This window comes from Oxyura jamaicensis, chromosome 4 (genome assembly GCF_011077185.1).
Source record: "Oxyura jamaicensis isolate SHBP4307 breed ruddy duck chromosome 4, BPBGC_Ojam_1.0, whole genome shotgun sequence".
Classification (NCBI taxonomy): domain Eukaryota; kingdom Metazoa; phylum Chordata; class Aves; order Anseriformes; family Anatidae; genus Oxyura; species Oxyura jamaicensis.
The window spans coordinates 55929309-56001397 of record NC_048896.1 but is presented as its reverse complement, the minus strand read 5'-3'; the positions used below and the strand labels follow the sequence as shown (position 1 = coordinate 56001397).

At 40.7% G+C, this 72089-nt stretch overlaps 1 protein-coding gene and 3 long non-coding RNA genes across 4 annotated transcripts; 1 reads left to right on the top strand and 3 right to left on the bottom strand.

The window, feature by feature from the left end:
• The first annotated feature begins 7296 nt into the window (after positions 1-7296).
• ZNF330 (zinc finger protein 330) lies at positions 7297-21147 on the top strand. Its single transcript, XM_035323459.1, has 10 exons — positions 7297-7368; positions 10709-10838; positions 11102-11121; positions 11226-11296; positions 13443-13522; positions 14770-14896; positions 15617-15721; positions 18191-18237; positions 19320-19437; positions 20077-21147. Exons 2-10 carry the CDS (start codon positions 10719-10721, stop codon positions 20349-20351), a joined length of 963 nt encoding a protein of 320 aa, XP_035179350.1. The 5' UTR covers positions 7297-7368; positions 10709-10718; the 3' UTR covers positions 20352-21147.
• LOC118165458 lies at positions 11095-12824 on the bottom strand. Its single transcript, XR_004750052.1, has 2 exons — positions 12769-12824; positions 11095-12223 (listed from the first exon to the last, which is right to left on the bottom strand). It is a non-coding gene; the product is annotated as an uncharacterized LOC118165458 (long non-coding RNA).
• A 3432-nt stretch (positions 21148-24579) lies between the features above and the next one.
• On the bottom strand, positions 24580-32241 carry LOC118165457. Its single transcript, XR_004750051.1, has 2 exons — positions 30676-32241; positions 24580-27721 (listed from the first exon to the last, which is right to left on the bottom strand). It is a non-coding gene; the product is annotated as an uncharacterized LOC118165457 (long non-coding RNA).
• A 3869-nt stretch (positions 32242-36110) lies between these two features.
• LOC118165456 lies at positions 36111-51946 on the bottom strand. Its single transcript, XR_004750050.1, has 3 exons — positions 51421-51946; positions 39387-39483; positions 36111-36273 (listed from the first exon to the last, which is right to left on the bottom strand). It is a non-coding gene; the product is annotated as an uncharacterized LOC118165456 (long non-coding RNA).
• Positions 51947-72089: the final 20143 nt, after the last annotated feature.

Genomic DNA, 72089 nt, shown 5'->3' with positions numbered 1-72089 from the left:
AAGTGGTCTAGAAACATACTGACTGCCAGGGGCAACTCATCCATCTTCCAGCCCAAATCTGTTACACAACTAGCTTTTGTGGCATGCCTGGAAGATCTACAAGCTGGAGAGGGTCAGACCAAGAGAAGCTGGCAGTGACCGAAAGTTATTGCTGTCTTACTTCACTCACTCGTCATCAGGCAAATAGCAAACTCAGCCTGAAGGCCCCATTCCTCGTAGACAAATATTTAACTTCACATAAAACAGAACCACATCTCAGCTGAAGATGGAGTCATCATTTGTTACTTGCTCAGATTTCCTGGCTGGCCAGCATCATGAGAGTAGCAAGAGGGATAATAAAACAACAACCCCTCAGGCACCCTGACGATACTTCCACTGCCCCGTCAGACATGCACTCAGCGCAAGGAATGCACAGGTACAATCACTTAGAGGGTATTTCCTTTTGTCAAAAGGAACAATAACCTAGGAGAAATTGGTAAAGAAACTAGATGCCAATCCAGGATGTTATTTTCAGAAACCACTTGTTTTTCTTTATAGTCCTTCTTCTGCAGTTTTACATCAGGTACATCATTGTTGCCATTTTCCACCAGTGTTTTCAATAATACATAAACACAGTAAAATACTTGAGACAAACTCTTCAATTCCTCCTTATGCTCCATCAGACAGGCTTTGTGATGAATTGTTATGAATTGCTGTATGTTGCTGTTAAAAACACTGGGTGCAATTCTGTTCTTTATCCATAATGCTTTTCAGAAACACAGTGAGGAAAAATAAGAAAGGACCTTGTTAAGTTTATGAAAGAAATTATGTGAGCTCCCTATAATATCAGGGAATTGCACTGGTGATGCAAAGGGTCTCTTTCAGTCCCATAAATCAACAGTTAAACCACCCATGTTGTATACCATAAAGTGAACAATCAGTCCTTCAGTTTTCATTAGCTGAATATATTCAGTATTTAATTCAGCCAGTGCTCAGTACCACTAATATTAGACTCATCTAAATGAAGCTATAATTAGACAGCAAAACTATTCAGTTCATATTTGCATAAGTTTTCTACAACTGAATGCTGCTGAACGAGGAAAAGGCACAATTAAAGGAGAAAGATTGCTATCTGGCAGGAAGTGACATGATAGCGGGACATGTCATACAGCTTGATAACTAAGGAAAAACGTGGAACAGCTGAAATGCTGTTTTGTTTTTTTAATTTATTTTTTATTTTTATTTTTTAACCACCAGTATTTCAGAAACGTGGCAACAAATGGCAAGAAAGTATTTGGCCTCATCTAGGTCAAATTGCCTTTGAAGTCAGCAGGATCCTCCTATTCAGTGGACACTGGGTCCTTGCAAGCAGAATTGTTAAGCCTGGGAAAAGGCTGCCCAAAGCAGTTGTAAAATCTCCACCCTTAACAACATTTAAGACTCAGCAAGACAAGGGCTGGCCAACCTTATTTGATGTGGAAACTTTCAGCAGGAGAGCTGAGTGGGTGACCTCCAGAGGTCTTTTCCAATCTCATTTCTTCTATTATTCTAATAAAATCCATTCTAAATGAGAAGTGAGTTTCTTGTCATCAAGATGTGAGGCTACAGCACAGGTTTTCCAACGCTTAACCACCATCACTCTGAGCAATTTTTTTTTCCTTACACCAGTTATAATTCCCCATTGTGACTGTTGCCTCTCATACTCTCACAGCTTACCCTTGAGAAGAGTCTGTCTTATCTACAAATTTCCTTTAGGTCCTTGAAGACATTGAATTAGGTATTTTCAGCCTTCCCTTCCTCAGATTAAACAACCTCCAATGTCTTCATACATCACACACTACAGCCCTTGAATCTTGACACTCTCCCATTGTTGTTCTGTCTCCTGTACTGTATAGTCCCAGGCTGTAAAGTTTCATACTCATTTGTTCTCGTGACAGAACAGGCTTTTTGCTCCCTCCCCCTTACTTGGGGCACTGATTGATTGATTACAAGCCACCCTACCCCATTTTGCAAGGTACAGGACATTTTTTTAGCCTCCTCCTATGTGACATGCTACTTAACTGCCTGATCACCTTGGCAGTTTTCTTCCACTTATCCATATGAATTCTTTTTCTTGAACAAGTATAAGTGGATATTAGCTGCTATACACGCATAGTGGGACTTACGGGAGGCCTACAGAAACTTGAGCCCCTCTTACCTCTCTGCTTCAGCATCTAACAGTGCAACACATCTTTTAACTTATCCGGTATGACTGCAGCTGCCCAGCCTCCATTGTAGATTGGAGATGAACAATGGTACATAACAGTACTAGATATTATAGGTAATGTCTTGTGAGATCTTTTTAATATCATTAATTCTTTCCTTAGTTCTGTTGGAAACACCACCTTCAGCACAGCCTAGGATCTTACTTTCTTTGGCACCAGCAGCCAGTAGGCACCCTGGACAGGCTTCATAGGCCTAGCTTTAGCTGTCTGAACAGAGCCATCATCCCATCCTGAGCAAAATAACTGACCTCCTTCAGGTGCACATCTTTCTCTGTCGATTAGTGGGAGAGCCTGGGCAAGCTCAGACTGACAAGCTCATCATTAGACAGCTGAAGCTAGGTGAATTAATCTCATATCCTGTGACCAATTAAAACATTCACATCCTTCGTTTTCCTCTGTCACTTCCATCTTACAAGCCTCCAGCACTGCGACAGAAATTTTTGTCATTAGTCATCCAGTCTGACCTTGAATTTTTATTCACTTCTCCCATTTCTATCACACAGGTACTCCTGTTTATTTCTAACAGGTATCTCCCTCCTCTTCTTCACTCCCAAAGCCTCCTGGAATCACATATGCAGAAAATTCATCATCATGTGCCAGCCTTTAGATAGGGTCAGATGGAAGAGAAGCAAGATTATTTATGCCATTACAATCTCATTGCAGAGAAACAATACTAATAACCAGCCAAGTTTATATTCCATCACAAATAATTATTGCTTACCCCTTTTGTTAGAAAATGGATAACTGATTAGTATTGCACTATTCCCTGACCCCAACGTTAATTAACCTATGATAATTAACATATGATACCACATTAAATGCTTTACAGAAATCCCAGCAAGTTAAGCTTTACTTCATTACTTTCATATTAAAAAAGAAAAAAAAAAAAAAAGGAAAAAAGAAACCAACAAACTAGCATGATAAAGTGCCATTCAGTTCTTTGTTGAAGTGATCTGAGAAATGTGAAAGTGTGCAACTTGACTATCATAGGAAAGATTAATAGATTTTAATAAAGAAGTGACAGCTGAGTGGGCTCCCTGAAGAAGGACTCTAATCATTTAACAGCAAAGTCTCTTTGTCTTTTCTCCTTTTCTTTCCTCTTTTCTTCCTTTTTTCTCCCCACTAAATTTCTCATTTGACCAGACAAAGTAACCATTTAGAAAACATCTGGGGAAATAATTTTGCAGGGGTAAGATTACTGATTATAAGTATCAGGTACAATGGAAGGGGCAGGAAAGTGGAACACATACAAAAAAATTTTTCCAGCACCTGAATCAAGAAGACCTGTTTTAAAATATTGTACTTGAATATGCCAATTCACTCCACATCAGTAAAAATTTTTGCCTCAAGCTCTTTTGTTTCCTTTTTCTTTATATAGTTAAATCAGCATGGATACATTTCTACAGACAAAACTATCTTAGACCAAACAAATATTGACATGACTTCTAAGGTCAGTTGCTGCAAGCCCAGGATTCCAAAACAAATTAAATTTGATGTATGCTGTTTCAAAGGTCAGCTAGAAAGGTATAGGCTGCACCCATTTTACAACACAGCCCCCAGGGAGGTGAACATATTGAATGCTGCAAGGAGACATTGCGATAATTAAGATAATTAAGGTAATAGGTAGGTAGGTAATAAGGGCTTAATTAGATCACAACAAGCATGTTATTTAGAGGAAAAAGAAATCACAGTGCATTAAAGTAAAAGTAAATTACAACAATTCAGGTCAGTATTTATTTCAAGTCGATAGTTAACATGCATTATTGCATCTTTAAAGGGACTGAAATATTACAGCAAAATGCAGTAAAAATCTTTCATTCTCACCAAGTCACAGTCCAGTGTCACTGCATACAAAGGTCCTACCTCTCCCAGAACATTGCTACTCTGATACAGGCTGTACAAGCACTTCATTTCCTGATTCTCCTCTCTGATCTCAATAATTTTCAGTAGTAGAAGCGAGTAAATTTGTGAATTTACTGCCTAAAAGCCATAAATCTGACCAACAGTCAGTATGTAAACCACATTTTGCTCTGCCCTGCCAGACCCTAAAAAGGTGAACGAAAAAGGGAGCGAGATAGGAAGAGATCGTCTAAAATTTGACAGAAATTTTTCTTGCAGGGATTCTGATTTGCTAGCATCCTGTGGCCTTTTGCATAGGTTAAACTATCTATTTGAGATGCATGGCACTGTAGTAGGGTAAAACAGGAGTGAAAAACAATGGATGCTGTCGGGACACCTTTAACATGTGAATACCAACCAGGATCAGCTGTGCTGTCCTTGCATCATTTAGTTTACCACAGTGACTTCCTCTGCACATTTTCACTAGCTTTTGCTCTGCAGGTAGCACAGCTTAAGGTTAAGGCAGTCACCACCGCTTGTGTTGTCCTGCAATCTCTTGACTGCAGAAATACCTGTGTCAGGCAATGCAGGGAGGCCCTCACAGAGTCTTGTCCTATTTTCTCAGCTAGACAGGCAGTGGCTGCTAATTGATGTATGACAAGGTAATCTACATATTTTGATTCTCTGTAGGATAACAGGGAATGAAGATGTTCAGAGAGATGCATGCTTTCCTTCCGTGGCTGCTCTCACATAAGTCACTTGAAATACCTTTTAATATGGGGGTGACTCTCACTACTTTCTGCACGTATCTTTGGAAAAAAAAAAGTCTACAATATTCTCACATATTATTTCATTACATGCAAGTTCCCCAGAGAGTAGTCCAGTATTGCTAATGGAAATTGTGTGAGCTCTAAATTGGCTATCCTCCTCTAATTTTCTCTTATTCACTTGTATTACAGCCCTGAGCCACTTTTACCTGTTCTGAAAATGTTTCACCATTCACGATTGAACTGACCGACTCCTGCCATCTAGAGGGTGGCTAGCGAAACACTTTTTTTTCCCTAGCTTTTTCCTCCTTTTTATTCATATGTTTGCTTATGTAAAAAATGCACGTTCAAATAAATGGAAGGACAATTGTAATTTCCATGGATGTATCTGCAAGTCCTTTCTTCAACAGCTCCACTCATTAATGAAAGTGGATTAGCAGCCTAGAATAGTTATTCTAAAAGAGATTAAAACTTTTTTTTTCTTTTTTTTTTTTTTTCCCCAATGAGTGGCAGTTATTCTCACTGTGTTCTTGCATCCCTGACTGTTTAAAACAAACTTAAATGGTCACAATCAGAATAAAAGTATACTAATGATTCATGGCATTCATTGAGAAAAGTGAGGGCATTCATTAGAAAAGTGAGAATGACACAAAAAGCTCTAAGGTCTTGCAAAAGATTACATTTTCTACTTAAGGTGTTAGTTAAACAGTGTGTAGCCATGGTTACTGACAATAATTAAAAATTATTTCTCCACACGCTTTCTTATAATGAAAAATGTCCAGTTAAGTGATCGTCACAAATTTTTATCTTAATAACACAGTTTTCTGTGCATCCCAAAAACCTGGTGTGAAGGTTACATCTTGAACGAAAAGCATGACAAGCACGTAAATTGTTATGAGATACAATCCTGGACTCCCATAAATTACAAGATTCTCCATGGAAAGGCAGTGGTGCCCACTGAATTCCTGTCTCTCTCTTTAAGCCAATATCACATACCTACCTAGCAGCCAATTCCAGTAAGAAATGCATGACCAAGCCCAGTGTGAAGCAATACAACTAACCCACCTGAATGGATGATCAAAGAACACTAGAAATACACCAGTGCCCTAAGACTAATGTGTATGAAATATGTATCATACCCTTCTCATCCTAGGCAAAAGACTATAAATGAATTGTATTGCAATGTAACTGCTCTCTGATCCTTCTACTCATCTTCATTTAAATAACTATCAGATACATCATCTAATGATTTCCACAAGGGATTTCTAGGCAAAATGCACAAGAACAATAAATATGCATGTAGGGAGAACTTACAATATTAAAAGGAATCAAAGCCATCCTTGGTCCTTTCTGTTTCTACTTGTGTCGTATACTTTTTATGATGAGGAGTTCAGCAAAGCCTCGTTGTACATAAAACGAAAAGGGGAGCAGCAAGCCACAGAGCCATCCTCACCCTAAACTTCATACCCTTCTCACCTTGGGCAGATGTCTTCCAGGCGCTCCAGCGAAAGCAGGCTCCAGAGCAGGCTGTGGTGGCAGAAGTCAAGAAGGCACCAGAAGAAGGTCACAGGCCTCTAGGCGGCTCAGTGAGTGAGGACAGGATTGGAAAATGCTGAGAAACAGTCCTGGATCCAGACCCCAAAGACAGGCTGGACTGCAGCAAGGGCTTTGGTGGTAACGGGATCGATCGCTTCCCTGCTTGCTGTGTTGTATGCCTACTGTTAAGATTAGACAAGGCTTTATTTTGGAAAAATACAGAGCTACTGATATAAGTTTTCAGAGAGAACTTTTGAGGTGACAACCTTAATGGGTTACAGTCACAACTAATTGATGCAATTAGTGTGTCCTAGCAATTGGTCTTTCTTCAGTAAAAGCGTGAGGGCAATCGCCATGAAAGCACACAGGAATTACGGTTGGAATGACCACTGAACAATGTCATCCGCACAAACACTTTGTAAGAACTTTTTCAGTGAGGACAAAGCCACAGTTACACCAAGAGCACATCCTCAGTGAGGAGAAAGCTGCAGTAATGCCAAGGGACTGTTCTCTGGGAGGAGAAAGATTACTTTAAATAGGATCGGCAAAAAAAATGTAACCCTCTTTTAAGAGTTTTTTTTTTAAGAGTTTTTTTTTTTTTTTTTTTTTTTTTTTTCCTCATTTCCCTTCAGGACACACACACTCATGTGGAGGCAGCAGCTTTTTGTGTGCATGTGTGTGTGTCCAAGAAGACGCAAGCGGACAAAAGCGGCGTTACACGGCCCACCGCGGCCCCTTCTCCCCGGCCCTGAGGCAGGCTGGGCCCCAACGGCCCCGGCCAACGGCCCTAACGGCCCCAGCGGCCCTAACGGCCCCAGCGGCGGCTGGAGCGGAACCTTAGTGCCTCGGCGCGGGGCCGGGCCGGGCCGAGGAACGCTGCCGGCTTCCTCTCGCCGTCGGAGCCCGGCGGGCGCTGAGGGGCGGCGGGGGCTGCCGCCGGGGGAGCTCCGGGGGAGTGGATGCCGCGCAGCGCCGAGGTCCAGGTGGGGAGCGGGCGGTGCGGCGCGGCCTGGGGGCTGGAGGCCTCCGCTGGGCGCGTGGCAGGCAGCCGGCTTGTATGGCTGCGGGCCCGCGGCCGGGCCCGGCTGCGTGCCCCGGGACGAGGCGTGCTACCGGGGGGCGGCTGTCGCCCTCAGGGCCGTGCTGGGGCCATCGCGGTGCCCTGCCCGGCCGGGGGCCTGCAGCCGGTGCCAGGCGTTTCCCTAAAAGGCGGAGTAACGCCTTCAACTCAGGCTTCCGTGAAAATTATTTCGTTGTTAAATAGGATGGAATATCAGCGTGGAATATTATTAGCATAGATCTTATTTTAGTCAGCGTTCTAATCTTGTACAATGCTTGCAAAGTGGTGAAGGAGGTTTCAATGAATCCAGCATGGAAGCAGACATGAGCCAGCGAACCCCATTCCTCTTTTGGTTAATAAGCTAGAAGCTGTCTGATGGTCACAGACAAGAAGTGCTGGAAGGCAGATGGCTGCTTCTCTCCATATTTGTGTGGTGGGACAAGGGTAACCCAACTGTCCCCCAGCTGAACCTCTTGTTACAGCCAGTCATTACGTTTGTGACAGGCGACACGCTGACCTCCCTGCTAAGTCAGAATAATATGACACAAGGGAACATCCTGGTCAGCACACGAGATCCAGAAACGTGCTGGTGCAGTCTGCTTCCCTGTCTGCTGCAGACTGACCGTGCATCTTCAAAAACTCACAAAAAACAATTGCAAAGAGGGGGAAAAAATGGCATAGGCATGGTACAACCTCAATGGAATATAAATGCCAAACATCATTTACGTATTTTAAATAGCACAGTTTGTGTCAGGTAAAATACACTAACAGTCTTTGGAGCTGTAGTGGGAACTCTGATGTCTGTACCTGTGTTTACCATAGCAAGCAGTGCAGCCCATGAGGAACAGTAGTGGGACTTTTACAGAATGACATATGCTGCTGAGGACACAGTATGCAGCCACTCACCTCTTAGGTGCCCTGCTGATGACAGGACTCAGCTTTCTCTACCACACCTCAGCTGTTAAGCTAGAGTCATGCTTGCCCCTACTGCTGTTCCAACCCAGTCAGTCTGGAACATTTTGTTCCAGAGTAGAAACTTTCAAATGGTGGAAAAACCCTCATGCAGAGCTGCTTGTGGTTCAGGAGCTCAGGTGCTCTGTAGGTCAGCAGGTTCATACCTTCTTGGGCTGAGGAGGGATCCAGGCATGGACCTACAAGTCCTGGGTGGTTTCTCTAGCAGCACTGTAGCTGGAAGGAAGCAGGGTACACATACACAGTGTGACAGATAGTATTGTGCGTTTCTCATTTCCTGTCTGAACACTTGGTAACAGTGCTGTGGTGCCTAAATACATTTTTGGGTCATCCACCAGCCTCAGATTACAGAAGGATTATCAAAACTGTAGGCAGAACATACTGCACAGGAACTTTAAATATTGATCAACACTTTTGAAAGGTACAATACCCTGGTTTGAAAAAAATTGCAAGTAAACAAAATTTTTTACTATCAAAATTTTTGACATCATAACACTATTGTGCTATGGTCAGAAAATTAAAAGATGGCCAGTTCCCTAAAAATCTATAATTTAGGGCAAAGTCAAATATCTTGCATGGAAGCTCAGAGGGAAAGAGTGATAGAATATTGATCATTAGGGTGGTGTTTACTGTTTGGTGTTTGAGAGCCTAGATTAATTTAATAGTTTTGTTAAAAGAACCTGACATTGCATTTTTGTTGTTGATAGCACAGCTTTCTAAAGAACTCCTGTCTTCGACATTTCTCATAATCTGTGTCCTCAGTAGTCATTGAGAGACTTTCTTATGAAGGTGGTTTGTCTTCTCAGTGCTTTCGATTATGAGGTAATGTGAAGAAGTCAAGGTATAAATACTAACAATTTGATTCTATTGTTAAATCATCATTCAAGCAGCTTGAAAATTAGTGTGCAACCTCATATTGGACTCCCAGTGTCAGAAATGTCATGCTCTAGAATAATGGCAGTTGCCAGCAGACAGCTTAGCAATACCATTTTGACTACATAATGTGACACTAATAGAACATAAATGGGGTGCGGAATGCTACAGCTGAGCAAACTGATTTATGTGTGCTATCAAAAACAAATTTTAATATTTGGTCACGACTATATATTTCTTTGTTCCTTAAAGTTAGGATTGTTGGGTTTATTTCATAAGACCTTTTGAAAAGATTCCAATTTTTCTTCTAAGTTTAAGCTGCTACAGTTAACTGCCTGTTGATGCTGCAGCTGTCCTTGCAGATGCCAGTACATGTGCCTACATGTCAGCTGAGAGGTAGGGATGAGGCTGGGGAGAGCAGGTACCTCCTGTTCCCTCTCACACCGGTGGCCCCTGTAGCCACCGGGAGACCTACTGGAATCAGCAGAACTTTGCTTTGGCAGAGCTGTCCCATCATGCGGGCCAACTTCTGCCAAGCCCAAAATCCATAGCGATTTTCTTAAAATTCCCTAATTGGAAATGGAGGTTTTGAGATGACAATTTGGAGTTGCATCTCCTTGTATCACTCTGAGTTCACAGAGTTCACTGTGGAGATGGCAAGAGCACAGTGGTCTAATCGATTTACTGACAGTCTCACCACTGCACTGCCTTGATTCCCTCCTGGAAAGTTAAAACAGACACATCCAATCAGATGCAATTAAATTAGCATAAACCCTTCTTGGGAAACAGTGGCATCTTTAGAGCACTGCGTACTTATCTCCTCATTATTACTAATGTGCTAGAATGATAAATTTGCAGTTCAAACATCCTTTTGTCACAGCTCTTGAGTCTAGAATAGTGACATTTTGCTTTCTAAGCTTTCACAAAGCATGAAATTAGCATGTTTACAGTACACCATGACTCACTTACCTGAAGAATGCTTTTTAACTGATTTAAGTAGTTAGTGAGTATGAGAAGAGAGATGCAAGAATGAGATGAATATTGTCCTTATTAAACAGGCAACAAGGTGATCTTAAAACAGAGGCCCATCGCAAACAATTATACAAAGCATAACATTATTCCAAAGGCAAAACACTTCAAAGACAATTAAGCACAAAGTTGAGGACAGTGAAAGTTGTTTTCAGATCACAAGATTCTTCATGGTTCAACACATGATTCTTCTAAGGGACCGGACCCTTATCCTGCATTTGAAAAGAAATCTGTAAAGGAAGCAAATGGAGAAGAAAGATAGTTAACAGATGGCAACTCCAAGATCCAGTTTTCGTGCTGGATATGTCATCTCTATCTGTGCATTTACATGTATTGTAAATTGTACGTGTTTTATGTGTGTTCACTACATACCTTTTTCTATCCCATAGCTGGTGAAAAATGCCTAAAAAGAAGACTGGTGCGCGTAAGAAAGCTGAGAACCGCCGTGAACGTGAAAAGCAGATAAGGGCTTCAAAAGCCAACATAGATTTAGCCAAACATCCTTGTAATGCTTCAATGGTAAAATAACTTAAAATTTTATATTACAATACTTGATTTTATATTATGTAAAACCAGTGATAGAATGTTAACTTTATTTAATACCCTTAGAATACCATTCTTCCTCTACATTTAAGGTTACATTTGCATCAGAGGTATAATACTTGAATTCAAAGTTTGTTTCCTAATCAGAATTTAATTCAGAGTCCCTGGGGGGGGGGTGTCTGTACATTTTATGCTCACATAGAATAAAAATAATTATTAGTACTTTGTTTCTTTTTTAGGAATGTGATAAGTGCCAAAGGTAAGTATTTTTCCCCTTCTAAAACCATCAGTTTAACATTAATTGGTTTCAAACATTTTGCAAATCTAGTGTAATGCTCTGTTTTTTTTTTTCCACGTGCCTAGACGACAGAAGAATAGAGCTTTTTGCTACTTCTGTAACTCTGTTCAAAAATTACCCATTTGTGCACAGTGTGGTAAGTGGAAGTAGTGAAGGTAAACATACTATTTCACAGTCCCTTTTGTGTTTTTAAATTCTTAGCAGTTATATTACCTTTGTCTTAAAGTACCTTTGCAATTTTTGGAGCAGGTTCTTTTAAATCTGTTCTGATTATCCTCCTTGAGAAGAGGTTCTTGCTTCATCATGCAAACTAATGCATATACCTCTGACCCTCCAGGGTTTGCAAGTCTGGGCCATGGGCTTGTCTTCGGTATTTGATATTTAGATGAACTTGTCTCACTGCCTTTTGGGACTGAGAACATCTGACTTTTTCCCTAGATTTGCTATATACGGTATTGTTTCCTAATGACAGCAAAGATTAAAAAGAGCTGACTGCCAAAAAGGCACTAATACATACTGCATTTTGGGGATGCTATCATTAATATCAATTAAAGCAACTGTACTTTATTCTCCTTACATGGTTTTATAACAAAGCTGTTGGTGTTAGCTCTATGTGCTAGAGGGCTGGTGCTTTTGAAGAGAAAATCTCCTAGTGATAGAACTGGGGTCTGAATCAGGCCAAACTGCCTGTTCATGTAAACAACTGCTTGCTTGCTTGCAGGGGAGGTTAATAATCATTTTAGACTTCAAAGTGATTTTTGTTGTTTTACTGTTTCAACACATCCTCACATTTTCAATTTGTCATTAAGCAATTTGGCTGTTTTATAGTCTGATGGTCAGAGCTGCTAACATTTGCAGCTTCCAGCCTTTGTTGGGACCTGCAGATACTGAGCATTTCTGGAAGCCAGGCTGACTGTGTGCAATGGCAGCGCACCATCCTTCATAAGTCTTCCTTCTGTCATCATGTAGTGAAGTACTAAACACACGTTGTGTATTTTACAATGTATTATACATCTGAAGTTGACTCCCATATGTTGAATTTATCTTAATCTGCAGGATGTTTCTGAAACAAAAGCATTCTTAATAACCACAAAACAATGCTGAGTTCCCTAGGGTTTGCCAGGACAAAGACCATTAGAACTGTCTGGTGCTTAATCAAGTGTTGTTGACAGGCCCCATAAACAAACATAATCTTTCCTAGAGAAGTCCCTGAGGGATGGGAGCACGGCAGCTATATTGCACTGGTCCAGACCCAGCAATATCCCCACCACCTCATGTTACCCAGATCAGATCACCCGTGGTCTTTCCTCAGTGCCATTTGGCATCTGAGGCATGATTAAATCAAAACTCTGCTGCTGATGCTGCATACTGGGATTTAATTGCATTTGCAGAGTAGAATTTTGATTTTGTTAGCTCTTCAGTAGGTTTGCAGGGAACATCCTTTTGTTGATTCCTCTAAGGAGGAAATAACAGAGACACCAAAGGGGTCTGCAGCAGCTCAGCTTAAACCTGTGATAAAAATCCCAGTGCAATAACCTGGGCTAATTCCAATTCTTTTGCTTGCATAACTACATACAGAGCATGGATCTTTGTGGTAGAGCTACTTACATCACAAGCAAGGATTAAAGGAAGGTTGTCACCCTAGTCACTTATATGTATCCGAATGACTTTGAAGTGCAGACTCAAAAAAAAAAGCACTTTTGAAGTACTTTTAGTTCTATCTAATTCCTGCATGTAAAGAGAATTATTTTGCCTAGGAAGTCATCTCATATGGTTCAAAAAAAAAAAAAAATCACAAAAATCACACAAAAAAACGAGTATCTAAGTAGTCAAGTAATTAAACCATCAGGTACATGTGTTTTTTTTCAGAGGGCCTCAGCCTTGGCCACATCACTTTTATGGAGGGATAGAACTAGCAGCAATTTTAAATGCAACTTTTTGAGATGTTGTTGCTTGACTTGCACCTTAATTATTTTCTTTTTTGTTTTGACATTTGAAATTCTTGCCAGTATATTCAGCATGGCTCAAAATATACAGCAAGACAACTGATTGCCTCATCTCAGCACTGGTGCAAGAGATTTTGGCTGCAAACAAAACAATTAATTTGATCTAAGGGTGATATAAGGTTAGGTTACAGTTTGCAAACGTTTGTATTATTTTTACCTAGATATAGAATTAAGTACTCTTGTTTGATTGAATTGCTGCTCTTATATGAACATTCTTTCTAACTCTTTGAATTTTTACATACTTTTCTTCTGGTTATCACTTTTTTTTTTTAACAGGAAAAACCAAATGCATGATGAAGTCTTCAGACTGTGTCATAAAACATGCTGGTGTGTACAGTACTGGACTAGCAATGGTGGTACGTATATAAAATGACAGCCTTTTTTTGCAATATGGGGTTATTTATGCAAATCTTTCTAAAATAAGAGAGAACAAATTTATGCAATGATAACATGTACCATGTGAAGATTTTTCTCTTATCTTACCATTACAAGCTGATTTTTCAATTATACTGGAAACTCAAATTCTGCCCTTTTTTTATTCATCTCTTGCAAACCCTGACAGATGTCCTGGATGTCAACAGATCTGTGTTAGTGACAAGTCTTAAGCACATGCATTCACAGTGCAGTGGCTTATATACCCCATAGCCAATTTCTAGTCTTCATTAAAGTCTAGAATCATTTTGTAGAAACTAGGGGACTTGATTTACTTACTGTCTTCTTAGTATTTTGCAGAGAGCAACCTATCCCATGGCATTAGTGGGGATTTTATTGAAAATCAAACAAATAAAACCCCACATCTGGGCTCTTTGCAGAGATGGTCATAACTTCTAGCTGTTGTGTTTCTGATTCTTAGAATAAAGTTAATTAGCCCTGAGAAGCAAAGTATGGCATGTCATAGCCTGTGGATTAAATGCTGTACAGACTGAGCCTCTGTCCTGTTTCTGTATCCATCTGGCAGTCAGCTTTTCTCAGTAACACAGCTGGCCTTTCCGTCTGAAGTTCCTAAGCTCATTCCATGCCTTAATGGACACAACCTCATCAATTAATTTGGATTCACTATTGTTTTGTTAGTTTTGTGTGTGCATATACATGGTAGCTCATTACATTCTGGGTGATGAGGCTTCTTCAACTATACAAATTGTAGCATTTATCTGTAGATCTTACAGTTTAATTAAAATGAAAAAGTATGATTATATTTCTGATGAGTAATTTGAACTTTGTCTGTGGAGCTTGTGTTCTAATATTGCATGGTTTAAAATCTGAATGACTGATTTCAGCTGTCAGAATATAGGGCTTTTTTTTTTTTTTGAAATTGCATTTTTGCCAGAATATCTCTATCATTTATGAATCACAGGGTTCAGCTAGAAAATTTTAATGTGTAAGTGTTATTTCTTGTTATATTTAATTGTGCAAAAATGAGCATCAAACAAAAAAAGATGAACTCTGGAGTGGCTTGATTGGAATATTGATTGTTTCATAGTCTCTTGCTCACCTGAAATGAACTCACTGAGAGAACAGATACATGGATGCATTCAGGGTTATAGAATAAGAGTTTCTCTAGATATTGTAAAAGTCCCAAGATAATATCTTTCTGTAATTGCAGGGTGCAATCTGTGATTTCTGTGAGGCTTGGGTGTGTCACGGGAGGAAGTGTCTCAGCACGCATGCGTGCATCTGCCCTCTTGCAGATGCAGAATGTATTGAGTGTGAAAGAACTGTCTGGGATCATGGTAGGTTGCTTACACTTAATGAACTAAAATATACTTTTCCCTCACATTGCTTAAGTTATTGTACGGATATCCCTAACAGCATTTTTAATCTTCACTGCTGAGTATGTTTGATCAAAACAAGGCATTCTTCCCATCTGAAAAACAGACCTCATGCAGTAGGGAATAATGTGCCTGAGAACACACAGTGCTTAAATCAGGGACACTTATGTAATTAACTGTCCTATCAGCTGAATGCTTCATGTAATTAAGCACTGCATCTGGTTGTCAACATGCAATTTGCTGCCATTCTCAATCCTTTCATCTGCACTAGTTCAGGTATTTGGACTCCCAGTTGCTTGGCAAACAATACTAACCTCCATTTGTGGAATCCTTTAAAATGTGTGTTTTAGTGTGCATTGGAGGTGAGGGGGTGGGATGGAAGGAGACTGTGGTTGAGAGAAGGTCTGACGCCATTAAAAAAAATACTCGAATGTCATAGTTGAATTAAAAAGACTAGGAATAATACTTGTTTTGTATTTATGCTATCCTGTCTTGGAAACGTAATATTTTTCAGTGTAGTAATGGATGCTAGCGTCTAATTTAGAAGTTTTTGTTGACGCCCATGATGGAGGGGAGAACTAGGCTTCGGTCAAAACTACTTAGAACTGCCTAAATTGTTTATGGAACAGAACTTGAAGCCTATGCCTGTTGCTGATTAATTTGCCTTGATAAATCTTTTAGGAGGCAGAATGTTTGCCTGTTCTTTTTGCCACAATTTCCTCTGTGAAGATGATCAGTTTGAACATCAAGCCAGCTGCCAAGTTTTGGAAGCAGAGACATTTAAATGTAAGTTAGTTGTTTGTTGTCCCTTTCTCCCAAGCTAAACAGACTCTCAAATCGCTTCCTCTGTGCTCCAGAATGCTCTCCAGAGCCTTTTCTAAATAGCCTGCTTTTTGCTCTGGAGGCTTTTTTTTGCTTCTGGAAGAAACAACTTTCAGTTCTTAAGTGCTTGCTCATGATATCTAGACTAGACTATTTTTCTGTGACCCTTCTCACTGCCAGAGCATAGGTGGCAATCTAAAGTGACCCTCTCAGCAGTGGCTAGGACTACATCTGAGCATCTGGACCAGTTAATGCTGTTTTTTTAGTCCTCAAAGCTCCACAGGCAAGAAGGAACTCTTTTCCACAGTTTTCACTGTATGATGAGCTACTTCTAGATACCTGTTCCTCAAAAAAAGCAGCTGTCCTAATGTCCTACTACCTGTATCTAGTCTGGCTAAATTGTCCCAGATTGCTCTGGATGTACAAAGGATGGTCTGTATGTTGGTAAAGGGTTGGCACCTGTTGATTTTGCAAAAGCAGCAAGTCCTGAGGAAGGTCATGACTCAGGAGACAATGATCACCAGGTTTACTGAGTGAGAGTAAGCACGGAAGAAGGGACCAAATTGTGTTTATCCAAAGCCTGAACTCACTGCTAGTTTCTTCTCTGACCAGTGGACTGTGGACATGTATGTCAGCAGATGCATCAAATGTTGACAAACGAGCACTTCTACTGAGTAAAAACCAAGTAGTTTAAGGCTTCTTGTCCACCCAGAGTGGAAAAAGGACAATGAAAAACTTCAACCGGTATCTGTATGGCCCTCTTGTTTTCTTACTGGACATTGCTAGTCCACTACCCATCTTTGGCTGAAATAAGAAACTTCAAAAGGAAGTGAAAAAAAGTACACATCTGAAATAATCTGTTGTAGAAGTGTTACTTTTCTATCCCCATTAATTACTATTTGTTTTTCCTTATGAGACAAGTGTTTGTCCCTTCCAAAGTTTTTTTAATGTATTTTGACTATTAAAACATTTTCAATCTTTTTAAAAGATATTATGGGTGCTTTTTTATCCCATATAAAGTGGTCTTCAAAAGCAGCTTAATCTCTTGTCCTAATTGATTTTCCCAGTTCAGAATATTTGTTAATTTCAGTTTTACAGTCTGTCTTCAGAGATTTATCTCCTTTTTCTCTCATCCTCTTCTTGTCTGCCAACTGTTTTCTTGATTGACTTCCTTGATGTATTCTGCTAGAACATCTTCCTGCATAGCAATATTGAAGCAACAACAGCTGTTCCACAAGAATATTTTTCACTGATTGTTAGAAGCTTTTAATTCACAGATGTGATGTCACACCCTGAATGGAGAAAGTCCTTTTTGAGGGTTTCACTGTGTTCTGCATCTTGTGGCACTGTGCAGTCTAGAATTATAAAACATGACCTTCCATAAAATGTGAACATTAAATGTGGTCATATAACTGTAGTCTAAAACCCATTCTGGCAATGAAAAAAATCTGTTACTTTACAATGCAGAAGTTTTTTAATGCAGAGATGCTCTAGAAATTTTTAAATATATATGCATTAGCATTTGCAATTCTATCTTTAAATGCATGACAGAGTCCTAACTCCCACAGCTATCCTGCTCACGTGGAGAACTCAATGTTTTTACTTCAGATTCAAAAGCTTTGTGATCATAGGTGTAAGGTGAGGTGGAGAGATTGAGTACAGGCAGAGACTAATGACAAGGTATGATTAGTGCGTCTAACGGAGTAACTTTTCTCCAGCTTCATGCTGCTACCAATTCCTGTGTAGTTGCCTTTAGTATACTCCCTCTAGTGGAATGAAGAAATCAGTTTGAAGCTTCAAGACAAGTTAGATTTTGCAAATGCTGATTCCACTCTTTACAATTCATGTACCAGCTGTCATTCTTTACACAGATTTTTTTTTTTTAAATATAAAGTTGTATGCAACAAAGTACATTTCCTGAGGGCATGACTGAAAAATACAGAACAAAATAACTCTTCTAGGTTTCCTATTTGCAAGCTTTTAAGTGCCCTCAAATCCCATTTGAATGAGATAAAGGCTGCAGGAGCATTTTTTTTTAAATGAATGTAACATGCTAACGCTCTTCCTTTTGACACTGTGGTACAAGAAAAAAGAAGAAAATCTCTTAACATCAAACTGAATCTGGAACTTTTGTTTTTAAGAATGTGAAAACTCAAGAACGATTACACTTGCTCCCCCTTCAGCTTGTACTTTGGGTCAAATTGCTTTATTGCACGGAGGCTTAGATTTGAAAGACCTAGTAAAATAGAGTCAAGAAGGTATTGGATGGTAAAATGACTGATTCACATTTCCAAAGTATATTTCTTCGGGGAATTAAAAACAAATGCCTCAAATTGTTGCATTGTTATATACTTTTTTCTACAGGGTGCTAACAAGAATTACAGATTTGTAGTTTCCAAGTAATGAGTTTTACATATTGATTTTCTTCTGCAGGTGTTTCCTGTAACAGGCTTGGGCAGCATTCCTGCCTGCGTTGTAAGGTAAAGAATAAAGACAGTTGCAAGTAGCTATGATTGCAGACTTGTTCTCCTTAGCTTCCAATGCTGGTACCAAATCTTGTCGTGCTTTCCTCTGGATTATTCAAAAACATTCATAGTTTTGGTATTATTTTCTGAAGCTTGGGCATAGACTTCTGCAAGTCTTCTAATTCTTTGCCTGTTATCACAAGCTGCTCTTGTGCGTCCTCATACCAGGTGAGGTGGTCTTGTCTTAGGCTCTGTGTTTAAACTGGGGCTGTACCATGTTTGGACCTTTTCAAAAAGACAAATCTATGGTCTTGAGCAGAATCCAAGTCTTGGAGTATGTTTTGATCTATCATAAAGCTAAGAGAATTTTAAAAGTTTTTGCATACAGTCAAGTGATGATCTGACCAGAAAACACTGCAGCATGGATCCAAAAAAAATTATCGCCAGTTTTACACATGCACAGGCTAATTTGTTAAAACCAGGCTTTTGTTTTTACACAGTCAGGAGTAATGTTGTATAAAAAGTACCACCTGCTTCACCATCAGCATTGCCCAGATTTCTCCAGGTACTGGTTCATTGCCTGCTCTTATTTTTCTTGCCCTCTTTTTTCTTTTTCCTCCAGTGTCTCCATTGGATCAATTTTGTATTCAAATTATTTCTTTCTCCATATATCTTCACTGGCACCCTGGTGCTCAACACATGAAGTTCCAATTTAATTCTTGCCTTCGGGTCGCTGCATATTTATGTTCTGGCATGCGTATCTGATTGTATTTTATTTAAACTTGCCAAGGTAAACCAAGAAGTGCCAGGCTCCTTGTGGGCAGCAATGTAATCCAGTCCTTGAATATGTTACTTTTTCTACCTGTTTATCAGCACCTTTTTGCAGTCTCTACCCCAGGTAACCATGAAACGACATTTAACACGACAGTTCAGCTCTTAAGTAGTGTGCAGATTCCAGTTCCACTGCAGATAGGAGCTCATTAAAGTTTAATCCTGACCAGAAAATCTTGCTGCTGTTAGACACATTTTTGCTTGCTTCTTGCTGAAGATTCTATGATTAAAACATTGAGCATTTTCATTCCCTTTTCAACCCACAGGCTTGTTTTTGTGATGATCATGTGCGAAGTAAGGTTTTTAAGCAGGAAAAGGGAAAAGAGCCTCCTTGCCCTAAATGCGGCCACGAAACTCAGCAGACAAAGGACCTGAGCATGTCAAGTAAGCCTGTTTCTCTAGCTAACAAGCTGTACAGGTATCACTGGTGACTACTTTTCTGCATGGAAACACTAAGAAAAGTCTGGTTACTTTCAACTGTTTTAGAAAGATCTGTTGTATTTGTTATGAGAAAAAAATGTTTATAGAACTGAGCAGTCATTCTTAATTGTTAGTTGATTCTAACACAGTAAAATTTCTGTTTAGCTTGAGATTTTAGATCCCCACTTAAGCCTTTATTTCATTTATAAAAACAGGCTAATTAATTTAGAAGTGTCATTTGATGACATGCATAGAATCTATTTCTTAACTACTCTTTAATAAATCAGAATATGTACAAAGTCCATGGAGCACATCCAATTACAGGTTTTCTTGGCTAGAGTACTGAAGGTATATCCTAAAATCTAAATTGTACTCTGGAAGCAGTTATTGATTATACAAACATGGCTGTATGGGGAGAGACTGCATGTAGTGGAAAGGTTCTGTCAGAGGACGGATTTAATCTGAAAATACCAGATTTAGAAAAAGGTTGACAGGCATTGTGTTCTCTTAGCTGAGTAGTAAACAATGATGGAAAAGTGTCAAGATACTCTGCTCAAATTGGTATTGAGGAGTGAGAGCATGATGGTTTTTCCCTGCCTGCAGCACGCTCTTTGAAGTTTGGCCGCCAGACTGGAGGTGAAGATGCAGATGGAGCTTCTGGTTATGATGCCTACTGGAAGAACATCTCCAGCAAGGCTGGAGATGCAGGTGATCGTGAGGATGAATATGATGAATATGAAGCAGAAGAGGATGATGAAGATGACAATGATGAGGGAGGGAAGGATTCTGATACAGAAACCATGGATGTATTCAGCAACTTGAGCTTAGGAAGGACTTATGCTAGTGGGTATGCACATTATGAGGAACCTGAAGATTAATCTTAGTATGCTGGTGGGCTAAAAAGATTGGGAAGGAGCCAAGCAGGTGTTTCACTTATGAGTTGTATACATGCCAGTAGGATAGTTTTATCAGGTACTTACATATCACAGTCTGAGAATGAAGAGTGTGGGACATCTGTAGTAACTCCAAGTGAGATTTGTTGGTATAAACCATTATTGGGTTTGTGACTTGGGGGAGAAAGTGGGAATATTTTTATTCCCCTAAACAGCTGAAGTGGTATTGTCCTTCAGTTACTGAGTGTAACAGTTTAATGCCTTTTTCCTCTATCGATATAGGAATGTGGGAGGGCTGTACAACTTGTTTCCATTTGCTCATCAGAAATTAAGTTATTTTTACAATAATTGTTAACTGATTTCATAAGATTGATGTACTGCTGAATTGTAGACTATTTTTTTTCTGCACAATAAAAGTCAACTGCATTCTCAAATGAATTGTCGTAACTACTGATGACTTTCAAATAGTTGGAAAGCAGCTTGCACATGGTGTAAATTGGCATTAAAATAATTTCCTATCCTATGGAGGTAAGGCAGATCAATGTAGTTCTCTCTATACTTGAACATTATCTTTCTGGCAATTTTTAGTACAAGATATTAATAATTGGGGCTATATGTAATCATTACAAGTGCACCCCAGGTAGTCAGAATTATTATTTCAACACAAATGTTGGTGTATCTTCTCTCCCACTAAAATCTATCAATTTCTCATTAGACCAAAGAAGACTGGTTTATTCCATGCCAAGCATTCAACTCTTCTCTTTTCATATAATATAAAAATTTAAAAAAATGTTAGGAAATAAACCCTATTTATGAATTGATAAGTTAAGGAAAATACAGGTATGCTGGGTGCAGATACTGTTCTGTGCAAATGCACTCGTACAAGGCAAGTCATCAGCACACCTGAGCAGAGGAGGTGATGCTTGCAGAAGTGTATGAAGTGATTCTTGATTTGAAACAACATACTCATTACCAATGTACAAGTGTAGGTAATAGCATTTAGTTTCCTTCTGTAGTGGAACATGGAAAATATAGTGACTAACAGCAGACAGATAAAGATGTAAGAGCAGTCATGTAAAGTCTTACTCCAGTTTTCTAAATGCTATGTTTAAATGCAAGAGAGCTATTTCTTGTAATCCATCACGTACCTGAACTGATTATAGAATTATGTATTTTTGTAGTGCTTTCTCTATTGTTGCTCAAGCAGATTAGGGTCATATGTTGGCAGAACATATCCCATTTGAGGATAATTTTTAATGATGCTAGGACTGCCAAACAAGTATTCACTAACAAAACAGGAGCAAGGAACCTGGCCTTGATAGTTCTCTCCTAAATACCTCTCATACCAAATGCATAACAGAGATGAGCTGGAATGCATTCAAGACAAAAACAAATTGTCAAACTGGGTAACTTGGTTATGACAACTGCAGGAAGCAAACTGCACTGGAGAATAAGATGACCTGATGAGTGTCTTTCAAGTGCTCACCTTCCAAATTTGAAAGGAAATCAGTTAAAAATGTCTGAAGGTCAAATCCCTTTCAAAAAACAAAACTCTAAGGATAACTAGCTTTAAATGCTAGCAAAGACCTATCCATCTTAAATTCTATACCTGACAGATGTCTTGATTAGTCTTTTGCGTAACCAAACTTGAAGTGAGGGAAGTAGGATGCCTGCCAGTCCAACAGTGATTACTGATTTGTGAAATTGGCACCTGTGATAGAATTTGTGCTAAGCTTCATGTGGTCCAAAAACTTCCACAGTTGAGTCCATCTGTCAGTGGTCAATTCCAGAAACAATCAGTTTTTATCTTGGTTAATATATCGAGCACGAAACAATTATATGTCATTACAAAGTCTTATATAGGATTGAGGAAAGAATGTGCTATTCTGGACATACTTAAATTACAGCTGCTTGTGTGTCATTTGTTAATATTATTACTTAACTGCACAAAATTCCCCTTTAAGGTTCTTGCCTCTTTAATTAGATTTTTTCCCCCTATGAAATCTGCTGCTGTCACTGACTGTGCCAAAGGCTGCTGACGTAACAGAATTAATCATCATAATCAGAGTAAAGAATTATTCATTTTCTCATTGAAATGTCCTTGCAGTGATGGTTTGGTTGCAGGATCAATCCTGAAGAGCTAATGCATGTTCCTAGCATATTGTAGTAGCAGGCCACAGCACTGCCTACACAGATGCTCAGGATATCTGCTGTAATTTAGAGGGTCACTGCTCAGTGGACAGAGGCATTTGTTTGCTTTTTCTCTTTGTTCTGGTCTTCATACCACTGAATTATGAACCTGGCCAGAAACAGGACCAAGGTATTAGACTCGTGATGGCTGGCCTTTGAAGGGTCAGAACAAGCAAGTCTAAGCTGCTTTGAAGTAATCTGGCAGACTCAAACTGGAAAAGACAAGACGATGCTTTCTACTAATGGGGTTGGTAAATTTGTGAAGACAGGCAGGATATGCTGCTATAGGTTGCATTTTCTCATCCTCCTTCACTTATTCAGTGGTTAAAAGCATGGAGATAGTATCTCAGAGCTTGCTCTCACAGGAACTGCATCATTTTAGTTGTCTATTGGTAAAATACAGGGAAAAGATGAAACAAAGATGAACATGTCTTTCTTCATTGCGATTACTTTCAAGCGTCTTGGAGGAATGCTAGTAGGGCACTGATGGGGCTGTAAGCCATCTCCACACCTAACGTATAAATGAGTGCTCCATCTATTTGTTCTTTCAAAGTCAGTGGCCAAGTTAGCTGTTGCTAAATCCGAAGGTGAGGATGCTGTGGTACTGGTGGCATACATTTTACAGCTCACAGGATCTCAAGCTAGTTCAGGCACTGTCACAATTCACCAAGTGTTTTCAGGCTATTGCTGAGCTGCTTCTGTCAAAGAGATGATTTCTTCAAGTGATTTCAGTCCAGAATTAGTGCCCGGGCACACACAACCAACTACTCGTGACTGCACGTTTTTTGGACTGCAGTAGTGTAGAATGTGCTTCCTGGTGGAGCAAGATGCAGGAAAATACAGTCCTGAGATTGTACAAGACATTGACTTCTCCTCCAAAAACACTGTCAGTGATCAAATCCTGAGCTGGGAGGAGAGTAGTATTTAAACATATAATCAGGAATACTTGAGAATTACGTATGCTACTCCAGAAGACCAAGAGCTTCATAACATCTTACACTTTAGTGTTCTCCTCAATGACCACTTAAACAAAGCATAACTAGTCTTTCAGCCAAAGACATATTAATATTTATTGTGCCTATGGACCTAAACAACAAGGACTCTGGCCACATCTGTAAGCTCTTTTTCTGGCGTTACAGTCTGCTGTAATGGTGACAGCACTAGCTCATTATGAATTCATGGGGTACTTATGTGGATTTAATGCATTTCCATTTGTACTCAGGTGTGATTTAGTACCTGTGTCTAGGAATCATTTGGTCAATCCCGTTGCAGGGATGCTGGTTTTGTTTCCAGCAAATTGATGTGAAGATCATTTTATGTACTGAGTAATTTCAATTGCCAGTTGATAGGGTGGTAGCATACATGCTGCAGAGAACCAGATGACAAGCTTCAGAAGTGCTTAGAGTCTTATTTGTTGAAGCAGAAAGCATATTAGCATGTCTTACAAAACATTACATGCATCTATCAAGGTCCTGATCCTGTCTCTAGAGGAACCAACAGCAAAGCTCTCATTTATCCAAGTGGGAGCAATTTAGTACTCTTTAATATCTGCAGTTCATCTTAAATTTTCAAGAGGTGATATGGAACAAAACATGAGGATAAGCTTAAATGAGGAAGACAGAACAACATTTAACATGAGGGTAATGTGGTATTATTAGCACAAAAATGTTAGCCCTAAACTTCAACAATTCTTACATAAGGTGTTTTCAAGATTGAAAGAGAAAGTTGTTTGAAGCAGGAAGAGGTAACGATTCTGCAAAGCATTTAACAAGATGTAGAAATTTAATTATTCATCTGGAAGTCTACATGTATTCCATAAATATTTGCTAAAAGCTCAAGGCAATTAGGGGACAAATTTTATCATCTCTGCTTTGTAGGTATGCAAAGAAAAAACACACTACAGCAATTAACAAAATCACAGCCTGAGTGATCCAGTTGGCAATAGTCCTCTGCAGCTTGGCCTCTCCATCTCCTACCCATGTAAAGACCTCTCCATCTCCATCTCCTACCTATGTAAAGATACTTTACAACTAATGACACCTCTTTATTAAGTCTGTGTGTACTGCAATTAGCTACCACGCATCTGAATTTTGAAGCAGGGCCTGGTTTTCTTTTAGCTTTCATAGCCAGAATAGACAAAAAAGAGTCAGCAAGATAATGTCATAGACATGCGAATCATTCCATGAAAATGCCATTAGTTTCCCTTTGTTGAACAAAGGATAGGCTCACAAGCCTGTACTTTATCTTCTGCAGCGTTTTACTTGATTAGATACCGGTGCAATATGGAAGGAAAAAATAAAATCACATTTCAGCCTCTCAACAAATGAAGCTACCAATAAGCATGCAGTTTTGCTGTTTACAATCATTTCATTTTTGAGTACCACACTGAATGTTTTCTGAAGAGAAACAACTATGAAACAAGAGAAAGCCTTTTGTATCTATGTACACCCATCCTTCTTTAACATAAATGCACTCTAAAATGTTTGCTGCATTCTTCTTAACTCCTGTTTTGAAGCCATAGTGATTCTTCCACACTATTCACAAACTTAACCAGGAGTTGGAAATCCATTTCTGTTTCTTTCTGAAATACGAAGTACTGAGTGCCTACAGGGCCTAAGTAATGTCTCAACTTCATCATGATGTTATATGACATCTACCATAAGTTTTTGGATTGATTTTCACCTTACAAAACTACTGAGTAAATTTTAATTTTTATTGGAGGGTTAGAATGTCAGAGACCGACAAAATTTCTTCAGCAGGTACTGCTAACATTTTCCTGCTATAGTAGCCCAATGCTCTTCCTGCTGTTTTATTTTTGGCATCAAGAGGTTAATTCTTTTGAAAGCGAATGACTGTTAGTCAGGCACATAACCCTTGGACTGCCTCCAGCCTGATTTAAATTCAGCACCTTATTCTGACAGCAGAGACAAGGATGAGCCCCTTTGAGATTTTCCCACCAGCAGGAGAGATGCGCAAAGGACCTCACCCTTGATGGCAGCATCAATTCAAAACAGCGTGCTCTCCTGCTGGTTCGAGGCAGTAACAACTGGAATGTGACCTTTCACTAGACTGCTCTGGAAGCCAGCAGAAACCCAAGTGCTGCAGCCTCTACCTGCCTTTTAATGTGTCTTGGCTGTAAAAACAGTTCCTACAGAGCTGAATCCCACAAAAATGGTATTTTTCACTCTACTTCTACCTTAGGGACAACAGACTGCATCCGCAGGTTTATAAAGAAGTCATTATCAATGCTTTTTCCTTATTGAAAAAAAATCTGTTGAGTGTGGATTTATGTGAGAAAGAGAAACAGCAACAAGAAGGTAAATAAAGATGTTACAATATCAACAGCTGAAAACCAAAGCCGTGCTGAGCACTTTGGAACAGAGGGATGCAGAGACAATACCATATGCTTGCAATTGGCTTCTCCTGCACTGTCCTCTTAAGTCTGGAAGTGGAGGCCAAGGGAGCATTACACAGAGCTTAACCTCGGGGCTTTTGTTTGCCAAAGCACTAACAGTTCCATGGGAAATTCACAAGGAGCATTATACAGTTTCTTATGAGACACTTAATGCAGACAAGCACTGCAACTGGATTTGGAGCATAAATAATAATGTTGAAGCTAGATGATAAATTGCATTCCTTGCATATTTTCCCCACTTGCTTGACATTACGAATATTTCAAAGTAAGATCCCATCATGACATTTACCGCTAATGCTGCACAAAAACGCTCCTCTGATCTGCCATCAGAACAGGTTTCTAACCAGATAGTGCCAACATAAATCAGAGCAGGTACCAATCTAGGCTTATCACATCTTCAGAGGGACGCAGCTCTTCTTTTATCAACGAATTCAGAAAGCCATCAGTAAATTAACAGTTGAAGAAACCTTTCCAGCAAGCAGCACTTCTGACCATAGTTTAAGCAACTGAGGGTGGCCTCATGCCCACAGCAGCACTGATACCAGAGAGCAGATGTATGCTTGCCATTCCTGGGCTCCTCCGGGGCTGCTGCACCACCGGATGCTCAAACCTCACCCCAAGCTCAGCTGTAGGATGCCAGACAAAGAAACAGTAACCTCACACAGCCCTACACAACTGTCCTCGGAGCACAGAGCTCACTCCCAGGGCAGAGCACTCTCCACCGCTGGCTTTCCCCCTCCTCTCCGTGCCTGTGAGATATCTCCGCTCATTGGCGCTGGCTTCACCTGACCATCACACTGCCCCTGTACAGGAAGCTAAAATAACACTCACCATGGGGAAAATAGCTCTGGAGCAGGATCCCAGCTGATGCCCCTCTGCACCAGAGGGCTGGTAGCTCCCCCACTGCCCCCTCCCCTGTTTATAACCTCCCCCTCCACCTGTGGCCCTTTAGCAGGTCCCCACCAGCCCTGCTCTAATGGGCCAGGTGAGCATGGCTGCTCTGCAGCTTGCCTTCCGCATCAGGAAGCACCATAACTACCACAGCCTTTGCCTGTTGCTGTCAGATGAGCTGCTGTGGCCCCCCTGCACATTTGCAGATGCTGTGTGATCAAATAAGAGTCCTGCTGCTTCTTACCTCAGAAGAAAAAGTGTTGCAGCATGAAGTATAAATAATGTTTGTCCTATTTAAAATGTGACAGACCCCTTACGCTATGCTATTTCATTGTATCTAAAATGAATTTGCAGATTACTTATATTTTCTACTGACCCTAGGTGTTTTATCATTAAAATGCTAGCACTCTTGATACAATAAATTCACAGTATATTAATATGACTATCTCAGCTTTTAGAAAACTAAAATGTAACCCTGGTCTTTTTAGATACTGTAATTTGTCTTTGGGTATTATTAAAATAAATGTTACAGCTGTATCAAATTGTTAACAGCAAAAAATGAGCCACAGCCCCTATAGTGCCATTTAAACATATCTGAAAATCTTTGCCCTGTTGGAGATTTTTGGTTCTCACATAATCAGCTTGCTTCCAGCTTCATACAGAAAGTTAAGAGGTCTTCCCACTTGCTCTGTTGCTGGTCTCGTAAGCTGCAGCCCAGTAGGAGAGCACACCCTGGGGCAACAGGCGCTGCAGGAGCTGACAGAGAAGTGCTGTTTGTACCAATCAGGGATCTGACCTGTGAAGCCACAGGGTATGGTATTCTTTTTCCAACCAGGCTCAGGTCCTCTGGTGAAATATCCTAAAGAGAAAACAAAAGCCAGATGATCTGTCATGTTCTTTACTGGACTAATTGTAGCATCTGCATTTTGAGTTACAAGAAATACTGTTAAGACATTTAATAAATTTGCAGGATGTGTATTGTGTAGGTTTTTTTCATGAACCTGTCTGTTGCAGCCTGCCAGCTCCCTGCCCTGTGGACTCCATGGACTCCAGTCCTCATCCCATCCCTGCACTTTCACCTGCTGCCAAAGACCCCACCACTGCCTACTCCCCGCTAGGTTCAGTTGGACAGCTACCTGCTGCTCCCCAGTAAGCCTTGGCTGTGTTCAGATGAGCTGTGTGTCACTGAAATGCAGCCTGTGGACTGAGTGAATATGGTCTTTGGGCAACCTCCTCTTCGGCTGGGCCTTCAGGACCTGCTGCGGTGTCTGCTGGCTCCCAGCTGGGGCTTGGACACCTCTCAGCTGCAGCAGGGGCCGCACTATTGCGTTCCCCTTTCTGGCACGTCAGTGCTCCTTCTGGCACCGACAGCAATCACTTAGCACATGAGATCCAATATGTGAAGCTCTGTAAGTTGATTTTGTGCTGTGGTTAAGTGACGCAGAGTCCAAGTAGAGCTTACTTTTATTTACACATTGCTGGCAGCTGGGAACGGCAGAAGGCGATTCCTGTCTCGGCAATCTCAGCCCAGCACCAGTGGCTGGTTTCCAGGAGCCATTTCTGCCTGAAGGACGGGGCTAATCAGGGACTGAGGCAGAGAGCACACGCTCCTGCTGCTCACAGAGCTTGCACTCTCTCAAGCAGCACCTCTGCACAGAGCCTCACGCACCAAAGCAAACGGCACACCACGTTTCTGTCTGAAGCTGATCAGAAAGACCAGCACAAAAAGCTGTTTGCATGCTTTGGGTTTCTTTTAACAAAAAACAGGACTTCTCACTCCTGAGATTCAAAATCACTGAATATGCACAAAGACAGAATTAGCGGGCTAAGGTTTAAAAAGACCTCGCTTAGGTTTCTGGTCAGATCACCTCTGTGTTTAGTGTGGGGAATAAGTAAATGACAACCACCTGTCCTTTGAATGAAGGAAATTGTGCAATTAATGTGGGAAAGTTTGAAATGTGATCAAGATATCAAGTATCATCTTCCAACTGTTACTTCATGAACAAAAAAACAGATCAGTTCTAAGTGCCCAGTCTGGAAGCAGTTCTTCCACACTCACCTGCCCTCTATTGTCACCTTAATTGGACATTCCTGGCACCGCGGCTGAGCTGTTTGCTGTTGCAGCCATCTTCTGCAGGGAGGAGGGAACTGATACAAGACTTGGTGGGAAGAATGCCCTTTAGTGATGTGAGAGATTAAGGAGGGGTCCCGGGGAAGGATTTCCCAGGTGTACTGTATAGTGCCATACATGTTGAGGTGTGGGAAGTGTGTGTTTTCCACAGTCATTTGGATTAATCCTGAAATATGACTGCACCAGAGGTCCCTGGTCTTCATTCTTATTCCTGCCATGGACAGAGAGTCTTTCATTTCACTCTTGCATTCTGTTAGCCACAGTGAAATGTTTCATCATGGCCGAAAGGGTGAAAGCTGTTTTTCCATCTGTGCTTGTAAGCCATGAAAGCACTAGGTTTTGATATAAATAAGCCTGATTTCAAGATCCAGCAGATTTGCAGAATTTTCTGCTTTTACCAATGCCACTAATCCAGACAAGAGGTTTCCAGGCTTATCCCACTGCACCTTGATCAGCAGAATTACGATTTATGCTCCTAAATATTATAGAACTTACACTGTGAGGAAAAGAGCCGCTTCTGTCACTTGTCCAGTTTTCAGGGCAAACAGTTACTTGGTACATAAACTGTGTCTCTGGCCAGTTGAAAGAGCTAGCACAGCGTTAATCTAGTTTCAGATGCACCCAAGCGATTACATGATAACTCAGGTATTAAGCTACCTTTGTGATTTCAATTACCTACTTTTTATATGCCTGGGAAGTAACTATAAAGTTATCAGCATAAACCTAATAAAGCAGAGTTCTATAAAAGTGGCAAGTGAGTTATTGCAGTTGCTCTAGGCAATGTAACCTACTTCTGCATACAGTCACAGATGGGAAAGGTTTACTCATTGTCTCCATTTTACGTGCCCAGAAAGGAAGGCAAAACACAAAAGCGATCCTGCTTCCTCTCCGAACAGTTTCTCCTCTCCCTCACCCCCAGCAGCCAAAAAATTAAATCGTTTTTTTTTAAAGGAGAGGGATCTCAATGGGACTGCACTGTAAGGTGAAAGCGAGGTTTATTAACTAAAATTATATTTTGCAGCTTAGGGCAGAATAACAGTCTGAAGACACAGTGAATTTCAGAAAAACAAAATATAGACATTTTAAGATGTATTTTTATATTTGATAGAACAGGCAAATGCGTTTCTTCAGAGGTAAGGCGAAAGTTTTCATAACAAGAGATGTTTTCTAGCCACCCTCTGATCTGGTTTAAAAGATGCAGCACCCAAGGGCTCTGCCTGTTTATTAAAAGCATCTGTTTTATTTCCAGAAGAGAAATGAAAACAAAATCACCTCAAAACACGCACGACACAAACGGGAAGACAGGGTTACTTTAAGCCTGTGGAACAGCAGGGGGCCCATCTCTCCCCTCACTGAAGTGGGCTGCTGCTCATGCCCTGCTGCCCCCAACAGCTCCCTTACTGCACGAGAGGCACGACTGGAGACCGTCAACCGTGCAGCTTATGTGTGTGGTTTTCACTTGTGCAAATGAACCTGCTCAAGCTGTCAAGTGAGAACAAGACCCCCTATGGCCAGCAGATGAGCCCCTGGCTTCCCAAGCCCCTTGTACCCAAGCAGCAGGCAGCATCGGCCAGGCGGTTGGATGCCCCTTTGGGTATGTCTTGTAGGGGCCTGGGGTACCCAAAGCTGACAGGCTCCTGACTCGTGTCTCTGCCGTGTTTGGTGCAGTAAGGGTGTCTTACCCTTGCACGTGGCAAGCTGAGATCCAGCCTTGACATGGCAAGGGGCCTGCTAGTCTCCTCACTGTGCTGCTGCTTCTCCAGCCTCTGAAGGAGAGGTGCTGGGCAGGGCCGAGCCTCTGTGTAAAACACTTGGAGACCTGTGCAGGAGAAATTGCTGTAAAAGAGCTGTCTATGGCTGTTCAGTGGTCAGATGTGGTGCTTTTCAGTGGCACTCCTCAATAGACAGCATCCTTCCTGGATTTCACAGGGGTGGAGGTATAGAAATAGAGTCCATTTTATCCCCAGGTATGTTCTTTCTTTCTGCCCCAAACCTTATCCAGCTGGATTCTGGGGATTTGCTTCATTTGCCTGGGATTTCTGAATACCCGGTGAGTCTGTTGCTGATAGGGGGCCCAGTACTTCTGCACATAGACTGCGTTGTGCACAGTAAGGCCAACATCATCTCTCAATATCTGAACTGATGTTGTAAGCCTGGCACCTATTGACGGCCGGATCCAATGCCTCCCCCCCAAAAAGTCCAGTCTGTGCGGGGCCTGCTGTGCCTCAGTCCCAGTGGAAGAAGAGGCAGGTTGCTGCATCCTGGGAACATCCGTCTCTGAGCAGGACCCATACAATTGCCTTCCAGGAGCTCCTTGCATGCAGCAGTTTTTGGAAGCATCAGACTTGCTGCAGCTCTAACGTGGTGGTCACCTGGGTCCCTGCCAGGCTGAAGCACACTAATCTAGAAGCTCCTTGCTGGGCTTGGGTAAGACACCTCTGTAGGGTAAAACTCCTGCTCCATCGCATCTTTTCTTGAACTGACGAGGAGAGAGCCTATACCATGGGCTTAATAATTCATCTGCTTTTTAGATCTCACTATGCCCAGTGAGGAGGGAAAGGCGGAGAGGTACCTAACTGTCTTCAGACGTGTTTCATCTCCCCTGCCATTTTACAAAATGTGAAGACAGGATACTATGAAAAGCATATTTGAGGATTGAGTTGCCTTTCTTTTCAACAGCTTACTGTCTGCTTTTATTGTTTACCAAGCTTTCGTCTGTAAAAAATGTATCTGCAGCACACGGCTGAGAGGTTTCTCTTGGTCTGTAGTCACTGTCACAAAGGAATTTCTCCTCCAGGCTCCTTTACCTTCCCTTCTGAGCTCCTCAGAGACCTCTTCTGCAGTCCCTGGCAGCAGACCAAGGGGAAAGAGCTTTAGTGAAATCTCCTGTTGTAGCAACAAAACACCATTGATCAGCTGTGCTCAGTGCCAACAGCTTTTTGAACCTGGCATTTTTTAATGCTCAGTTTCTCTTTGCATTCAGGATTCAGGTATCCAGTGTAAAGAAACACCCCTGAGAGTTATTCCTCTTTGTTCCATCCTCCGAGTTGAAACACAAACCTGCAGCTGAGCAGCCCCAAGAACAGCCGTCCAGACCCATCTCGGGCCAAGCCTGGCAGGTTCTTTTCCTGCCCTTCAGGTCTGTAGGCAAGGCAGAAGCAAATACACTAGAACACCAGCTGAATAGCTAAACGCCTGGCAGAGAGAGTAGAAACCACTGAGCAGTGCAGCTACCACACAGGCAGTCAGCAGCTGTAGGAGAAAGGCAGCAACATCAAGACGCATCCCAGGGAAAACTGGTAATTGATCTGTTCTGCCAGGACAGATTGAAATGCTGTCCTTCAGTGCTGGAGCTGCAGGCAGAGCGTTAATGACTGACTGTTACGAACGCTGTTTGCAGAATAATAATGCAGTGCCCTTTCTCCAGTACAGAGATATCTCTTTTTGTTCAGAGGGTGCAGCCAGAATTAAACAAAACCCACTCAGAAAGCTGCAGTAAACCCTAATGCTGAGCGAGGCATCCCTCACCTGAGATCAGGCAGCCATTCAGAAGTCCCTGATTTCCTGCATTGCCCCTGTATCTCACTGACATGCTGCGTAAACAGGCCAGTGAGATACCATAGGCTGCTTCAGAGCACTTGGTACACAGGCCCACAGACATCCAAACTGGGGGGACAGGCCCTGGGTTTGTCTGTGACTATACCCGTGTAAAGTCAAGGCAATCCCTTTAACTAAACTGGAGATATTCTGGATTTGTACCTGTGTGCTTACTGGCAGAGCTTGACTGGAGATATTCTGGACTTGTACCTGTGTGCTTAGTGGCAGAGCTTGGCCTATTGCACTGAAAGATCCTAATCTTGCTTTCATCCCCCTGCGATATTGACTTCAGCAAAATACTCCATGCTTCATTTCTCAGTGTTGCAAAACAACTTAATGGATCATATACTTAGGGGAGCACTTCCATTAATTTCTAACTTACATTCTCACTCTCACAACACCAAAATGTCAGTGGCTTTAGCCTTTCAAAACATTTCCTCCAAGAGCACACAAGGAAAAAAGAAAACAAACCCCTGACTTTTATTTCTATAAACCCAAACACGAATTACCTTTGGGCATGGAGGAAGAACTACACCCAGCCCCTTTCACTTACCTTTTTTTCTGAGCACTTACTCCTTGATGACTGACATTTGTTTGTTTAATATGGCCCTGATTCTCTTCTTGCTCACACATATATCAAGCATGAAGGTTTGCTGTAGCTGACGTCAGTGGCATTTTATCAGCATAAAAGCAGACAAAAGTGTAAGTACAACTGACAGAAGAGGCAGGTTCTGCAAGCAAAAATATGCATTTGCTGTTACCAAAATGAAACATATACTTGTCTATTTGCAGCTATATCCCTTTGAAGCATTACAAAGCCCTGTGAAAACCTAGATGTTAGAGACTGTATAATCACTTAGAGAGTTAATGTGTATAAACACATATAAAATGATTGTTTGCATTTTTCTTGCACAGTCTTTTTACTGTATTACTGTATAAATCAGACCTATTTTATTTTCACTTGCTAAGCCTTGTACTCTTTTTGAAGCATCTCAGTGAATGAATACATATTTCCAGACTCTTACAGCTTTAAACAAATTTACTTGTATTTTTACAGAAATGCCTTCAAGATTTTTTTTTTTCCTACAAAGCATATTATTCAAGATAGGACTGGAGGATTTAATGCCTCAGGATATGATTTCCAACCTGTAAGATGCATGACAAATCTGAGTGCAAAATGGCATGTCATAGAAGAACATGAGTCTTAACAGGAAAACTCAAAGTTCTTATAGGTCCCATAGTGTTTTGGTGGCAGATGCAGTTCTCTGAAGATCATAATCTGTCCTGTCTTGCTCCTGCTGGTATTCAAGAGCATATGGCTTTTCTTGCATGGATGAGACAGCCACAAGTTATACCCATGCAGAAACCAGGAGAAAAATCAGCCTGATCATTCAAAGCATATGGATCCAATGAGCCTTGAAAGCCAGACTGAGAGGAGGGGTAAGGCACGCTCAGCTGGTAGCAGATGACCATGTTCCTCTGAGAAGGTGATCCTGCAGAACATGGGCTGGAAAGTGGTGTCTTCCTCATGTCAGTTGCACATGAGGGCTGGTTTGTTGCTAGAGGACAAACCAGAGGGAGTGGTACGGGAGATGCTGCCTCAGTATTAAGGTCTGAAGTTAGCAGCCCCCCCTGGGTTAAAATCACAGGCAGGGTAGGGAGAAGTTGCACAGCAAAGAGATGTGCTTACAAATCTTTTTCTTTTAATTAAAGAGGCTCCCTGCAAAGCCTTGTTGCACTTCATATTGGGCATCAGAGCAGACAAACACTGCCCCAAAGAGTTTACAAAGCTCTAGAGGGGGCAAAAAGCAGACATAGAAGATCCTTGTGTGAGGCCAAAGACCAATGGCAAAAGTGGAATACGCACACAGTTTTTGTTCTTGACAGCAAAGCCCTGGCCATGCTGTGTGTTGTGCACCCAGACTGCTGCTTTGCAGGCACGCTGTGTCTTTTTTCCACAGTGATGCCTTTGACTGCATTTAGCACATGGGACTGATTCTGGCTGGGCAGGTGGGCTAGAGGTACCACCTCTCTCCCTGTAAAATGGGGTCTGACAGTTCTTACTTGCTGCTTTTTGGGCAGCTGTGGCTCCCTCGTTTGGCCCATGAATCTTTGCATTTTATTACTGGCCCAGCAGCCCCACAGATGGATGTCCTGCCCTCAAAGATCACGTATGGTGCGAGCACCAGCAGTGTCAGGGAGAAAGGACCCTGCGGTGTCCAAAAGTGATTAGCTCTGCTTCCAAAAGGGGAATTCAGAGAGAAAACGCATTACAGCCCTTGGTCCCAGCCAATGACACAAAGGCACTGGCTTTAATGTAGATGTCTGTCTAATGGGCACTGGTCTAAGACCAACAAAATACAATTCATACAGACCACTGAGCAGCTTCTGATGTTAATGACTTTCGATTACCACTGGCCTGAGTTGCATCTGTATTTTATTAACACTGTTTACAGAGTGAGTAGAATTCCAGATGGAGTATAAAGTACCTTTTTTCTTGTTTTGCCTATAATTGCAAATGCTTAAATTGCACTTGTAGCTGTTTTATGACTTGACATTGACCTTAAACTCTGTGCATTTGCTGCAGTGGAACATCGCAATTTCTAGGGAGTAGAAAGGTTATACAGAACTGGTCAGTGCTCTGTGTGATGCAAGTAAAAATAATGTAATGAGTGTTTAAATAAATATTCCTTTCCATTTTGTCTTCAAATGTTTATTGCTTCCCCACGTCGCTTGAAATTGTCCTTCACAGTTCAGGCTATGGTTGCTTTACAGACAGTGCTTTAAGATCATTAGAGCCCTGAAGACGTTAGAGCAGTCCAGATGACTTGCATTTCTAAAGGAAAGGCTTTCATTTCTGAACTGTTCAACTAATATTGGTCTAAAAATGTGCTTCCCTCCCCAGGATGAGAAACAGACCTCCTTCCAGCCTTGAAGTGTCACCTCTCCACCAGCTCCCTGACCAGCTGCACTTCATGTGCAAATGATGGCCAAGAAGGAAAGGAGCACTCTGGGACATGGGGCTGCCATTGTTGTCGGTGGATAAGGTGGGCAGCAGGAGGTGGGCAGCTCAAGCTAGCTCAGGGCTAGATGCACCATCAGCTCCACGCTACACTTCCCTGAGGGGAAAGCAGCCATTGACAGCTCCACAGCCACAAAGCTTGCTTTCAGCTTGCTGCGTGCTGCTGGGGGGGAACGCTGCGCAGCCTTGTGAAAGATTGAGTCTGAGCCAGGCATTTCAATGAGGATCCCTCGTGTCCCCACCAGACAGGAGACGCGGTGCCTCTACACCTTCACTCCCCTCAGCCGTGACATGGTGAGGGGCAGGACGGACGCTCAGCCCACAGGCACTGCAGGACTGCAGCTGCCGGGCTGGTGCTGTACTATAGGAAGTGGCTGCCGGGGCTGGGATGTGCCAGCCCTTCCTCCTGAGTGCGGGGAATCCGCCCAGCACTTCTCGGAAATGGCCTTTCACTGACACGCTGGGCTAACATTTGCAGAACAGGGATACTCGCCTCATTCAAGCCAGTGGCTGAGCTCCCACATAACTGTGTGCCTGCAGGATCCCTGGGTGCCATTAGACGTCTCCCTTCCTCACCTAGTGGCAGCCACCCCAACAGGCACCTTCTGTGGGGCCAGGCCGAGTGTCAGCCTGGGGGCTGTGGGAGAAGCGGGGCTCAGTCCTGAGGGAGAAATGAGGGTGTGTGAAAGCAGCACACAGCAAAAGTTGGTGGAAAAGACTGCCTCGTCGCTCGCGGATACGTTATTACTTCCTAAGGTGTTTACAAGCAAATAAAATGCATCTACTACTGGGGAAAAAATGGTATTTCCCCTGTGCCCCATGCTCCCCTTCCCACCTCCAAGCAATTGTCTTACTGACTAGAATTTCAACACTGCTTCTCTTTGAAGTACGACCTGTACTTTAGTTATATTATTTCCATTCAAACTGTGGAAATAAAACTTATGACAGTGTTGATTTCTCAGATCTGCTCTGAGTCTTTGAAATTTGCATTAGATTATTCTAATCACTTAGCCTCGTTGTATATATTTACACAAGCACTTTTGATGTTTAAACAGAGCAGGCTGTAATGAGATGTGTAGGGGGAAATATATACCCCAAAGATATATACCCCTTTTTTTTCTCAGACCACTTCTTAAACCAGAAGTTTTCAGATAGAACAGTGGGTCAGTGCCTCTGGGACCTGAGGGGAATGACGATAAGGCTGGAGGCATGGAGGGATCGATCCGCTTTCAGCTGCAGAGGGCAGAGGGGAGAGGGGCTGGGTCCCTGCCAGTGCGAGGAAGGTGGCAAGGAGCTGTCTTGCTGTGCCCTTCATTGCTACCGTAACCTGTGCTCCTGACCATCCTGATGCAAGAAACTGTCCCAGCTGAACCCCTGATGTCAATATCTACAGACACAAGTTCCTGGGGACTGAGCGGAGAGAACATCTGCCAGCTCCACTGAATGCAGTGGCAGTAGCTGCAGAGACAGCAAAAAAAAGTGCTGGGACTGTGGTGCAGTCATGCTAGCTCAGACCCAGGCCGCACGCTCAAGTTAATTCAGTCTCAGGGCTGACTCCATTAGATCTAGAACAAAAGACGCAACGGTGGAAACAGAAGCAGTCCTTAAATAGCAAATGTGCAGGAAAAGGCAGTGGGGCAGATGTGGCAAGGGAGAGACAGATCTCTTAAGGACTGAAGAAGAAAAGGAATTTTTCTGTAAGATGCAGGACATTGCCAGCTATCACATCCAGCACTTAGCTTCACAAAGGTCAGGGCTTATATTTACATTTGCAGGTTAGTACATAAAGAATATTTGCAATTCTTGATATACCATAAAGGAGGAATATTCTGGATGACCTGTTGTTAACATAATCTTAGAGTGAAATCTACAGCAAATCAACTATTGTCCAACAAACTGAAGACTGTAAAAATCATGGTAAGCTGTGTCAACAGAGTATTGATTTTTTAACTGGAGATGGAGAAATTTGTAAGGATCTTAAGAAATAAAATAAAAAATAAAAAAGATGCTTGTTCCAAGAAGATACACTTCCATAAACTCAGTGACAGATGAGAGCAGACTTTCTAACTCACACACTGAAACTGATCTATCCACTTAGACATGCAAATGTCATTTTGAATAAGTCTAACATTTTGAATTGCCACCAGTGAAAACAGGCTTCTCTAAAGTTGGATTTTTCAGCTACCCTAAGCTTGCAAGCCATGTAGCATCAAGGAAAAAAATATAGAACAAAACTGAAAGATTCTGCTCTACTAGGATTTGATGACCTAACGAGAATATTAAGATCACTTTTTCCACTTTATAACCTTTTCACAAGCAAATATTTCTGGTGGCACAGTTGCCTCCCTCCCTCGAACAAGACAGCCAGGGCCTTTAGCCTGGGCTGGCCAAGGAACAGGCTCATTGCTAGTGCCGCCTGGCCGGGCACTAAGCACACTCCTCCTGCCCTCCATGGCTTCAGCAGGAGAAACACTCCAGGGCTTTCATTCTGGCTGATTTATTTTGTCCTTATTCCTAACTTCCAAGTTACATACCTCACTGCACTGTTAACTTCTTGAGAGTCTGTGACCCACATGAGGCATGGTCAGAGACTAATGGTCCTTCCTCACCTTAAAGGACATAAATTTGTGAAGCGATCAGAAACACCAGGAGATTCATAACTTTTCTCCCTTACAAAAGTATGACAAGACATAGATATTGCACACAGTAGGAATCTTCTTGTTTTTTCTCTCAGCAGAAACAGCTTTCAACAGTACCATCTTGACCAGCAAGTGCTTCAGCTCCTTGTTTGTAGAAGGTGAGGGACAAATGTATTTTGCTAGCCATCCAACAGGAGCAGAAATCTCCAGTGGTGGACATGTTTGTAGTACACTGGCATTAATGTCTCTTGCTATAGCTATTCAAAGCTAAATGGGAACTCCTCTCAGTTCTACCCTGAGGTCTCATGGATACTTACTGTAGGCTTGCAGCTTCCTTGTGACATTAGATCCATTTTCTATCATGACCACCATGATCCTACTCAGATATTCGAGGTGGTGCCTCCTCCCATTCCCTAAGGGATAGGTATGTAGCTGTGCATTTGGGACAACATGGGTGAGGTACTCCAAAGGTCACGTCCAAGAGTGAAAGCAGATTTCAAAGATATTCCTGATTTAAATCCAGTAAATCCAACTAAGATTTCTGTAAACTCACACTCCTGATTATTAGCAGAGACCAACAGTATTTTGTACATCAGGGAGGGGAACTAAATATTCCTTCGTAACTTCTTATAACCTAAAGGAGTAGGAAGACTGTTTTATGTTTTTGTTCAATAGTGTACACAAAGTGTACAGAGAAATCTCACCTTACAATGCAACTTTATCACACAGTTATTCTTCTGGGAGATGTTACAGCTTTTTTCTACAGTTAAAACCTACAAGTTGCTAAAATTGCACCCATTGCTGTACGCTACTCAGACATGACTACAGTAATCAAAATTATGCTGTGCAGCCAATGGGTGCAACAGACCTAACTGTGGAGCTCTGGCTCCAGGTTAGTTTCAGTAGATGGTTACAGAGAGGATGAAAGAAACATTTATATAAGCAGTACTGGCCTAGCCTAGACATGTTAAAATTGATAATTATTTTAATGTAAAGACCTGTGATAATTAAGCTTTGAGTTCTAATTGACTTTTGTCAGCAAGTTCTGAAAACAAGAAATACTTATGATGAGGAATAAAAGATGTAGTGAATGGAAAAGTGCCTTGAAACAGCTCCCAAAGTTAGCATCGCTCACCTTGCTGCTTCCTGATGATGTCTGGGCTAAGGAAGAGTGAACTGAGTGATTTGCTTGAGAAATTTCCAAAAGCATTGGTACCTTTTCCTAAATCAACCTGAAATTATATATATATAAAAAAATCCCTTTATTCTTAAAAAGAAACATATCAAATGTGCACATTTCAGCATGCTTCCTCCCTGAGGATTTCTCAGTCTAGAAAAAAATGGATGTTTTTTCCAGTTCCTTTCTAAAGGATTGCATCTCTGCCAGGTGGTTTGCATCTGACAGTCAAATACCACTGATGAGAATTCCTTCAAGGACTTGACACCACATCCAATTTGTATTACAAGTGACTATAAAAGGAGATGACTGCAGCTATTATATTGTTAGATTTAGTCAAAATATCCCCAGACAAGGCAGGAGGGCATGCTGGGAGCTGTTTGATGAGTCTGCTGGGAAAATAATTACGTGGCCTGCAGTTTGTTCACTTTATCTTCTGTAGCACTTTCTTAGTGCCTTTTGTGTGGTTTGAGCACTCAGCTTTTGGAATTAAAGCATCTTTACTTCTATTGTCTTTCCACCTAATTCCCATATTATGCAACCTCAGATGTGCATTCTAGAGGCTGCTTCGCTGTTACGTGAAGTATTATAAAATTAAAATATTTTCTTCAATATTCCTTTTCTTACCTGAGATGAAACTTTCTGCACTATAACTGTGATTGAACTACAAAGAGCTGCCTGTTCTGATCGTGATGCTTAACACAAACCTTAGCTACATTCATGCTGTAATCCTGCTGCTTTGAGCAGGATGAATGTCAAAGCTTGCAACTTCAACAACTTTTTTTTTTTTTTTTTCATTAAAGTCACAAATATAAACTATTTATTTATTTATTTATTTTAATGTGATGTGTTACAGCTTAAAGTTTTCAAGAGCAAGCTAGGTACCAGGGAACCAAAAATCTGTTTTGGTTTGTTTCAATAGCTTTTGAAAAAATAAATTGGTATGAACCCCTGGAAGACAGCATGTGCAAGTATTACCAAAATAGTAATTCTGAGTTGACAGGAAAAATCAAAAGCTATGAAAGGAATCATTAAAAACTAGAAGCTGTGCTTATTCAGCTGACTACACGGGGTCCATGGCAGCTCTGGGTGCCTTTTATAAGGCAAGGATGTGATAAAAAAGGTGGTAACAGCAAACCTGATCCAGCAATCCACCCTGCCAAGAGCAGACTGACTGCTCCTCTCTCAATGGGTTCCCTTCTTAGCCACTGTTCCCAGTCCAGCAGACTGGCCTTTGTGTATCCTAAGCCAGCCTCAGCCTCCAGTGTTCTCTGGTGGGTGCAGTATATTGCCTTTTGGCACTCCAGTAGAAAAACACATACACAGCTGCACATCCCTTGTTTTAAATAAATTGAGGTGAATACAAAGAAAGGAGGAGAAGAAGAATTAATGGATGTAAAAATTACCATATCAGAGACTTGCTGCTGGATATATGGATAAAAAAGTATTGCTTGTGACTTCAGCAAAATGAGAGTCTGCTGTTAGAGAGTCTTCTACAATCTATCTTGTTTGTGCTCGTGGGGACTTCAGAAGAACTAACTTTATTGGAATGGAACGGAAAAAAACTGGATCATTGGCCAAGGCTTGAAAAAATCATTTCCTGGCTATAAAAAGAACATTAGCATTCTCACAAAGAAGGTGCCATAGAAACAAGAAAATTTTTAAAGCAAAACTCCCTTTGATGTAAATCCTGTGTGAAGCGAAAAAATATAAAAGGGCCTGTGGGATCCTATTCTATTTCCTTTTTTTTTTTTTTTTTTTTGCTAATGGGTCACATGGGACGTGTCTTCTTTCTGGTGACTGAACTTAGACACCTTAACAGGGTGGCAGGGATACAAAGGTTTTCTCAAAGGCATGCATGTGCTGTAACCAGTTTCTCAGAGGGGGAAATATTTCTGCTTCCTTTACCCCTCTCTTCTCTTTCTGCACCATTTCTGCTTCACCTTGCACTTACTTGAACAGCAGGAGTGTAACTTGAATTACCAGCCAGAATCAGCACTAGCAATCTGCTCTTGACAGAAGCTAGTGCAGGAGAAAACCCCCAAGAAATTAACTTATTGGCAACAAAGAAATGTCAGGTACATACAGGAGAAGTTTCTCTTCGTCCCATTCATTAGAAATTGGACTTAACTCTGAAGCAAGGGAGATTAAGTATTTAGTAAACTAAATTTATCCATATCTTTTTGAATACTGAACGGATGTCAGAGGTCAATTATGTGCTTTGTGTTTCCCATAAGATTATTTCCTCTTACATTTTTAACTCATCTTTTGAGCTCTCTTTTATTTTCCATTAAAAAGCCACGATAGCTCAGGATTACATTATTTAAAACTCTAAATTTAATTATCATTGTATCTAACTCATTTTATATTGAAGCAAGGCTCGCTGATCTTCAATTTACAGTGACTAATGAAAGGTCAAAAAAAAAACCTCTAAATACTTCAGTAAATAATATATAACTGTAGCAGGATTGCAAATGTAGCTTTTGTTTTGTTCTGTTAGCAAGCTGGACATTTCATCCTTAACCTTTCCTCTGAATTCTGTTATTCACCACTGTCCAATTTACTAGGTTGTTTTGGTATGTTTTGTACTGATATGGCACTACCTGCCTTTACCTCAGTTTTATTGCCTAACAGTCAGCTCTGCTTTTAGTTATACACTTGAATGTGCTTTGGAACACATCTTTAGAAATTGGGCAACTCTTTGTATGCATAAATGTGCCTTCAAGTCAATGTTACATATATATGTTACCAGTAGTTGGAGCTTTATCTTCATTTTTAAGCTCACATACTTATGAATTATGACTATTCCTCTTTTTATACAGTTCAGAATTGTTACTACTGAAAAATAACAAATGGCATTTTCTTTTCCTGGCAGAAGGAGCATATTAGATAGAAATTGGCTAAATACCTTGTCAGCTGCTCATGTCAGCAGTTTCTCAATATTCTGCAAGAATTCCTGTGTGAGAACTGTCTTTTGTAGTCATGCTGCTTCACCTGAGCTTTTTCCCTTTTACAGTCTTTTAAGGTTATTACTGCACTTCAGTATTTTTAAGGTTTTTAGACCTCTCTCAGAAAGTCAACCTTCAATTTTCAAGCTTCAAAATTAAGTATACTTTTGCAATATTTCGAGAATTGGGGTTCATAAGGTTCTTTCCTTGAGTTTCCTTTAGACTCAGTGATGCATTTTTCTAAACTATAGCCATGAAAGCCAGAAACGGAGAGAAAACATGCTGGGACTTCACTGAGAGCAGAACATTTTGAAGTCCCAGCTCTGATATTTCAATGAGAGAGTCTTGAAACTTAGGAGCAGCTCAAACAGGTCGGTAGTGTGTTAAGTCCTCTTTACATTGCCCATAGCTCACCTGTGTAGTCAATGGATGCTTACATGTCTAAGCTTTGTTTAGTTAAAAGGATCTTGCAGTCCATCTCGACTCATTATTTCACAAATCTATCTGTAGTTAGCTGTGTTGGCTGTTTTCTTTTATGTTTTAATGGTCTAGAAATGACAATTTGAAAATACTCTGTGGCACAAAGTTGAGAAAAAACAACAAAAAGAAGCATTTGGTGCAGAATGAGGCTCATTAAAAATCTTCAAAATCCCGCTTTTCTGCATATATCTGTCCTGCTGTTCACTGAAGAGCAGGCCTTGGCTCAAATTTTAAGGAAACATCTTTGATATCTGGGAGATAATGTATTTGTCTTTTACCATTTTTCCGTGTCATTTTTGGAAGGTCAAGTGTAGTAGAAAAAGTATGTTACAAATAAATCCCCTGGTGTGTAAGAATGGTGTTTGAGCCAAGAGCACTGGAGTAAAAATTGCCTCCTGCCAATAGCATTTTGGAATTCAATTGAGATTTATTTTGCAAGCAATGAAGATGTATGCAAGCTGGAATCATTTAAATACAAGAAAATTTGGAGACAAATCAACCAATGAAATGCCCTAGGACCTTTTTTCCATTGTAAACGATATTACAGCTATGAGAATAAAACACTCTCTGACCTTGTGCTTTTTCTTGTTACCAAGAAGAAACACCAAAGACTTGCAGTTATGTTTGAAAACATGCACCAAAATCTTAAAGATTTAAGGCAGAAATCTTACGCTTATTCAAGGTTAGTTTTAAACAAAAGGACATCTATTTTCTAACAACAAAAAAAAGCAGCCTCTGAATAAATAAGTCAGAGAAGATGATTTTTCATCGAGGTAGAATTTTCACATCTTTGTCCTTCATTGTTTTCTTGATTATTCTCACATCTGTGGTGAAACTAGAGGAGCACAAGGTCTTTCTCTAGGTATTTCCAAGAAGTCTGAGGACACGAACAAGAGGGCATTTGGCCTGGCATGCAGTACTTGAGGAAAAAAAAAAAAAAATTGGTAGCAAAGGCTAGCTGCAAAAGTTAACTTCTCCAAGGAAAAACACCTCATTTATCATCACAGTCTAATAGTGATACCACAGCAGACGAAAGCTAGACCCGGTCAGCCTTGTAAATTCTCAGCTCAGTGAAGCCAACAGGAGAAAAAGGCAAAGAAAAAAAAGGTACAATGGATTTTGCTGTTCCTAACTTGAATGAGATCTCCTTGCAAGGGCCCTACATGGGGCAGCTCACTTGCACTGCAGAACATGCTGATGCCAGACCTGCTTCTACGGCCTGATGCCACAGAAGAACCCAGGGGTCTGTTTGGGCTGTCTTCAGTAAGTCGTGATGAAGGATCCAGAGATTCAGCTTGAAGTGCCTGGCTCTGTAACCCCGTTTTACTCCCACCTGACAAGGAGGCGACTCTTCGCTGGCTGATGCATTCTCTTCAGCAATAGAGGAAGCAGAACCCAGACAGGGTGCAAAGGGCTTTCTTTTGTGCAAGCAGCCTCCAAAGTGCACAGGGAGGCAACCTGATCTGAATTAGGCAGCCCTGAGCATGGTGCTTCATACTCCCCAGGGAAGTAAGTGCCTGGGGGAGTCATAAAGCATAGCTGGCACGGAGAGGTGGGATTTTCCTCAGGGATTTTCAGGGAGATTCTTCCATCCTTCTTCTCAAGGGGAAAGATGGCAGTCCTTTATTTCAAAAACTGAGCAGAGAACAAGTCCTCTTTTGGCTGGGGGCAGAGAATCCCAGAGTGGTGTTCCTATCAGAGCTGGGTGAGATAATGCCCTCAGGGTCGAGGTTTAATCCTGCCTTCTCTACCACAAGGGGACCTGAGCCCACACGTTCTCCTCTGTTATCCCTGCCAGGCAAGTTTCTCCAGTGAGGAAAATGAAAAGGAACAAGGGTCGGAGTGAGAAATCAAGACAGGGAAATGACTTTTCTGCCTAGTGGTGGGGAGACTCTACAGTAAGACTGTTTTTACTGGCGTTAAACTATACTTGCATAAGCAGAACAGGGAAAAAGAACAAGAGGTTCCCAGAGAAAGGCCCCTAGCATTTTGAGGAAATACATTCTCTTTGTTTTTCTTTCTGATCAAACCTAGTTGGGCAATGTTATGAGGATGGTGTGAGGAAGTGTGTGCTCTTGGTTCCCATGCAGTTTTTCTCACACATTTATAGAATCACAGGTCCTATAAATCTATAAATCTATTTAGGTCTATGGGGTGCCAATATTCAAAAGCATTCAAATGATGTAAATATAGGAGAAAGAAGAATTGCTGTAGAAAAGTGACAGTTACTTACAGGCAATAACTGGATACCACTAAATCAAACTTATGTCGTACTGGAACTAGATTATGGTTCAATTTGATAGGCAACCTTTTTATTTATTTATTTTGGTTGGTTGGTTTTGTTTGTTTGTTTTTAGGTAGTGGATTTTTTCTTCCTGGTTACTAGAAAAAGAAATATTATAATAGAAGCTTTATCCATCTTCATTTCAGTCTGAATTAATGCTCTGTGAAGCTTCCCAAGAGCTATCTTTATACGGTGGGTTACACCAGAAAGCTTGATTTAGACTTCTTATATGATTAAACACAACACTCATAAGCAAAGCAACACATCTTCATTAAAAACCATTAATAATGAAATTCTATTATGGAAAACAATTCACACTGGCAGAAAAATCAGATCTTATTGCCATCTAGCAAGAATTTGCACAGCTGAAATTCTTTCTTCATTTAACATCACAAAAGATCACATTTCCTTTCTTGCAAACATAGTCTTGAAAACAATGCCATACAAATCACAGCATCCTCCAGGATAAAGCATCACACTGCATCCATGGGATGAAATTCTATCCATGTAACAAAGAGAAATATGTTTAGTCAGAGGTCAAATCAAAAGGAATAGGATGGAAAGATTTCCCACTTGCTAGCAGGAGGTAAGTTTAATTATTCCACACCATTGCTCATCTCATTGGAGGTAATGAGCTCCTTGAAAATTCAGTGGCGAGCAAGTGGAGATTCTTTCTTCCAAACAAAAAAATCAGATAAGTTAAAAAATGAAATTACATGGAAAAAATAGCAGTCTAATAACTCCATATTTAATTAAAATAGTATTTACTATTTCTTTTGAGTTATTATAAATGGAGATCGTCAGACTAAAAATATTAGCAAAGTGATTCCCCAAATCATAAACTTGCCAAAATCTCTGCATCAGAAAATAAACTATAAATTCACTTTCTCTAAACTGACATAAGTGGGGATGTGAACTCAAGTCTGTGAGCATGGGACCATGCCCAATTTCAGATATAGCCTGGTTCTGTAGTCTGTGAATAACAGCCACACAGAAGGTGTGAAAAGGTGGTTTCAGGTGAAATGAACTGCGAAGTGTGAAATAAGCTTCACAAAAAGAAGCGTCTGCTTCTGGAGAGTTTGTTTTCAAAATTAGTTTCAACACACACAGGCTCATGCACATAAATGTCTGTTTATACAGATGTTTATCTTGACGTATTCCAATATTGGACACTTAATTGTGGTGTCAAAACCAGGAGGCTGGTCTCTTGGTAGGTATGAAAGAGTTCCTCTGAAAGGCAATTCAGAAGAGGAGTTTAACCTGGATGGTTTCTATTCTTTACAAAAGGCCCTCTCTCTTTTAATTAAAAAAGGGAGCTTTGCTCACAAAGGAGAGAAAATACTTTCATAAATGCTCATTTATGGAATCTCACTATTCATTATTGCCAAGTCATCATGTACCAATTGCTGCCTAGCCCAATACCTTACAAATTTATGTATATATATAAAAAACATATATATATGTTAAATATTTAAAATATACATATATATAAATTTGTATGGTATTGGGCTAGGCAGCAATTGGTACATGTGATATACACACACATACTCTATACAAAATAGACCTAGAAAAGAAGATACGCAGCAAGAGAATTTTGTACCACAAGTTGAAGTTGAAAACACATTGATCAAATGGCTTCTCTATTCTTTAGTTCTGCCATTCTTCTCAACAGGACTTCCTAAGTACTTGGGACTGCACTACCTTCTTGCCTTTATATTTCCTAGTAACATGCCCAGACACTACTAACTAGAGAATGTCATTTTCACAACTTTGATTTTTGACAGGATCTACTTTTTGTGGAGGTTTGCCTACATAATTTGGAAGTATGACCTCCAAGAATTATTTTAAAAGAAATAAAAGAAACTGTGCTTTCAAATGGAAGAGGTTCTTTTGAAATGGAATCCTACCTGAAATCAGTTGTGCAGAGAAAATAAAGGCAGTGGTGTAAAGCCAACACACAGAAAACTGGAAGAACTTGTAGCATAAGTAGAGATTTTAAGCCCTTTGCAGCTCCTACAGGAATACACTTCTTAAAGAAGGTAAGAATGCCAGATGCATTTTTTTTTTTTTTCTGATGAGGATAAGAAGAAGTCAAAAACAAGGTCACAATACAAAAGCACTGGAAACAAATTTTAGGACCTTTAAAAGGTCAATGCTCTTTTTGTCTCACCTTCTCAAAAGGGGACAGTATAAAAGAACACATTCTAAGTTTCCTCCCAAATTAATTTCCATATGGCTGTGATATATGAGACAAGAGTCAAGATAACATCATAATTGTGAGGCAAACAGACATTCTATTTTTATAGCAGAAAAAAAATCTAGTATCTTGAGACTTTTTTATTACAGCATTGAATCTGCTGTGGTACCACGCTCTTTCTACCAGTGGACAGTTGATTTAGAGACTAGCCAGGGCTTTCCTGCATCCTTTAAATCAAAGGTAAAGCAACTTTCAGGATTATTGCTGAAATTTGATCTATTTAAGGAAAGCAATAGTGAATACTTTCCCTCTCTTTTATTGAATAAGTTTTATAGGCAATTAAATTGAAGTATGATTTTGACACATTTATGTTACAGTGCTGCTGGCTGCTGTTGCTGCATACACTGCAACTGCTGTAGAGGGAAAAGAGTTGCGGTTGCTGTCAGCAGAAGCACTGCAGGAGTGATGACAAATGTGATTCTCTCATCCACTGTGCAGAATGTGAATATGTGCACTTATAGGCTGCTGTGCACTTACAGAGGGATTATGCTCAGATGTTTTCTAGGTAACCTCTACCACATCCAAAACCATCTAACAAAGATTAAAAAACGTTCTTGCTATTTTTTTTTACTTCATTGGCTATCCCATCACCAGTTAGCCAGCCAGAAACCACAAAATGCTGGTCTGTCTCCCCCTCGTTTGCTCAGTCAGCATTGCAGACTAAGAGGCAGTGTGACTTTTTCCCCCCCAACTCTGCATGAAGAACCTGAAGCACATTTTCATGAAGCAAAGCAAATTCTTCAGCAACTTCCAATACCAGGTTTTATATTACTGAAATTATTCTCTTCTGATAGAACTATTTCTGAGAAGCTAGGAAAAAAAAATGGAGACGACGAGATCACATTTTTTCCCCCCTCTATATTTTTCTTCCAAAGGAACTCAGTATGAAGACAGTGAGTTGGTGTGGATTGGTTTTCGTGAGGACTGTGATTTTGGATATCTGGATCACAGATTTGGCTATACATACATGAAGATTTTATATGAAGCATGAGAATCCCAGGAACATAGACCTGACTTAGCATGATGAAGCAAATGGGAGAAAAGTTGAATTAGCACTTACAGAACAGTAAGTTTCATAGGCGCACGTTCACTTTGCTACATTCCCCTCTGTAGGCAGATATGCATTATATAATGCATTACTGGCAATGGATTACACTGCACAGGAAAGCTGAAAAGGTGCCCACATTCTAGGACTAAAAAAAAAGTTCCAACAGTCACGATCCCAGCACTCATAAAAATGAAGTCACACACCTCAGGACAGTGCTAAACTTACAGTCTCGCAAGACAGCTTTATTCTTGCTCTGTGGCCTGTTGTGCACAGGCGCTGCATACCGCTTGCCATGATATCACCCCAGTTCTGCTTTTCCTTAATTGAAAATAAGGGAGACCAATTTTAGTCTGGCTGATCTTAAGGTAAAACACAAGTCATTTTCTGGCATTTCTCAGTTCCTACCTTTGTCATTCTGAACCCCTGGCCATCTGCAATTCAGTTGGACAGAGAAAGAAAGGTCTCTAGTGTGTTATCTTTCAAAATGGTTCATGAGATAAGTAGGCAGGAAGAAAAGAGAAATGCTATTTGTGCACCTGTTGAGTGACAGACTTCTTTAGATACTGGGGAAAATATACAGTAACTGACAGTGGGGACACAATTCCACAAAAAAACCTGTTCAAGGAACTTCATGTTATTTTTAATGAGTTTGATAACTAGAGCTGGTCACAAATCAAAGCTGTACTCTGCTGGGTTTTGTACACAGACAATCTCTACTTTACATATTTTATAAAACACAAATGAACAGATGGTGAGAATGAGAGACAGCAGTGATCAGTAAGGTAGGTAGTACTGTGGTACATGGCCTGCTATCAGTGTTTCGTCAACCATCACCACAAAATAAAATGTTAAAGGGGGACAAAATCATTTTATTTTCCTTTGTAGGTGGAAAACCATAATCACATAATAAAGTAGAGCTAAAGAGACAGAAAATTGCTGGTTTCCTTCTTGTTCAAACCTCACCAAGTCAGCAACCATGATCGGGGGAACACCTAAGTACATACAGTTCTCCTATGTATTGTATTTGCAAATCTGGGGTGGTTTTGCCTGGTGTCTCTAGATTTGTACCTCTCTTCTGATAACTACAGAATAATTATTTTCTGCACCTATCCTGAAGTCTACATCAGGCTAAACTGGCATCCCCATTTCCACCAAGAGGTGACCTTTAGAGGCAGCACAGTGACAGGACATATCCTGAGAGGCAGCAGCAGTGAAGGGAGCTGAGACTCCACATCCCTACTTCCTGCAGTCTGTACCAAGGCAAGAAAGGCTGGAGCCTGTTAGACAGACAGATCCTACTGAGAACTAAGGAAGCCATGGACATGTCTGTGCCAGCCCCTGTATGCGGCCTGCACCTCAGCTGCATGCACGCTGCACCTCAGGACCTTATCTCCCTGCAGCCCCATGAGCAGGATGTCTCAGAATAAGTCTCAGAGCACAGAAGTTGTTTCCAGCTACACCTCCAGATGAATGTGAACTTACTGAAGCCATAACTTTCTCATTACCCTGAGCAAACGTAAGAGGAGACTATTGTTAAACATCCAGCTCTGTCTCTTTGGCAGCAGTCTGTGCTTGTGTCAGGACAGAGCGACTGCAGAACCACAGCCTCAGCCTTGTTCACGTCCTTCAGACTTGCATCATCTTGTAAAGATGAGTGAAACTGCAGACTGTAGCTTGAAAGCATGCCCTTACACGTTACCCTAACTTCCACAGCCCCATGTGTCATTAAAAACTTCTATGAGTAGCATCATATCATCTTACGTTGGATCTTCAGTCTCAGGCCCTGCAGCAAGAGGAGGAGCAGGGCTGTCTCGTAACATCTGTACCTTCCTCCCTTTTCCCCGTGGTCATGTTTCCACCTCTGTACTTTCCATCAACAAAAGCATTAACACAGCCTGTAAAGTTTTCTTTCTGTCTGAAAATAAAAAGCAATACAAAATGTTCCCTTTCCTTCTGGCCTGAAGCTGACTTCTGTTCTCATCTTGCTAAGAAAACAAACTGCTAAACCAAAGAAAAGCCAAAGGCATCATACCTTTCTTCCCTAGGGCAACTCGTGTGTCAGCTCCTCTCAGACTGATGTCCACCAGGAGAGACAGCTGGCTTTGGTTAACAGTACCTCTGGCTAATCGTCTTCCTCTGGTGTGGTGTGTCCTATCACCTCTCTTGTGTTTGCAGACCTGGGGTTATTTCTTTCACTGTAAGTTACATACAATAAAGATGAATCCAACAGCTTATATGAAACAAAGATCACTTGGAAAATCCTCGGTAACATATTCTGTAACTGAAATCTCTCTTCCATACTATATGGTAATATTGAGGTTCTGTAGTTGAGAGTTTAAGCAATTTCTCATAGTTCCAGAGAGAAACCTTTTCCAGAAAACCTTGATATTAGCTGGAGGAACATAAACACTAATTTTTATTTATTTATTTTAAAGAGTGTCCCTTACCAAAATCATCTTACAAGAAGAATAGGTCTTTGCTCATACTGTGCCAATTCTTAGGATTCTTGAAGTAAGCTCAGTACTATCAAGGCTTTAACTTTACTCAGATCAGTTCCCCTGACATTAATCTAAGTATTCCTAGGGTTGATTTTAATGGCAAAGAGTTGTGTGAGCTTTTGATTTTAGTAGTGAAATAAACAAGGGGACAACTGAGGAACACAGTTCAGGCAGTCTTCAAGTTCTGAGGTCTCGAACAAAAATTTTCTCACAGGGTTTCAGTTTATATGGCCTGAGACTCAACTAGAGAGAAATACTGTGCAAGCTGGGAGGACATTCATGCTGACATAATGATTGCTTGGGTATAACAACTGAAACAAAAGTTGCAAAAGTTTGCAGATTCTACCAGAGGAACTAATTCCAACAGCAAGAGGAACCAAAACAGAGGGAACTGAAATAATTAGATTAGCTTAATTGTAACCATGTCTAAATAACCACAGGCATGGAAATGTTCAGTAATTTTGTAAGAGGAGCAACCTGTGAATACAAAAAGCATTCTCTTCAACATGCACAGATGGCAAGAGAGGAAGCAACCTGTTCAACACAAAGCTGATTCATTCTTCCTGCATACTACCTTGAAGATCCAGCCCATTATTCTTTGCTAAAGCTCTGGTTCAGGTCTTCACTGGCCTGCATGTTGACAGCTGAAGCTTCCTCTTTCTGGTTTCAACAAATCTACTTGCTTTCCCTGCTAAACCATTTAAACCATTACAATAAAATTATCTTGCTGACTTATCACTTCTATTGTATTTTTACTTACTCTGCATCCCTCATCTACCTTTTTCTTCTCCTACTGCATCAGACAAGCTCTGTACTTTGTATTGCCCACCTCTCTCAAAGCATACACTGGTCAGTACTTGCTTGCAGCTGACCAAGAAGCACCAGCTGCTGGTGCTCCCCCAGCACAGCCCCTTCCTCTTTTATCATGTTCCTTTTGTAAAGGAAAAGCCTCCCATAAAGAAAATCTGCAAAGTCACTTCAACTTCCTCCTTAAGACTTACTGATGCCTGCCCATGCACGTGACACCTGACAGTGACTCATTACCCTGTTCTATGGTCCCTCCCTTTTTGCTTATTCCAAACTCCTTCTCAGCTGGACACTACCTTTGGCCTTGCACCTGCTCATGTTCTTATCAGGTGCTCAGGCTACAAGATCTACAAGGTGCAGGCTGGGATTTGTTTCCTAAAGTGTGTGGCCACTCCAGAAACACTCCACTACAAGATGAAAGGTTAAGCTTCTCAGCGGTTTGCGCCCAAGACCTCAGTTCATGTGAAGCCTGGGATATATGTGGGTGAACCCAGCTTTCTTATGCACCCAAGACAGTACTGAGCTTATATGCAGTGTTGAAAACATCCCCGGCTTTTCCCTTCAGCCGGGATAAAGTGGTTTTCTGCCTGGCCAGCTGCCTCAGGGAGATGGGGAGTGGATCACTGTGATACCCTAGGTTATCTCTTGTGATGCTGTAGGCTAGCTCTGTAAGCAGTCACTCTCTGATATGCTTCTGCGCTGTTCTGCAAGAAAGAAATAAAGGTCCCTAAAAGGACCAGGGAGAAAAAGCAACAGCACGGCCTTACCTTCTGCTTTATTAGGCAGACACACCCAAGGGTTGTTCCTTTTGACTGCCTGCAGCCATAAGCTGTGAAAACACTGCCAAAACATCACAGGGTTTGTTGCAGTAAGAACCTGCTCATTGCGCCTTTTTATTCATGAAGAATCGTCATGGAACAAGAACTTGTGTAGCTTTACAAAGAACAGAGTCTGTGCAACTGGTTTTCTTCTCCAGAGCCAAACTGCAGTCAGCAGTCTTGCGATGAGGAAGATGGCCATGCTGTGCAGCGTGACAGGAGGAGGGAAGAACAGCTTCTGTAGGGTAGGAAGGACTGGCCTTCTAGGTAGCCTTGATTCTTCCCTTTGTCTTTCCAGTCTTTTGGGGCACACATTAGGGGCTGATTGTCAATGTGTAGGTAAATTACAAATTTAATGCCACCACATCAAAGTTGTCACCTGACCAGGGCAGGTTTTCCAGTAACATTCCAGGTTTTTACTTCAGCCATTCTGATCATGATTTGGGGAAGATTCAGCATAACTGCACAGAAAATCACTACTCATACATTGTTCCCTGACATGAGTAATTTTCAAAGAAAGCACTTTGGAAAGCAGCTTGATGTCTTTTAGAAAGGAAATACTAAATACGTGCCACTGAAGACAAAAATACTAGAAAGTGTATGTGCACGCTGCTCAGATGTCAGCATCACTGCAACTAGTCAGGGACTGAGAGCAGCCATGCATCACTGAAATCAGGAAGGAATCAGTTGGGTAAATGACAACATCTGTGGGTGCCTACTGGAAGAATGTAGAACATAAAATGCAGACTACTTAATATACCACGTGTTTGTGTGCGCACATGCATGAAAAGCCATATCCTGTGAAGAGAGGAAGAGTTAAGCACAGAAGAAAAAAAAAAAGGAAAAAAAAAAAAAAAGGAAAAAAGGCAGGAGAAGAAGTGGAGCAAAGGATTGTTGCTAAAACATAAAGAGGTTCAGAAGTAAGAACAGGGAAGTCCAGCAAGAAAGGACTTGGCTACTAGGCATCTAAGGCCACTTCTCACCAAGCAGTGACAAAATGCTCAATCCCAGCCTGCCCAGAGCTGACCTCCTTTCAGACTGAAAGGAACTGATGGCAGGGAGCATTCACCCACTGCATCTCAGCAGGAGTTGCACCCTGCATGGATTTGGCAGAGGCCACAAGGCCCAGAACGCTTACACAGCCAGGTCGCTGCGCAGGGGCACACTACTGACAGTCAACAAAAAGAAAACCATTTACTTCATAGATTAGCCCTGGAGAAAGGGAATGACCATCCAGGACACTATGGCATGGACAAAAGCAACTTCATTTTTCATTACGGGGCTCTTTCATGTAGTAATTGATGTTTTCAGAAGACTTCTAGGCAGTAGACCCTTAGATTCATCTCCCCTTTTCCCTGCTGAATGGTCTTTCACCAGTTAGCAGCCCGCATCACCTGAAAGAGTGCTGCCTCTTGGAAACCTGGGGCTGCTCAGGGTGAGCAGAGGTGGTGGAAGCAAGCCCTTGGAGTGCCAAATCCTGCCTGAACTCCAAGGGGACTTCATTTACAATAGCCTCCTCTTCATTTTCTGAGGCTTAAATGATCAAAGAGCATTTCTTTTTTATGATCATTTTAACAGCGACATTATATTGCAATGTTAAAATTGGATGTCATTTCAGGAAAACCATAGCCACCCATGAAAGCAAAACATAAACTACAACAAGTAAAGAAGTCAACATAAAAAACATCTTGGGAATAATACAAAGGCACCTGTAAGTAATACAAATATAGGTTTAATCAAAAATAGTCGCACAGAGAGATCACGGAAAGTAACTATGAGAAAACTGATAAAGTAAAAAATGTGAGGATGCACATGATATTGAGGAAGAACAAAGACCTTGTAATGTGACATGCTCAGAAAATATGGATTCTAAGTATACCTCTGTAGTATTGAATTTGGAAACACATTTAGTAACTCATTACAAGAAGTTTCCCTCTTTCCAAATATCTGGCCTGGTAGTTATTATCACTTCCCACAAATCTGCTGCTTTCAATGATCCAAATACTGATTGAATCGCAACACTATGGCACTTCATGAAATTGGCCCAAATGTTGTGAACAGGTAGTATATGGAAAAGCATTTGGTTACAGAAAGGTAATTTCCCACATACTCTTTAAGGTCAGTTTTTCCTTCCACATTTAACTGGAATTTCTGAAGGTACTTCTTTCATTTTCTGTTAAATAAGCAACAAAATATTGCCTGTAAATTTTCCCAAAGCCTTTAGCAAAGGATATTTCAGGCTGCTTTATGTATTTGTTTATTTTTAAAGTGCAGTCTTCTCCTCACTCCCTGAAAAGCTGGGTGCCTTGGAAAATAGAGCTGAACACCCAGGGCCTGGTCAGTGCAATCACTTACATTTTCAGAGCGGTGATGGTGCTCTATGATGATGGTGCTCTAAGGTTAACACCCAGCACAGAAAGCACCCACGTGTGCTTTCACGTGCAAGGGGCAGCTCACAGCAGCTCATCGGATTGTGCAGAGCTGCCCGAGGCACAGCCTGAGAGCAGTAGCAAGGGCAGGCTGAGGGTCAGTGCCTGGGTGCGCACCGTGGGTCCCAGGCAGGCTGTGAGTGCTGGGCTCTGTGTAGCAAGTAGATTTTACTCCTTTATCTTTCACAGAGAGCAGAATGTGCAGCTGTGCTTCTGAAGTGCTCCACATAAAATAAGGAACCATGCTTGGGCAAATTTTGGTGTCACTGGGGTCAAGCCCACCTTTTGTCAACTGCTCAGTTAGCTAGAGGAGACCTCCAGCACTCCCTCTGCTGCATGACCCAGACAGAGGACTCCAGCATTAGTTTTATCTGGTTCTTTTATCTGGTACCTTGAATGACTGCATTAACCCTGGCATACCTTTCTGACAATTAGAGCTTTTGCTTTTTTTTTTTTTTTTTTTTTTTTTTTTTTTTTTTTTTTAAACAGCTGAACCACAGCGAGGGCTCCATTTCAAAATGTGGCTACCATTAGGGTGGTGTTTTGGTACAGGAAGATGTAATATACCTCTGTAATGTACTACTGTGTGCTCTTTAATTCTCTGAATAGCCAAAAGGCAGACGGCAATAAAAAAGATCAGCTGCACAAACCCAGTAGCGACACAAACTGCTTAAATGAAGCCCATCTGAGCAATGTTTTCCTCATGCTTTGTGATTTTGCCTGTCACCCAGGACAGGTGTCTTAATAGTACAGATGCACTCTAATATGGTATAACCCATGCACTCCAAATTGTCCCCTGGAGATATCCAGGAGGTTGTTAAGGGATACAGTGATTAAAGGCGAGTGTCAGTCTCATACAAGACTGAGAGCACTGGGGAATATCAAGACCTGGGGACTGTCTGAGAGTCTTTCCTGACCCAAAAAGTGCAACAGCAAGTGAATGTAGAAATGAAATTAAAGAATATCACTTCTGCCCCACTTCTTACTCACCCCTTTGACCGTGGGCCTGACCTGATAAACAAATGAGGTTCCTTCTTTATGCACACAAATGGGAATTCAGTGGCTAAAGAAGAGCCCAGTAGCATGTTCTGGCTTGCACATTGCCAGAAAAAAAGGCCTGCACTACTGTCTGTAGCACTTAAGGCAACAAGGATGAAGCACCAACAAACAGCCTGAGAACTAAACAGCCTCTTCAATTTGCTCGGGATGTGGGTTTTAACTGTCCGTCGTGGTTTCATCTGGGATAGCATTAATTTTCTTCCTAGTAGCTGGTATGGTGCTGTGCTTTGGATTTAGGATGAGAATACTGCTGATAACACACTGATGTTTTAGTTGTTGCAAAACACTGCGTAGACAGAGCCAAGGACTTCTCAGCCTCTCGTGCTGCCCTGCCAGTGAGAAAGCTGGGGGTGCACCAAGAGCTGGGAGGGGACACAGCCAGGACAGCTGGTCCAGGCCAAAGGGATGTCCCACACCATGTGGCATCGTGCTCAGCAATAAAACTAGGGGAGTTGGCCAGGGGGGCTTCTGCTGCTCGAGGACTGGCTGGGCATCAGTTGGCTAGTAGTGAGTGATTGCAATGTGCGTCACTTGCTTGGTTTATTCTTTTTGTTGTTGCTTGTGTTTGTTTCTTTTTGTCTTTCTTAGTAAGCTGTCCTTACCTCAACCCATGAGTTCTTGCACTTTCCAATTTTCTCTCCTAACCCACTGCAGGGAGGTTGGTAAGCCAACAGCTGCATGGTGTTCAGCTGTCTGCCTGGTTAAGCCACAAAACTGTTCTGGGGGATTCAAAGCTTTACTGGCAGACAAAACAACTGTGTCCCAGACAGATTCTTTTTAACTGCTTGTATTGGCAGATCCAACACAAAATGTTCCCATGCTTCACGATGTACAGAACTATTCTGGATCCAAAGAAAAGGCAGAGTTGGGAAGTGTCTGAGACAGGTCCACCCTAAATAAAACGAGATGAATCATATCCATTGCTCATGCAATTGTTCTCCTACTGCGAGAGCAGCTTTCAAACTCAAAGGTCATCCTTTCTGAGCCTCTAAGTCAGGTACTGAGAGCACCTCTAGACAGATCTCTGTTCCTTGGAGTGCCTAGAGAAAGACAAGGACATTGCTCTGCAGGAGACAGCCCAGCTCAATATGCAGCGGGGATCTCAGGCAGCTTTCCAGTATTGACCTAGAGTTACTCCCTTTCTCCTTCAGTCAGTGGGACTCGCCCAGCAGACCTACTCTGACACTGCCCCGTGGCATTTGAACTGCGTGAGAGAAACACAACAGTGTGTTCTGATCAGGGAATAGTCCAAATCAGTTTGAATGCACACAAGTTACAAGCAGATGTGCCGAGAATTAATACTTAATAATGCAGAGCCTAAACTATGGGGTTTGTGACATTAACTGAATAAGGTGGCTAAATCCTGTGAATTCAAATACCTCTTACCAACTCCGCAGTGCTAAATGGAGGAAGAGGCAGAAAAGGGATGGTGCCTATATTTTCATTCCGCAGCGGCTTTCTAATTATAACTCCCATCAATAATGTCCAATAATGACTACTAGCCCATGCAAAACAGAATTTTGACCAGAGAACAGGTTGTAGGGTATGGTTTTGTCTTTAAAAGAAACAAACAAAAATCCAGTTCCCGAGACTGAGCTACTCTGAGTGATAACCCCTGCCAAGCTGGCAATTTATCAGAAAAAAAAAAAAACACCTTTTCTTCTCAAAGAATATGGTCAGAGGACATTTACCCCTGAGAAATATAGTTCTTTGTTTTTGTAACAGATCCAACAGCACACAAGCAGTCAAAAGGGAATTCTGTAATGTGTAGATGAGAAATGCCTCTCGCTATTTTGACTTGAGATAGTCTGCATTGCCACATGGATAGGGTAAGAATCTCAGTTTAACTTTGGCCTTCTTACATGTCCATAAAGTGCTGCAGGGGAAAGAGCCTTACAACGGGAATCTTCTACCATGGGCATCCTCATGACTTGGGGTGAACTCCTTGCCTTTGAATGCTGGAAGCAAAGCTACAGAAACATCAAAAAAACATGTGTGAATTATTTCCCACAGAGGCCAAAGCCAAACCAGTCTTCTGTCTAAGGCTGAATAAGAAAGATGCTATTTCTGTGGGCTTGAAGGTTTTTGTGGTTCTCCAGCTTCCCTACTTTCCCGACGTTAGATATGGCTCAAGAGAATTGAATAGCCACACCTACATCATGAGCTCTGCCAAGAGCTCAAGTGTACTTAGTATTATTTGTCACTGCTGGTCTGCTGTCATTAGGGCCAGGGTTGTGCACAATCACTCAGCAGTATTAATCAATCTTGATCAGCCATAGTATATCTGGCACATTAGCCAGAGTATACACCACAGAGTGTGTTTTATAGTGGCTTTGTGAGAATATGCAATACCCAATCTGACAAAGAACATGCTAATACAACATTAACCTGTTAAACCTACTGCTTTTAAACAAATCCAAATTGCCCATGTGAGTTTGCATTGGATCACTGCTGTATGCCATGTGGCCAGAACCTCTCTGATCCCATCCTAGAAACTCTGAAGTTGGATTTATTATATAGTCAACAGATGGCCTCAGCTGAACTCCTAAAAACGAATCTGCTCAGTGCATTGCACACCACCTGGTACCCTGCCACTAACTACATCATTAGAGAAGTGTATTTCAATGTCAGCTGGAATTTCCCTAGCCATTCTCCCTCTTTCTTCAGCAGTAGACAATATCCCAGTAGGGTGAAAAAGGATGAGCATATGGCTAAACCCATCACTGATGTTCTTTTAGCATTTAATTTCTGTCCCTGGGCTTGTTTAGATGCTATTTGTGGTGCATCTTCTCTTTTTTCTAGCAAGGACCACTGAGATGGAACACGTACACAAGCTAAAGCTAAAATAGATCTAGTAAAAAACATGGACACAGTGATGAGAAAAGTGTTGAGGGCCAGGAAATATTCTGTGGAAACATCATGCCACGTAGGAAGATAAATATGCAGCTAAGAGGCAATGATGAAAGAGTTATGAGAAACAGCAGTTCTAGGACCTGTTGCCACAGCTACCTCAAGAAAAGAAAGCAGTAATTCATGTCATGAAGCAATGCTAATGAAGGGGAGGTTTTCTGGGGTGTGACAAATGCTCGTAAAGATACTCAGTTCACACACTCACAAGCTACAGAAGCTGGATGCCATCCTTGCAGCCAAGGCATATGAACAATGGGCAGTTGATTGCAGCTGATGTGTAATTTCAGGAGCACCAATAAAGCAGCAATATTTGACTCAATAATTAGATGGAAAAATTAGCCTCATTTTGAAGCTAAAGAACAAGTGCAGTTTCCAATAAGAAGAGTCAAGACAGCAAATCATGCCATCATTTAAAACATATTATGGCTGATGTACAGAATATCAAATGTGGCTGGAGTGCAGGGCAGGGCAAACTACGGGCTTAAATATTGCATTAGGTAACAGATTTCATTTGACAGACAAGGTGGGGAAGACTAGTTATCAGGAAGTTTCTCTATTCTCTCAAAGTAGATCTCCTTCTAAATAGCTACTATAATTTCAAGGAGAGGGTCTCCAGGACAGGAAATTGTGTTTAGAAGCAGACCTGTCTGTACGTATCAGTAAGCCCATCCCAGCCTGCCCAAGCACAGGATTCACAGCATGGAAGTTGGTTAAACCCAAGCGGAGCTGCAAAGAAGAGCCATGGAAATGAGCAGCAAATGCATTGTAACCTCTTCTTCAAAACTGATGTCAACCCAAAGCCTCTGAGCAGAGTACTGCAAATAGCTAAGATCACTAGGCATGCTCAAACAAGCATTCCTATTTTACACTCCTGGGGTTTCTGTGATAATAATCAGGGTTTCTACCGTGACAGAAGACAGAAATCAGACATTCAAACCTCTGCCACATCACCAGGTACAATTATTAATGGAAGACAGGACCTTAGTTGCCTGCCAAAGGACTCCATGTCAACTGAAAGAGATCCAGACAGAATCATTATCCTAAATATCACAACCCTCCCACCTGAAATTAGGAGAGGGCAGGAAAGAAATCACCATGGTATGACAAATATTAAAAGTGCTGGGAATGGAAAGTTAAACCAAGTATTTACAGGTTGTAGATGAGGAAAACAGATGTCCCTTAAATATCAGATATCCTTTGAGGAACTAAGAACCATTAGAGGTATACTCACAAGACTTCAGCTACTGTGTAAGACTCCCAGAACTTGTGAAGCTTAAAACAAATAAATTGGTTTACAATGGAAGTTGTGAGAATAGTTAGATTCAAGAACTGAAATCTGAAAACCAATATAAAATCATTGTGAACAACACACCAATTCTGAAGTATTACATCCTCGTACAACCATTACAGCAACAGTTTTGTACCCCAAAAGGCAGCCTGGGAACAGTGAAACTGATGTAAAACTAATGATTTATAAGGTGAGTAGACAAATGCACACAAATGTGTGTGGATGGAAAACAAGGTATAGTCTCTGCTCTTGTGCATGAAGCAAATCTTTTACAACACAAAGTGGATCCATGGTCTGCTCACAACAAAACATCCGGGTGCTTACCGTAGCACTGGATATAGCACAGTGATGATCAGGCAATTCACTAACTGTGGCAGACGTGCATAGCAGGCACTGTTTGCAGGGGCAGGCAGTACACCTAGATGCACTGCTAAAGTCTCTGTAGACCTGTAAATGTTCTGTCAACACACAATAATCTTTCTCCATCGGGCTTTCACTGAGCCAAAACACTCACACTCTAGAGCTGCCCATGCTTGTCAGGAATAAGTGCCATAGAGAATGCTCTCTAAGGAGTAAGTAGTTGTCTAGGCAAGGCAAGATTTACTTTAAAAGAATAAAGAATAGTCCAGCAAATTATGGCTTGGTTACTTTCCATCGGGGATATCAGCCCCTTTCAGGCATGTCACCAGCAACACTGGACTCCAAACTAGCTAATAATTCTTCTCAAATGAGCAAAATATTTAGATAGTACTGCTGTATTGCCAGTTCTTTGTTGTTTTAAGTTCAGTGTTATCTCAAACATAATTTACTACAAGAGGTACACCCATTTACCTCCTGTATTTATTGTGACGTATACAAAAGAGTAATATGCAGTATTTCAGTTTTAGCGGTTGTGGATAGGCATTATCTCATCTGAAAGAGGACTAAATCCAAGACAAACTTCTACTGTCCTTTCAGGTCACTTACATGATTTTTGAAATACATTTGTCCCAGTTGATCCTGACTATGTATGACACTAAGGTTTTTAAAAAGCTTTCCCAATAGCATTTTATAGCAGAGCTGTCCAAGACATGAAATGGCTCATTAGTGATGCAAAAAGCTTCTAAGTTGGTAAAATGATTTTACAAAACATTTATTCCCCCCCGCCCCTAAAAAATAGCCTCTGCATACTTTCTGACTTTTTATTGATCTTTTCTATTTTAAAGTCAATTTATGCACAATACTTGTCAAAGATTGTTTACTTGTTTGCAATCCATGGAAATATTATGTGCTATTAAAATCAGGTCAACACTGATTTAATAGTCTCTCTGGAAACTTTTATGTTTAGTATGAATCTCTGCCACTATCTTGTAATAGTAGTCTTGCTTAAGCTTGGTGCCTGAGGCCAAAAATGAAAGCAAAGCTCTTTGCCCTTGAGACATCTGGAGTGTGGAGCCTCCCCACCACCTCCAGAGTGCTTTGCAATGATGGAGAGAGAGAGAGAGATGAATGAGAAGAACTAATGATATGGTAAAGAGACAGATATTTTGCTTATATGGTCTGGGCAGTCCTGCACTTTAAGCCAGAGCAAACCATCTATGCCCAAACTGGGCACAAAGGCAAGAACATTTGCTTTCAGAACAGCAGTTTCTAGGCTTGGGGTGCAAAGGCTGCCTAGAAAATAAAATTAGGAGTGTGGTAAAATGTCTCTTGTAATTGTCTAGCATGTTATGAAAATCTTATGTCCCTCTGGTGCTGGAAACCCTGATAAGATGCAGTTCCAAGCAGACCTTCGGTCAGGGCATTTCAGGCTGTGCAGGTCCCACCTGTGGTGATGCTAACTCCCTCAGATTTCACTGGTATTTTGATAGGGTCTTGCTTGCAAAACAGATTTATCAGTCACTGATAGCAACAAAGTCTGGGATAGGGACTTAGCTTTAAGGAGTCCCTTGAACAATGTGTTCTAATATTTTTAGCTCTTGAATAAAAATGAAGTTTCTGAACAGGTGTGTACAATATTTCAAATGGACAAGACAATACACTGTGTGTTGACTACACTTACGTTGACTGATTATGCAAATATACATACACTGATTAATTATACTGTTGGTAGAAACTTTCCCATCATATAAATGCATACACTTGGATTAGCTGTTACAGATCTGCTTGTACAACAGACTAACAAGCTGCCACTACTTCTGAGGCAGGGTGTGTAGAAACTACAGTTGCCTTCATGGGTTGCCTCAAAAGGGAAAAGATTTATGAAATAATGCTTAATTAATGAATTGTAGCTATGTATTATCCTGGCTGTCAAATTTTTCTTATCAATAGTTTATGGAAGTTCATGTTGGAAACATGAACACATTACACACCAGGAAGCTGGGTTTAATACTACAAAACTTTATGGGTGGAGTGCTTCCAAATGATTTTTTTTTCTGTTCTTCCTTTGTAATGTATCACCTATTATTGCCAAATAACTTGTTGTTCCAAGTGAAAAAAATCAGCTGTGTTTCTGTAGTGACCCATTTAAATTTTTCACTGGTCGCTGTTACTGCCAGTCCAGTCATGGAAGAACAGATTTTCCTTCAGACATCATTTGCCAATGCCCTTGGAAGAGAGAACAGAATCAGGTTTCCCAACACAACAACAAGGCTACATAAGCCTGGCAACAAAAGTCAGGATCCTGTACAGAACTGTCCACAAAATGTCCATCCCAGCAAGGAAAGGCATAAATGGTACAAGGAAAAAAATAAAAATCAGGCAAACTTCTCAACAAAGAAGCTACAAAGACAGGCAACAGGAGGTGGAGAAAGAAAGGGTAAGGATTCAGAAGAAATCTCAATAAATTATACACTACTTACTTGGGCCTAAAAACTTTATCTGAATCACCTTTTAGTAAACAGGCATGTAGTATACAGTGAACTCCTATGTTCATTCAGATCACTTGTATAAATGATTGAGACCCTCAGATGGAAAGTTCAGCATACGTTCAACACACGCACAGGCTTCAATTTGGTTTAAGTATATCCATTTTTAACTTCTATCATAGCTGGTTTTGGCTATCACTCCTAGTCTTACAGAACTGTTGAATTCTCCCCTCCTTCCATTTTCCCCGTTTTCTTTATAGTTTTGGTCAATTGTAGCGGCTAATAAAATGGATAGTGGAATAAGTGAAATATAGATATCCAAAGAAGTCCTAGCTGTGCTTCAGCAGCTGAATTGTAATTTGTTGAACACCTGCTGAATTTAGTATAAGGGTATGAGGAAAGTATGCTTCCTTGCTGATTAAGGAATGTATCACGTAAACCAGATTAACCGTTTGCAAGACAAAGCAACCAGCGGCAGTAACACTTGGAAACATTTGGTTTCTAATACCTCTTGAAAGAAAACGGTTTGAGCTTCAACTGTGAAATCTATGAGCAAAGCCTTTACAGACACTGTCAGTTACAGCTTCATGGGGAATACAGCTAAATACACTGGAAGTGAACAAAAAAATTGTGCATCTGTAATAGGATTCTTAGGAGGCTCTGACCATTTGGCTGTTATGAGGCAACATTTGGAAAACATTAAGAAAACGCCACAGGAAAAGGCTCCCTCTCTGAATGGCTTAATTTTCAAAGGGCACAAAAAGATCCAGTGACTGCAAGAATCTGTCTTAAGTCTTATCTGTGTTCCTTATACACCTTGGACAGCTGCTGGTTTCTGAAGATTATTTTAAAATAAAGACCCTTTTGGAGAAACATGTAAATACTTCAGAGCTTTAAGCAAATACACTGCAGAGCCTCCCTTGGAAGGAAGGGTGTTAGCTGACAGCTGATATGCAATTAGAAAGGAGCTTGAAATACACAGCACAGTAGACTACAGAATGTTCCAGTTCAGGAAAATAAAACATTATCTACTTCATTAGCCTTTTTACACTAAAGAACATGAGAAATGCTGTCCTAATATAGAATATATATATTAAAAAAAAAAAAATCCAAACAAAAAGAAGTTTTGAAAGCCAGGCTCTATGTCAATTTGTGTGTGTGTTTGTTTGCTTGTTTTACCTGGAATGAGATTAAAGAGAGCAAGATTTGTAGGGCTCACATGCCAGGAGTTCTGTTGTTATGAGTCAGTGAATGTTGACACTTTTTTTTTTTTTTGTCTATAGGTTTTCATTGGATGTTTTTCTCTTTTAGGGATCACTTCTTACTGAGACATCAAACCAGTTTTGACACCTGCATTATTGCCAGATTCTGAATATGGTTATGGACATGGTAGACTGACCAGGAAAGTGAAAGAGTTGTTTTGTTAAGCAGGAAAAATTTGCAAGAAAATGTTCTTACATTGTTTCTACTCTCTTTGAGATCACATTAGCGGTGACTCTATTCATGTTTGAAAAACATAAAAAGATTGGTAGTAATATAAGGTCTTTAGAGCATGGTAGATTTTCTGCAGAAATGAACATTCTCTCTCATACTATCACAGTGCTTCTTCTCCAACTCCTTTCTTCAGACAACAAGCTACATTGCACCAATTGGGAAAAAAAATCAGAATTTTCCATATTTGTGCTCTGAAAAAATGTGAGTAAAAGTGTTGTTACTTTACTTAACTCATTGACCTTCATATCACGGCAGTTCATTAACAAAATGCAATACAACAGTAACAGTTGTAAAATAGCAACTCACAGCTCAGAAAATATCAGAAAGATAAGTCTGTTTGCTTCAGAAAATCACCACAAAGTCTTTAAGATGATTGTTAAGAACCTGATGGCAGCAGACCACCTGACATATTTGATTGTAAAGAGACAGAGTTCTCATAATGCGATAGTCACAATAGTCACAAGAAAATAAAGCCTGAAGTTCTTCGTAACTAGAATGAATATGTCCTCAAAAAAGGCAGACATCTCATCAAGCAGAAAGAGTGACATGCATTTAACTATTAACCAGTTGTCAAGCAATTCTGCTGCTCTTACTAACCTCAGAGGCACAGCATCAGGACTAATTTTGGCTTCATACCATCTGCAAGGCAGCCTAACACTTAGCTTCCATTCTGGCCTATACAGCATAAAACAACGGATTACCCATTAAATAGTGTGCTAAATGTGCTTAAAACATTGTGGAAAACCTACCGTAATATTGGTTTCTTGGAGGTCATTAGAGAATGATGTTTGATTCTGCAGATGCATTGAAATAACTGGGCTGCTAACGCCAGCCAAGGATCTGGTTGTATGTGTGAGGAATACATCCAGCACTGATTTCAGTGAGGGCTGATTTCTCCTTGATCACTCCCACAAGGACTAAAGTTTGCATTTAGTTCTGACAGTAGAAGTAAAAGAGAAACTATCACTAGTACTCTCGCTAATAACAGTTCTACTCACATACTGGGTCAAGTTCATTCCTGAGATAATTCAAGCTGAAGCTGTTCAGACTACAATAGGCATTAATTTAATCCATTAGATTTGCCCATTACCTGCTATCCTGGGATATGCTTATATCCTCACTAACCAGCATGAGATGTAACACACACTGGTAGGAAAATAGCCGCTAATATCAGTGATATCAGCAAAGTGAAAACACATGCTAACTGAATTCCAAGGCATGAAAGAAAATGTGCCAGCAATTGCAGCACATAACACAATGACTGTGCTATTCTCATATTACAACATATGTGACAACACAAAGCATAATGGACAACTGGAAATTGAAAGGAAAATAAAAGATGCTGCTCCTGAAGAGGAAATCTACAGAACAATCCACAACATCATTTTACAACAAAATCACAGACAAATGTCAGGGAATTACCACCAGCTACTTCATGTCACTATTTTTCTCATGAGCACTGAGAAATGCTCACCTTGTCCATCTAAAGGGAGGTCAATAAGAACTCTGCTCTGGAGGATGAATGAGCCTTTGAAAAAGTCATTTGACTACTGCAGAAAAACTTTAAATGATGCAAAAGATAAACTGGCACTAAATATGTTTTTCTGATTGCCATATTCTAACCTAAACTGAAAGTAAAGTGAAGAAAAAAAAAAGACTTAAGTATTACAGTGTCATCATATTTTGCAGGAACTTTGCCCAGGAACCTCTCTCCCAGCTTTTAAGTAAAGTTCAGAGATTTGGCTTACTTGATCACCAGTAGCAAATTTCCTTTAGGTCACTGTACATCATGAGAACCAGATCACTCTGAGGCAAAAACGCTCAATTTGTCAACATATTTCCCGCAGGAAAGGCTACAGAAGAATCAAGCTGTAAGACATTTCATCCAGCGCATCAAGTGTCCTCATAGGAACTACCCATGGGAAAATCGAGAACCAGCATACACTAAACTGAACTCTCCCAGGCAATATAGGTCACACCCCACCACACTATTTTCGCACTTGGTTCTTAAATGTGGATACTCTCATTACAAGCAGTGCAGCAAATAAATAAATAAAATTAAAGAAGGAAACTGTACTCTTTGAGGGACTGGCATGCTTAAATTTTCTCAGTTTATTTTCGTCTCTCAGTACTTCATAACCAAACCTATAGACTCTGGTATACTCCTATGGTAAGCCTGTAGCTCGTTGTGATGCACAGTTCGGTATAACCATCTGACAGAAGCGTTACAGAGAACCCTCTGTTGTACAGTAGAACCCCTCATTTGCAGAGCTTTAACAATTATTTTTTGTTTGAGTTTCTAAACTGTTGCTGTTGTCTTGTAACTCTGGCAAGGTGGCTACAGCCTAGTGAGTTGTACTCACTAGTACTACATCAACGAGAGCAGTTAGTACTGCTAACAACAAGAGCTGCTAGTACTGAGGAGGAGTACCTGCTAGTACTAGCTGGAGGAGAGGCAGAGAGCTCTGAGGTCAGGACACAGCAGTGGGCCACCAAAAAGAACAAAGGGTTCTTATTATCTGTTTTGAGCATTTGTAAAATAGAATAATTGAATCATACAATGATTTGGGTTGGAAGGGACCTTGAAGATCATATAATTCCAACCCCCTTGCTGTTTTTGGCAGGAACACATTCAATTAGAGCAGGCTGCCCAAGCCCCATCCAGCTTTGCTTTGTACACCTCCAGCGATGGGGCATCCAACGCTTCTCTGGGAAACCTGTTCCAGTGCCTCACTACCCTCTGAGTACAGAATTTCCTCCTCATATCTAATCTAAACCTACTTTCTTTCTTTTAGTTTAAAGCCATTACTCCTTGTCCTGTCACTATACTACCCAACAAAGAGCCCCTCCCCAGCTTTCCTGTAGGCCCCCTTTACGTACTGAAAGGGCACTGTAAGGTCTCCCCTGAGCCTTCTCTTCTCCAGGCTGAACAGTCCCAACTCCCTCAGCCTGTCTTCCTTGGGAAAATGCTCCAGCCCTCTGATCATCTAAATCTGTAAATTCAGAGCAGTTGGCTATGTAATACACAGTCTCAGAACTCCTTAGGTACCTGAAAATGAGGTTCAGCTTTTTTCCATAGAAATAAACCATGTTATACTTCAGTTATGTTTTGAAGGTACAGATATTTAATCTCTTGATTCACTCAGCTAACCCTTTCCTTGTTGGCATTTGCTCAGCACATGCACTTGGGTACAAAAGTGCTTATTATATTCTTACACTTACAGTTCTAGTACTTGTGTTTGAAGTGCTTTTTACAAATATAGAAGTATCTCTTGTGCTTTTAATCGAAGACATTTTCATGACATGACCCACTTAGATCTGCAGCTAATTCTGTAAAGTATTTTATTTTTTTCAACCATCCATGCAATTAGTGAATGGCAAGACCACCTATACCACAAAACACCTACCAAGAAGGATATTGCTGAATCATCTTCCCTCAAAACACTTAAGCCAGGCTGAAGAAAGCAGTAGTAAATATGCAGCATGAAACTGCCTAAAAAAACCATTAAGACAGATTACAGATGGAAATGCTGATACTTGGAATATTGCTGAAATTCAAATTCTGAGATGCAGACCTACTGATCACTGGAGCTATACAGGCTGCACCAGCTTAGCATCTATTTACTTCTAACATCTTTTGCATCTTCTGAAATCTTGCTAAGGGATTGCTATGTAAGGAAAACCAACTTTCAGAACTCTTTAAGCTGTGCATGAACAATAAAATAGCAAAAGTGTGAAATAACATCCTAAAAAAGATTCCAGGTCATTAGCTGAGAATGGCTGGAATCAGCATGAACTGTACCTTGCCATATTAGTCATTTCAAAGCCTATACCCAGAAACATTGTCACTTGATTGCAAGAGACTGTTTAGCTTTGTCAGATCTTGGTAAACTTAATGCAATCACAAAAATCCATCAGTAGGATGACGTAAATGAAGGACAAAAACTAGAAGAAGAAATAAACTCTGTATTCTGTGCTGAATACAGAGGGACAGCAATTATGATCCCATTTTCTTTCCTTTTTAATAGCCTTATGTCATCCACTTCCACCACGTGTGCCTTTGCTGGGGAGATTGCATGATTAAAATTAATCTACTTCTGGCCTACACGGTCTTTTCAGTAATGTATCATTGGAAAGTTTCATTTTGATGATTTATTGCTCTAATGTATCATCACTGAACTGCCACGCCATACAGTTCTGTGCTTTCTTATTGCCAGGTACTTTGGTGAGACAGTCTTCCTGAGCTTGTTTCTGGCCAGCAGCTGAGTTCTAGAAACGTGTTCAATGCAACAAATAACAAAGATAAGATGAGAGATGGCTTCTTGGTGCAAAAAGGAAATCTGATGCTAAAAGTAGGGTTCTGACACTATTTCTAGTGCAATATTTTCTCTGTTCTGCTGTCGTCTCTCATTTTTTCTGAGAAAGTAATGGAAGTGCTTTAGGATCAAGACTCTAATCAAGAAATGCGGTAGCAGTAGAGTTGTTAGAGCCAAGGTGTCCTAGCACTGTATTCCTTACTTCCTTTCTATTATCCCTCTCTTTTCCACAAGTGCAAAGTACACTTTTCTCATAAAGGATTTCCTCTTCAGCAACTCAGGACAGCTGTTTCTAATCTCTGCTAGACTGCAGCTTGCCTCTGCTTCAGAAGTGAGTGCCTGGAAGCTTGCCCGTTCCTTTTGCCTGTACCAGCTGGTCTAAGAGGGGATTTTGCTTTTCATTCTGTGACAAGAGTTCCGAACAGAGAGGGAAAATGGTAAGAAAAGGCATGTTTCACAGTACCCAGGAAGTTAAAATTATCAAAAGGAATATTTAACATTATTGATTCATATATGCAAATGTAAATAATTTTGATAAGTGTTTTGGCATCAATTATGCAATAAAATTGAACAACTGCTATCACTCATTTAAGCACATAAGCTCATTACGTAGTTTTTAATTACAGTCTGTTTTAGCAGGCCATGATTACAGAATCAAAGGGACAACTAGTTTTGATCTAAGCAAAATAAATAAAATAAAACTTTCTAAATACCAGGAAAATAGTATTGTGCTATTGAAGCATGTTTAGAATAGATCACCTTGAACTCTGGTTGACTAACCCCCATACTATTTGTAGCAATCTCAGCAATTAGATCCAACTGTAGAAAAAATGTTAAATATTTTGCATTTTACTTCTTCATTTTTACTTTTTAAATAATGACAATGCAAGATAAAAGTTTTCAAATTACTAAGTATTTCCTGTGAAACAGTACAGAAAATCTTTTCCAGAAATCGTTCAGAGAAGAAATAAGTGGGTCAGCATTCATAATTTTCTGAAACAAACAAACCGTAGAACCATTACCCTGTAAATAGGACTGCATAAGTAAGGCTGTAATTGCCTAGAAATCATCAAAAAGAAGAAATATTGATTGTCAAGATTTTGATGAGTGCTTGACAGCTGTCATTCAAAATCATTAAATTAGCATCCATTTTGAGAAAGCAGAAGTAATATCTCCTATGGGAAGCTTATTTAGTAGAAGTAATATGTTATGTGTGAATTGTTAAAACCCCACCTCAGGACTCCTAGATGAAGGCTGCATTGCAAAGAACTGCTTGGGTCACTAGTCTGCAACAGGAGCAATTCAATGCTTGCTAAAAATATAAATATCAGAAAGCACAGAAGTTACTAGGCTAGGTATGGTGACAGAAGTAAGGATGCTAAGCCAAAACTTGCTGAGAAATCTGTGCTACCATTATTTTGTCTCAAACAAGCAGGTTGTCAAGTGACACTGGAATGTCATTGCATAGAAATTTATGACCCATCAGCTGGTAAGACTACAGGAAAAATAAATAAATAAATCAAGATGGCATTTGTTGTAATCAGAAGATAACTTGCAGGTTTATCAGTGACAGAGGCAGTTTCTGTGCCTATGTTTAGAAAAAATGGATTCTAATTTTCCTTGTAATCAAAAAGCACATGCAGATATTGCTATAAACCTTGTAGGTAGGAAAGGATTTAGAACCACTAAAAATAATTTGTCTTTTTTAAAAAAGTAAAAAAACACACACCTCATATGGCTGCATTCAGTGAGTGTTCTGAAAAAAAAAATCCCTTAGGATTTCGAAGGATATATGGAATATTAAGCAACAAATCAAATAGGACTTCATATCAAGATCACTAAAGATAGTGAAAGGAAAAAAAAAAAAAAAGTTAACTTCAGTGACCCCAGGATCATTAACAAAATACCTAGATTTTATTAGTGTTAAAATCAGGTATTTGGCTCAGCTGGGAATCACAGACTGATATAAGCAATGATTTTTATTTTTAATATCTGGATTTGTTTTTAATTCTTTCAAATACTTGCCATTAAGCTTTTCCTTTTTTATTTTTATTTTTTCAAGCAAAAAGATATATTTCCTAAAATCTTTTTAGCCAGCTGGCTTCATACTACCCAAAGTTGTCTCCATATGTTTTATTGCTCTGGCTTAGTAGCATATCACTTTTTGGAGGTTTCAAAGGCAGCAGAAATAAGTGCTGGGAAGAACCTCAGATAATTAAAGGAATGGGAAGGAAAGTTCATTACAAAAATTCTCACAACACATCAAAGAACAGTAACAGTAAGTGCAGTGATAGAAGTGCTGCAGTCAGTGTCACTGGGCAGTTTTCCCTGCTGGCTCCAAAGACTAAAGGTAAAATTTGTCCTCTGGCAAGTTCCAGAATTATTGGATTTGAACTGCAATTATTGTTCTGAAAAGTTTGAATAAGCCTGTCAGAATCTTTAGCAAATACCTTCATAACTGAAAGAAATGTTAAGATAGGAGATATAAAACAGCAAAATTAACAAAACAGAGTCAGTGGAAGCAGACTGTGAGAAACGGACAGGCACAGAGTGCTGCCAAGAAGAGGAATCCAAATGGCCAGAAAGACCGTGGGGTTAAAACCCTGTTACGAATAACAACAACAACAGAATAATGACACATATAAAAACATTCCTCTCATTTTCAGAAGTTATACAAACATGGACAGACTTGTTTATACTTTAGGAATGAAGGACAAGTTATTAGCAGAAAGTTTTAGTAGAAACTGCACAGAGTGCCAACACAAATTTTGGTACACTTGTTTCCCCAAAACCAGCACCAGAGCTTTGAGGACAACCTTGCTATGCAGTCCCAACACAGGAAAAAATTCAGAAGAAATGGTAAGTTAGTCTCAAGGCAATCAGATGCTTTCACACAGTTTCTTAAGTTAATTGATCCTTTAAGCTTCCCAATTAATTGCATTTTGCATCTGAAATGAATATAATTTATCTGCTAGTTAGAAAGATCTTACAGTATATAGTAAAATTCGTGTTTAAAAAAATATTTTGGAGAGGAAGTTTTCTGCTGATTGATTCTGCTAGTTATACTTAGAAGTCAAAAGGAGCAGAGAAAAATCTCTTCTAGCTTGTGTTAAAAGAGCTGTCTTTGTTGTAGCAACAGCATATAGAAAACATGTTAATGGTCAGTGGCATTTGTCCAT

Coding starts and splice junctions, on each gene's coding strand:
- ZNF330 (XM_035323459.1), top strand. CDS start 10,719: ATGCCTAAAAAGAAGACTGGTGCGCGTAAGAAAGCTGAGAACCGCCGT. Junction 11,122..11,225: donor GAATGTGATAAGTGCCAAAG/GTAAGTATTTTT, acceptor CCACGTGCCTAG/ACGACAGAAGAATAGAGCTT. Junction 11,297..13,442: donor ACCCATTTGTGCACAGTGTG/GTAAGTGGAAGT, acceptor TTTTTTTAACAG/GAAAAACCAAATGCATGATG.